At 35.0% G+C, this 72,089-nt stretch overlaps 3 protein-coding genes, 3 long non-coding RNA genes and 2 pseudogenes across 16 annotated transcripts; 2 read left to right on the plus strand and 6 right to left on the minus strand.

The window, feature by feature from the left end:
• Window positions 1-13,418: 13,418 nt before the first annotated feature.
• On the minus strand, window positions 13,419-16,084 carry LOC146916281 (uncharacterized; annotated as a pseudogene).
• A 552-nt stretch (window positions 16,085-16,636) lies between these two features.
• On the minus strand, window positions 16,637-18,787 carry LOC146916282 (uncharacterized; annotated as a pseudogene).
• A 9,264-nt stretch (window positions 18,788-28,051) lies between these two features.
• Window positions 28,052-28,914, minus strand: LOC146916283 (albumin-2-like). The gene has a single exon (XM_085716949.1). The coding sequence runs from the start codon at window positions 28,857-28,859 to the stop codon at window positions 28,209-28,211; it is 651 nt and encodes a 216-aa protein (XP_085573075.1). The 5' UTR covers window positions 28,860-28,914; the 3' UTR covers window positions 28,052-28,208.
• A 5,069-nt stretch (window positions 28,915-33,983) lies between these two features.
• Window positions 33,984-38,795, minus strand: LOC146916284 (uncharacterized). Of its 10 annotated transcripts, none has more exons than XR_015014966.1 (9): window positions 38,224-38,786; window positions 37,977-38,049; window positions 37,399-37,488; window positions 36,991-37,207; window positions 36,388-36,446; window positions 35,805-36,153; window positions 34,711-34,790; window positions 34,394-34,466; window positions 33,984-34,173 (listed from the first exon to the last, which is right to left on the minus strand). It is a non-coding gene; the product is annotated as an uncharacterized LOC146916284 (long non-coding RNA). The 10 variants fall into 10 exon arrangements; XR_015014962.1 differs by lacking the exon at window positions 37,399-37,488 and adding an exon at window positions 37,542-37,603 and having other exon boundaries at window positions 36,991-37,200; window positions 38,224-38,785; XR_015014963.1 differs by lacking the exon at window positions 37,399-37,488 and adding an exon at window positions 37,542-37,603 and having other exon boundaries at window positions 38,224-38,785.
• A 635-nt stretch (window positions 38,796-39,430) lies between these two features.
• Window positions 39,431-42,019, plus strand: LOC146916285 (uncharacterized). 2 transcript variants are annotated; one of them, XR_015013796.1, is made up of 3 exons: window positions 39,431-39,567; window positions 40,799-40,879; window positions 41,691-42,019. It is a non-coding gene; the product is annotated as an uncharacterized LOC146916285 (long non-coding RNA). The 2 variants fall into 2 exon arrangements; XR_015013797.1 differs by lacking the exon at window positions 40,799-40,879.
• Window positions 42,020-43,973: 1,954 nt separating this feature from the next.
• On the minus strand, window positions 43,974-45,122 carry LOC146916286 (albumin-2-like). The gene has a single exon (XM_085718420.1). It carries the CDS (start codon window positions 45,043-45,045, stop codon window positions 44,395-44,397), a length of 651 nt encoding a protein of 216 aa, XP_085574546.1. The 5' UTR covers window positions 45,046-45,122; the 3' UTR covers window positions 43,974-44,394.
• A 14,547-nt stretch (window positions 45,123-59,669) lies between these two features.
• On the plus strand, window positions 59,670-60,849 carry LOC146916287 (uncharacterized). Its single transcript, XR_015013799.1, has 2 exons — window positions 59,670-59,814; window positions 60,626-60,849. It is a non-coding gene; the product is annotated as an uncharacterized LOC146916287 (long non-coding RNA).
• Window positions 60,850-62,903: 2,054 nt separating this feature from the next.
• Window positions 62,904-64,035, minus strand: LOC146916288 (albumin-2-like). The gene has a single exon (XM_085718422.1). It carries the CDS (start codon window positions 63,978-63,980, stop codon window positions 63,330-63,332), a length of 651 nt encoding a protein of 216 aa, XP_085574548.1. The 5' UTR covers window positions 63,981-64,035; the 3' UTR covers window positions 62,904-63,329.
• Window positions 64,036-72,089: the final 8,054 nt, after the last annotated feature.

Here is a 72,089-nt window from a genome sequence, read left to right on the forward strand (position 1 = left end):
GGAGGAATCATGTTGAGTGGTTGAATGTTAAGAGGTTGAGGGTTATGGCGGAAGATAGTATCAATGACTCTGTTTCACTGCTCAGCCATTTCTTCTAATTTTCGATTGATTATATGAGCAACTGGTTCATACGAGCTTGACTGAGAGGGCTTTTTGTTGGTCTTGGTTGATGTTGGATGGCTTTTTATTGGTTTACGAAAAAGGAGTCCTATGGGTATATCATCATCAGAATCTGATGATGATGAGGATGCGGAATCTGATGATATATTGACTACCTCTTCTGGTTCAGACTCAGAATCCTTCTTAGTAGACTCACTTACCATCAGCATCAGTTGCTTAGCTTCTGAAACTATAGACTCTTGTAGCTCAGATGCAATTTCCAAGACTTTTTCAGCTTCTGCCTTCTTCCCTTGTAAGTCCTTCAAAGCCAAATCAGAAGCAGCTTCAGCTTTCTTGGTAACATGAGGAAAATCCTTTGTCCTTCTCAAGGCTGGCTTCCTCTTCCTTTTTGGTATAGCAGGCTGTTCAGGAGCAATACCAGTACTCAGGACCACACTTGAATTGATGTCTTCAGCTACATCTTCAATTGATGGCGTTGCAGAACCACCAATTTTCAGTTTGTCAGAAGCAGGTTTTGCCTTCTTAGCAGATTTTTCAACTTCCAGATACTCTTCTGCAGTCATTTTTCTTTTTGATCTCCTGCCTTTTGCTAGAGGCACCGCACCACCATACATTTCCTCAGGTACCTCATCCAACCTGATGACCTTGTTGGTTGCCTCATAGTGATCCTTGATGTAGTACATCTGCACATCAATAGGATCCTTCTTACAGATGGGTGGAAAATCCCTCATAAGATCAGACCTGACATGGGATTCACTCAAATCAGTTTGAAGTTTGGTGACCTCACTGATTAGCTTCATATGCAAGCGTGTATGAGCATTGATGAACTTCCCAGTCTTAGTGTCAATCATCTTATCAATGAAGGCTTGAGCACTGCTTAGACTGTCCAAGACACCTCCTTGATAGAATATCTTTGATAAGAGTCTTCCATAAGGAACCCAGGGTTTATCCTGCAGCTGACTCTGTTTCATACACTCTATCAAGGACTTGAACATGTATTTTGGCACATTCACCTTTTCCTTCTTGATGAAGTGCTGGACAAAGACTTTCTGTGCCAAATTGGGTTTTTCACATCCACCACATGGTAGTAAGTTCTCATTCTGAATCTTCAGAAGCATCTTAGTTTCCATGCCAAATTCAGCATATTTCCCTTCCTTCTTGGAATTGTATATAACCAAATTAGCTCTTTCTTTCCAAATGCATTCTTCAGCAGCATTTGAAAGATCAATTCCAGAATATTTTCCAGAAGCTTCAATACCAAGTACAGCTTCTATCTGCCATTCAGTAATCCTTACTGGAATTCCACATATACTGGACCTGATTTCATCACCGGTAAAAGGCTCAAGTCCCATTTCTTCTCTTGTCTTCCCCTCCAGTTCTGGATAAATCAAAACCATTTGACTTTCTTCGGCTAGAGATGCTGCTTTGTTATAAACTTTTGCTCTTACCCAGAAGTGCCTAACCAATGCTTCGTATGTTGGTCCGTTCAACATCTTGAAGTATTTCAGAAGTCCTTGCTCTTCATAGTAGCTTCTGATCCAACACTTATGAAAAGCTAGTGATTCAAAATCCACTGGATTCTCTATCTGAACATGTAAATCCCATTCTTCCAATTTCATGCTTCTTCCTCTGTAGTCATATTCAGGGACCATTCGTGCAGAAGATTCTGAATCTTCTCTTTGCGAGCTAGATGATGCCATTTGATGATGATTGAAGAAGACGATGTTTTTAGGGTTCTAGGGTGGAGAGAATGCGCTTACTTCGCAAGTACAGGTTTGGGAGCAAATGTGTTTGTTGTGAGTGAGTAGTGTGTGAATTGACAAAGTGTTAAGAGTAAAAATGATTGCAATTCAAAAGAGACAAACAAACATAGCATTAATGACAAAATTGGGGGCGCGTGAAAGTACTTTCAAAGCTATTGAATCATCATTGCCCTTTTAAGTTATACACCAGTACATACAGGCCACGTCAGAAGTTCTCAGAGTAATTACCAAGTTAGTGGGACAGAAGTTACCATAAAAAGTAACTCCCAACGTTTCCACTAACTCTACTATTCAGAAGGATAAAATCCAGCTTCTGGACCTCAGATGCTGACGTCATCATCAGAAGCGAGTTTTCCTCACAATCTCAATAAAGAGCTTCTGATGGACTACTGCTTCTGAACTAACTTCAGAACCTAAAATCCTATTCAGGAGCAAGCAAAGATTTAATTAGACACAAAGTGCATGCTCAAATTTTTCTTTATAAAATCAAATCTTTCAACAGTTAAAGGCTTAGTAAATATATCAGCCCATTGATTCTCAGTGTCAATGAATTGTATATCTAAAATTCCTTTTTGAACATAGTCTCTGTTAAAATGGTGTTTGATTTCAATGTGCTTAGCTCTTGAATGCAAAATTGTATTTTTAGACAAACAAATAGCAGAAGTATTATCACAATAGATGGGAATACTGTTAGCAATTATCTGATAGTCTTCCAACTGATGTTTCATCCAAAGTAGTTGTGTACAACAACTTGCAGATGAAATGTATTCTGCTTCTGCTGTAGACATAGCAATAGTTGTTTGTCTTTTGCTAGCCCAGGATATAAGATTATCACCCAGAAATTGACAATTGCCACTGGTTGACTTTCTCTCAATCCTATCACCAGCATAATCAGCGTCACAGAATCCAATTAGCTTATAATCTAAGGATTTCCTATAAAGAAGTCCAAGATTAGTTGTTCCTTTCAAATACCTGAAGATTCTCTTGACAGCAGTCATATGAGATTCTCTAGGATCTGATTGAAATCTTGCACACAAGCATACACTGAATAAAATATCTGGCCTAGATGCAGTGAGGTATAACAAAGAACCAATCATACCTCTGTACAACTTCTGATCTACTTTAGCTCCTTCATCTTCTTTGCTTAAAGTGCACGTAGGGTGCATTGGAGTGTTCATCACTTTACAATCTTCAAGCTTAAACTTCTTCAGAAGCTCCTTTGTATACTTTGATTGATGAACATAGACTCCATCTTTGCATTGATTAATTTGAATGCCCAGGAAGAACTTCAACTCTCCCATCATGCTCATTTCAAATTCATCCTGCATTAACTTAGAAAATTCCTTGCAAAGAGATGCATTAGTAGAACCAAATATTATATCATCAACGTATATTTGTACAACAAGAATATCTTTCCCAAGGGTCCTTATGAAGAGTGTTGTATCAACCTGTCCTCTTTTGAAATCATTTTTGATTAAGAAATTACTTAGTCTATCATACCAAGCTCTGGGAGCTTGTTTCAAGCCATATAGTGATTTCTTCAGTTTAAAAACATGGTCAGGATATTTAATATCCTCAAATCCAGGAGGTTGCTTGACATACACTTCTTCTTCAATGACTCCATTAAGAAATGCACTTTTGACATCCATTTGATATAATATTATGCCATGATTAACTGCATAGGAAAGAAGTAACCTGATTGCTTCCAATCTTGCAACTGAAGCAAATGTTTCAGTGTAATCAATGCCTTCTTGTTAACTATACCTTTGTGCAACAAGTCTGGCTTTATTTCTTGTTACTTCTCCTTGCTCATTCAACTTGTTTCTGAATACCCATTTTGTTCCAATAATGTTCTTGTGCTGAGGTTTGGGTACTAGATCCCACACATCATTTCTTTGAAATTGATTCAACTCTTCTTGCATAGCTAAGATCCATCCATCATCTGAAAGTGCTTCATCAACTGTTGTAGGTTCAATCATTGAGATCAGTCCAATCATTGACTCTTCTTGTCTGAAGTATGATCTTGTTCTTCTTGGACTATCTTTGTTTCCAATGATTAGCTCCTCAGGATGTGAAGACTTGTGCTTGAATGTGTTTCTGGGAGGATCTGCTTGATGTGAGCCATCTTGTGCTTCATCAGAAGCAGCTTCATCTTGCGCTCCTGATGTGGGTTCAGCTTCTGGACTATCTTCAGATTCAGCTATCTGATCAGGTTCTGGAGTTTCTTAAGGAACCTGTATCTCTGCAAAACTTTCACCTTGCTTTGAAGTTTTACCTTCAAGCTCTTTGTCATCAAATTTAACGTGCATAGATTCTTCAACACAGAGTTTCTCTGAGTTATACACTTTGTATGCCTTTGACCTTTCAGAGTAACCTAAGAAGATTCCTCTTTGGGCCTCGACATCAAATTTCTTTAGGTAGAGCTTGTTGTTCAGAATGTAACATGTACATCTAAACTGATGAAAGTAAGAGATATTGGGTTTTCTTCCTTTAAAGAGTTCATATGCTGTTTTCTCCAAAATAGGTCTAATATAGATCCTGTTTTGAACATAACATGTTGTATTCACTGCTTCTGCCCAAAAATGTTTAGCCAAATTGTTTTCATGAATCATGGTTCTGGCCATTTCTTGTAAAGTTCTATTCTTTCTTTCTACAAACCGATTTTGTTGTGGAGTTTTAGGAGAAGAGAATTCATGGATAATTCCATGTTTTTCACAAAAAGCTTCAAATGGCTCGTTTTCAAATTCTCCACCATGATCACTTCTGATTTTCAAAATCTTTGACTCTTTTTCAGTTTGAATCAGTGTGCAGAAGTTACTGAATACATCATATGCATGATCCTTACTTTTCAGGAATTTCACCCAAGTCCATCTGCTGTAATCATCAACAATGACTAATCCATATTTACTTCCATATAAGGATGTAGTACTCACTGGTCCAAATAAGACAATATGAAGTTGTTCTAAGGGTCTAGAGGTTGAAACAATGTCTTTGGTTTTAAAAGATGATTTCACAATTTTCCCTTTCTGACATGCACGACAGAGTGCATCTGAATGATAGTCAATGTCTGGTAGGCCTTTGACAAGTTGTAACTTACTAAGCTTAGAGATTAATCTCCAGTTAGCATGTCCCAACCTTCTGTGCCACATCCACTTCTTATCATTCACTGATAGAAGGCAAATCACCTTCTGATCAGCCAGTTCAGAAAAATTGATTTTGTAGACATTGTCAACTCTCTTTCCCTTGAACACAATGGATTTGTCTTCCTTGTTGATTACCGTACAGTTGGTTTTCTCAAAAAGCACATCATAACCATTATCACAAAATTGACTAATGCTCAAAAGGTTATGTTCAAGACCATCTACCAACCATACATTATTAATTGAGGTAGAGGAATTAGCAATAGTTCCTGTACCTATGATCTTGCCTGACTGGTTGCCTCCAAATTTCACATTTCCTCCCTCTTTCATTGTTAGGCTGAGGAACATGGACTTCTCTCCTGTCATGTGTCTTGAGCAACCGCTGTCTAGGTACCATGATCTTTGCTTTGGTGCTGCTCTTAGACATACCTGCATCATTGACATTTTCAGATTTAGGTACCCATTGTCCTATGGGTCCTGGAAGGTTAGTACTTAAGGCTTTACTCTTCACTCCTTGTACCTTGTGCTGTGAGTTGGGTTGCTTCTAATTAACCATCACCTTTGGTTTTGGTACTTCAGAAACAGTAACTGTCTTCTTCTGAAACTTAGACTTCAGAACCTCAGATTTTGGTTTTACCAGACTCTGAGGTACAGGTTCTGATCTTTTCAGAATCCTGATCTTTGAAGTCTTGGAATCAGATTTGATCATAGCCTTTGACTTAGAGTTCTTTGGCTTTGAAGTAATATTAGCCTTAGAACTAGAAGCTTCAGGTTCTGATTGAGCAACGGTTTCCAACTCAGCACCTTCAGGTACAAAGAAGGTTTTCAGACCTTCCTTGATGCATTCACAACAAGATTTTAGATTGGTTTTCTCAAGTTTCACTTCTGGAAAACCAATTCCTCTGCCATTGTTCTTGTAAATGCTATAAATCATAGAAGCCACTCTGCTTCTGTCAATGCCAGATATAATAAAATCTTCAGGAGCAATTTCATGGTTACTTAAAGGTTTTTCATTACACTTTTCTTGTAGCTTCTAACATAAGAACCTGAGCTGATCTTCATACGTTTTACACATGAAGTCAAAGCCCCTAAGTCCTTGTTCAGAAGCTTTCAGATCCAATAGAGTTGATTTTTGCTGTTTTACCAAATCAACATATTTTTCTTTTAAATCCTTCAACTCATTGGTTCTTACTTCAAAATGTGTAAGAAGTTCTTTAAGTGACTCAACAAGTTCATCTCTGGGAATCTTAGAATATACCTCATTTTCATCTTCAGAGTCTGAATCTGATCCTGCTTCTGAAGTTGCTGTAGCCACTAACCCAACAGCTATCTTTGCGTCTTCATCAGCCTCCTCTTTATCAGATCCAGATTCACTTCCTAAATCATCCCAGGTTGCCATTAAACTCTGCTTAATCTGCTTCTTGTATTTGCTTGGTTTGAACGTTGACTTCTTTGACTTGTCCTTTGATTTCTCCTTCTGAAGATCAGGGAATTCAGCAATGAAGTGTCCAGGCTTCTTACAATTGAAGCATCCCTTCTGATCTTCTTTCCTTGAGCTTCTGGAGTTACCCCTTCTGGCAAGAAACTTCCTGTTTTTCTTGGCCAGATACTGAAGTCTGTTGGAGAGCATAGCCATCTCAGCAGCATCTAGTTCAGAATCTGAACTTGATTGTTCTTCTTCTTCTTCAGATTCAACCACTTTGAGAGCTTTTGATGACTTGCCTTTGGATGGAAGAGCTATTGATTTACTCTTCTTAGTAGACTCATGTTCATTAAGACTTAACTCATGAACTTTGAGAGAACTAACAAGATCTTCGACACTTAAAGTGTTTAAATCTTTAGCTTCCACAATGGCAGTCACCTTTGGTCTCCATCTGGCAGGCAAGCTTCTGAGTATCTTACTCACATAGTCAGAAGCAACATAACTCTTCTTTAGAATCTGTAGCCCAGAGACTAAGGTTTGAAACCTTGAGTACATCTCCTCAATAGTTTCATCATCCTTCATCTTGAATAACTCATACTAATGTACAAGCATGAGAGCCTTTGCTTCTTTAACCTTCTTGCTGCCTTCGTAGTTAGAACAGAGAGAAGCAAACATAGCTTTGGCAGTGGATTTGTCACTCATCTTCATGTATTCTGCTTTAGGAATAGCAGTGACAAGAGCTCCTCTGATAATATGATGCTTCTTAAAGAGTTTCTTCAGCTCAGGAGTATGTTTCTTTATATCAACAGCAGCTCCTTCTTCATCAAGGACTAAGTCACCAACACCATCTTCTAGTATATCCCATAATTCTTCGTCTAAGCTCATGATATAACTATAGAAGTTGGTTTTCCACCAAGAAAATTCTTCAGCATCTCCATTGAATTTTGGAATCTTTCCAACACTGGATTTCTTACTATCACTATAATCATGTGAGACATTTTTATAGCTAGTATCACCAGATCCAGCAGGAGTAGGAGTAGACATGTTTTTCTCATATCTTTGACTGTTGCACGGTTAAGTGTTACACAACAGACCAAGGCTCTAGATACCAATTGAAGGTGAGAAAAACACAAGAAGGGGGGTTGAATTGTGTTTTTGGAAAATTCTTCATTTCTCCTAAACTGAACACACTGGTCAGAAGCTAAGTGAGACAGCTTCTGAAGTGGTAATCAGAATCTAAATGCAGCGGAATAAAACAGAGAGAGAGAGAGAGAGAGAGAGAAGAAGAATGACACAAAGCAATTATACTGGTTCCTTCCACAATCCGGAAGTAGTTCAGTCCCCCTTTCACTTCCAAGGAGATTTCACTAAGAGTAATATCTGATTACAATTGCTCAAGCACAAAAGCAAGAGACTTCCATTTCTCAAGCACACAAGCAAGAGACTTCCTTTGCTCAAGAACACAATCAAGAGACTTCCCTGCTCAAGCACAACTGCAAGAGACTTCTAACTAAACAAAATTACACAAAAAATTGTTTAAGGTTGAACACTTGATATACAATCAGAGGTGCTCACAATACAAATCAGATACAGACTCAATGACTTAAGAATTTCTAAGATATGACTTTGAGACACAGAAATTCTAAGTGAATGCAGAACAATTTCAGCAGAGGTTTGACACTTGTAATGTTGTGAGTCTTTCGTTCCGCGTTCTAGCATTACCAAAACTCTAAGTCTTCACTCCTTTATATAGAGGTGTGAAAGAGACGTTGTGAAATTGCCAGCACATCAAAGAGTCGTTGTTGAAGCTTGATCTTTCACCAATGATCTTTTGCCTGATTTGGTTGTTGTCCTTTGAAGAACCAATTTGAAATCCATTCCTTATCCAAATGAACATCTATGCAGGCGAAGCCGTATTCTGGAGCTGTTTTCTTGTCTTGTAGCGTGGACAGAAAACAGAGTAGTGGAGAAGGTGGTTGTACAGTTCGTACAATAGTACAATGTCAACGCTTTACTCTAAAATTGCAAGCACATGTCTTCAAATGCCTTTGAAATGACCGTTGCAAAGTTCCGCTGATCTTTTGTTGTCCTTTGATGAATTTAGATCCATGAAACAACTCTTGAATCCTTGAATTTCTCAAATTTAGTTGATCTTCAGCTTCTGGTGAAATGGCTTCTGATGAGGCAGCTTCTGATAACGCGGCTTCTGATGATGGAGCTTCTGATGATACAGCTTCTGATAACGCAGCTTCTGATCATGTGGCTTCTGGACCTCTTGTCTTCAGAAGCACTATTCTTCAGGAGCACTATTCTAACCTCAGGAGCGGCTTTACTTCAGGAGCGCTTTTTCTCTTCAATAGCAAGTTGCCTTCAGGAGCGTCTAAGCTTCAAATTTGTTGATTCCTTTTGCTCTTTATTTGCTCATTCAGAACCAATAAATGATGTAACTTTTTAATTATGGTCATGTACACTTAAACAAATATTAGCTAGTCCAATTTCCAATTTTTAATACCTTGTTATCATCAAAACTCTTTAAGGTTCATTGTTAAACACATTTTGTTCCAACAATCACAAGGTTATTGAAGGAAAGTATAAAGAGTTCCTGTGAGGATAAATGTTGATCCGAAGAAGAAAACATTTTTAGTTAAGGTATGTTGCTACAAGTTAGGTGTTGATATGGAGATTTAAGGCGCTAAGCATGATGTGAGTATTGGTAATCTTGGATGCAAATTTGATGTACATATTGTTAAGCATTGAGTAAGACATTAGTTGTAACATTTTGATCCATTGAAGATGGTGTTTGTTTAAACTTGTCAACAAGTTTTGAATTTTTAATAGGATTCTTATGTGATGAGATTCGGATCAGTACAGTTGCGTGACTGGAGTAAGTCAAAAAGGTATGAATATTATTAAGGGATAAAAAAAACTCTCTATACAGGCGGCAACTTCATGGTTCTTATATAAACTTTCTGCTCGGAGTAGCAGTGAACGTTCGGGGTTTTGTTTTGTCGTGGTGAATGTTATACTATAGATAACCATTTGAGAGGTTTGTGTAGTTTTGAGGCCTCTATCGAGAGGAAATCGAATGGGTGATGAAGCCTGAAGAAAATTCAAGAGAGAATTTTCGTTACGAGAGGTGATTAAAATGATAGATATGGAAGGTTAAGAGAGTAAAGCGCTTGAAATGAGGATCTTCACCATTGTATGAGGGTTGATAATGCAATTTTGTGAATATTAGGAGGTTTTTCTTCGTCGGCAAGAAGCAAGATGACTAGAGAAAATGATGGAAATTGATGTTGATATGGAGTGGTTAGATTCCTTGTGCCTCAAGATAGACCTGAGTGCAGGTTGCAAGGAACACTATTACAGTTTGGTTAAGATGGTCTACGCCATCATCATGACTGCTAGCTATCTATTGGCAAATTGGGGAACTGATCGTCCTTAATGTGTTATTGATAGAAAGTGAACACCGTGTTGAATGGAACAAGTCGATCTTACGCAGGTTTCAAAACGGATAATATTTTGGGATTCACCTGAACATGAAAAGTATTTGTCAAATTGTTTGGAAATCTTTAAGGTCTCTCAGAAGACTTAGAGTATTTGAGAAAAATATTTCCTTGGGTGATTTCAAGGAAAAATACTATTTAAATTAGTCTCATCGAAGTATTTGGAAGTGTTTTAGAAACACTGTTATTTTGAGATTTTGTCTTGAGAACAAAATGTTTTGTATAATTGAGTATTTGAAATAAAAGTTTTTGATCGGAAAGAGTTTCCTAGACTCACTTTTGGCAAGTTTATGGTCATTGAGTGTTTTGAAGAATTTCGAGACAAAAGTTATTTTGGAAAATATTTTATTGAACTTTTTGGAAATATTAAATTGATCGTATTTCGGAGCGTGTTTAAATTTTACCTAGAATGGGTAGAAAGATTTAGAGCCGATGTTTATCTGAGTTATTGTATCTGTTAGGATACTTGAGGGTTAGTGACGTTCCTGTTGTAGATGCTTACGAGTTGTAGAGCAATACGTTGTAAGGAATGCTTTGCTAAGGTAAGGGCACTTTCTTGAAACATCATAGTTACCTAAATGCCTGGATGGTTTATGTGCTATTGTGTGTATTGTGAATGTGTTTGCCCAGTGTGGGATTTGTTTCCAATCAATGTGACTATGATATGTTGATGTTGAAGTGGATAAAATAGTCACAAGAAAGAGGGGGTTTGAATTGTGACCCTTTAAAAATTAACCTGCAACTTTAAAATTGATTCTCAAGTGGATACTTGGGATAGTTAAGTTAACTTTCTGACTTCAGAACGTTCTGACGTTCTTGTGCAGATTATGCAGAAACTTATTTAATCAAGTAATTGTGTTAGGTGTGTTTAGTGTATATTGAAATTAAAAGAGTAAAGGGAAGAGAAAGAACACACAGAAGTTTATAGTGGTTCCCCCAATGTGGGTTAGTCCACTCCTCACAATCTTGTGAGAGTTTCCACTATGATGCTTGAGATAACCTCTCAAATCCTGCACCTTACAATCTGTGTTCACCTGAACACTTACAATCTTGTATTCTCTAAGCCTCAACAGGCTTGCACCTTGTTGCTAAGTTAACCACTTAGACTTTTACAACCTTTGCTCAAACTAACACTTTAGTACCCCTAAAGCTAGATGAGACTTTGTTACAATTTGTATGAAGGTTTGAATGTTTGTGAATCAAACAGACAAGAAGAAAAGAGGAAGGAAAAAGTTATCTGTGAAGAAGATAACAGAGAGGGAGAAAGAAAATTGATTTACACTATAAAGAAGGTAAGAAGAAAGACTTCAGTGATGATCAATTGAAGTTTGCAAAAGCTTAAAACAAACTTTGTTGTTTTCTTGTATGCTTTGCAATTTGTGTGGAGTTTGAATGTTTGAGAATCAAACAGAGGAGGGGGAAGAGAAAGTTATCTTTGCACGAGATAACAGAGAGTATTGATGTGCACTTAGGAAACAAAAACCTTAGAGATTGATCAATTTCAGATTGCAAGAGCTTCAAACAAAATCAAGTTGTTTTCTTGTATGCTTTGCAATGGTGCAAGTTTTGATAAGCCTTAGATATGTATTTATAGAGTCTTTGGGCTCACATAGCCGTTGTAAGGTGTCCAATGGTGTTATGCCACGTGTCCTGGGCCCCACAAGCTTTTACTTGAAAATTTGGGTGAACATTCTGACCATCAGAATGTTGTTGCGTTCCCAGGATGAACATCAGAATGTTGCTGTGTTCTTCATCAGAATGTTGGAAATTCATGATGTTCTTCATCTGGGTTCATCATGGATGAATGTTGGATGAATTTCTGGGCTTGCCCAGCACGTGATGTGAGATTTGTTTGAGTTTTATCCTCCAAAAAGTAGCTTCTCCATATGCTTTAAAAGTTGCTGGAAAAGTAGGATAAAGTGAACCAAATCTGTCTTGGACTTTGTGCAGGAAAGAGAGGATAGTGGGTCTGCAACTTCAGGCCCATGCTTCCAGGAAATCTGCTTGATTCAGTTCAGAGTACAAGTTATCTCTGATGCAAGATCTCCTTTTGCTACCTTTTTCTTCTTTCTACCAACTACACTGTTCATGGCTGGAAGCATGTGCAGGAGTGAACATTTCGATCATCAGAATGTTTCATTTGTGCTCACTTAAGGATGATTTGTAAGACTACGTTTGATGTAATCAATCCTAATAGTAGAGACACGACTGAAGTGCAGTGAATGCAACATCTAGGATGATATTCTCATTGGAATAATCCTAGTACTTTAATGTTCATAGTCTTGGATGAACATTAAAGATCCTTTTGACATAAATCTTTGTCCATGCCTTTATTGTTGATAGATCCATGCAGATGTACTTTTCTTTACCTTTTATTCATGTCAAGTGTGCTTGCATGTTCTTTACGTTCTTGATGAATCAGGGTTTGCTTATAAACAACCTTCTGAATTATCATCAGAACGTTCTGATCAACTCTCTGATCAACATTCTGAACTAACTTTCTGAACTTCAGAATTAGTTCATGAATTTAAATGTACTTTGATTTCTTGTATCTTGGTATGATTTAAACTTTGTTTGTGTCTTGGTTAATCACTCAAGAATGCATAAATACCAAGAACTATCAAAGTCCATTAATCCTTTAATCACCATAGATGTCTTTGTTGCTTGATCCATGCAAATGTACTTTTCTGGACATATATCCATGTCACATGTGCCTTGCATAATCTGGATCAATGTTCTTGATATTCTTGTCTTGTTAAGAACAACCTTCTGATCTTTGCTTGAACATTCTGATCTTCGAGCAACATTCTGATCTAACTTTCAGATCTCAGTGTTAGATCTTGAATTCAAATGTCCTTTGATTTCTTGATTCTTGGTATGATTTAAACATTGTTCATGTCTTAGTAAAACACTCAAGAGCACAAGTTAAATACCAAGGAATTAATCAAAGTCCGTTAATTCTTTAATCATATTGGTTTATTATCTTTAAAATTAATTAGGGTTTTGCCTCAACAATCTCCCCCTTTTTGAAGATGATCAACCTATGATTTAGGATTAAGGATTTTGATTATATATATGAAGAATAACAGAGCTTGAAAATTTATTTTAATGCTCCCCCTCATTTTTATAATCCATTATGCAGAGTTTTTAAGAACTTTAAAAAGCTCCCCCTCAATTTCATAATATATTGCATAAAATAAACATATGCAGGATTGAACCAAAATCAATATTCATTCATTGATATAAAGCATGAAGTACATTACATGATACATATGGTTCAAAACAAAAAAGAAATTCATAGCATGTGATCAAGCAAAAAATGAAGTTTAAAAAAAAAACTCCAATAACTATTGATCACTAGACCTATTTAGGGCCTAAAACTAAGAAAAACTTAAGACCTTAAATCCTAAACTTCTCCCCCTTTAGTCATCTGCAAAAAGGATAGGGTGGAAAGACATAAAAAGATTCAGGGAGAAGAGTCCCCAGAATCAGAGGATAGTTCTTCATCAAAGATGGATTGGTCAGCAAAGGTTGGTCCAGGAATAGCCAAACCAGGAGCATGGACTTTTACAGTCCAAATAGCCAGTGCACAAACAATTTTGTGAGTCTTAGTAGAGACCCTGAGTGCCCTAGAGGCTAGCTTCTCAGCCCTTGAAGGCTTAGAGGGAGGAGTAGGTGGAGCAGCATCAGAAGCTTCAGCCTTCTCTTTGTTGGCAATCACAAAGGTATTGAGGGAGTCAAAAAGAGCAGCCATGTTGGGAAGCTTGCTTGTGGTGGTTGTTTTCATTGGTGGTGGTGGTGGAGTGTATGAAGGAATAATGTTTGGAGTGGGAAGTTCAGAGACCAAGAAGTTGCTTGCACCAGCAACTGACCCCATAGTGGAAGAAGACAGATTAACATTCTGACCAGTTTGAGCCATGAGCTGTACCTCTACAGAGGGCAAAGATCCTGAAGCCAATGGCATTGGATCTGCTGACAGCTGGCCACCTTGAAGAGGTTCATTTGATGCATTCTGATCATCAAATTCTTGAACATTCTGCTTGACTGGAACATCTTCAACATTCTGAGCAGCAGGGACTTGAACATTCTGAGCTGCAGAGACTTCAACATTCTGAGCTTCAGGAATTACAACTTCCTGAGCCACAGTTGATTCCTGAACATGTTGAGTGGTTCCCTGACCATCTTGAAATACTTCATAGTTGAAGTCAGTATTGACATCTTCAATGTTAAGGTCAAATCCAGTTGAGAACTCCATTTGTTCAACTTGAGCATCTCCCTCAATTTACATGTTTGAAGCTAAGATCTCAGCCACTTCCTGAGTATCTTCATCTACATTCTAAGTTTCTTTCTCAGTATTTTCTTCAACTCTTTGATTTGGATCAACAGAGTTTCCATCAGCAGTTTGAGGTATACCTTTATGAGCCTCAATAGCTTGCTTAACATTCTCAGCTACCCTTTAAAGAGATGCATCATTATCCTTCTGAGCATCATCTTCAGTTAGTGACTCTCCAAGCAAAGCTTTGAACTGAGAGCTTCCTTCTTCAGCAATCTCCTTTGCAAGCTTGGAGATTTCAGAGAATTTCTCCAACTCTGGTGAAGAGGGAGGTCTGGTTTCTTCAATCTTAGGAGATTCATCTCTGATTTCCTCCACCTTTCTCTTCTTTCTGGTTTTCTGAACGTTCTTATTAGAAATCCTCTTAGCAGACCCAGAAGTTCTAGAAGTTGTGAAGGATGGCATGTTAGAGGTGGTGATGCGAAGTTGACCTAAAGTCTTTGATGTGAACTTCATGAAGTTAAGCTTACGTTTTTCTCCCTCAAGAGGTACTTTTGCTTTCTGAAAGATGGGGGTTAGGTGCATTCCAAAGGGTAACCCAGCAACTGTTTGTTTGTAGGCCAAACAGGAATCAATCATATGTTGAATGATGATGAAGCAAAGATTCAGCTTGATTTTGTTCATGAGGTGGTAGATGATGCATAGGTCCATATCAGAGACAACATCAAAAGAGCCACACTTGGGTACAAGGGTATGTCTAACCATGATGTGAAGGATTTTTGGGACATCCTCTAGATTTGTGGAGTTAAAGGTGTGATTTTCTTTGGTGTATTTGACTATGAGTTGATTACGGTTAACTCTAACATCATTGTACCATGAAAAAGAAAACAACTTATTACCTTCATTTGGGATTTTCAAGGCTTCAGAGAGAAAGTCTTGAGTTACTGTGATCTGAGTACCCTTGACAGATGAGATGAGAAAGTTCTCATTTTCATTCTTCTTCTGCTTCACAATCAAGTTGGTGTAGAACTCCCTAACCAGATCTTCATATGTATGCTCTTGAAGAGATACAAAGCTTGTCCATCCTTGTGGATCAGTGAACTCCTTCAGATTCCACCCTTTTGTTTTCAAGCTTTCAAAATCAAAGTATTTGGTTCTGCTCATTGGTCTGAGAGAAATCTTCTCTGCTCTTTGAGCCTTCACAACAGCAGCAACTTTGGCAATGTCTTTTCCCTTGCCATGCTTCTTAGAAGAAATTTTCTCTTCTTCTTCTTGAGCCTTTTCTTCAGATTCTTCCTCATTACTCTCATCATCATCATCTTTCTGAGAAGATGAATTTTCTTTAGATGCAGAGGGAGTGGCAACCTTCTTACCCCTCTTTGAGTAGACTCTCATAGATTTCACTATTTCAGAGAGAGTTTGTTTAGAGTCCTCTTCCATTTTCTCTTCAGCTTCCTTTTCAGGACTTCCATTTCTTCTTATGGATCCTCTTCAATTTCTTCTTCAGAATCTTCTTCTTTTTCATCAACACTTGAATCTGTCTTCTCCTCTTCATCAGAGACTAGATTCACATGCGAGACCTTTGATTCCTTTGAAGAATTCTTCATCCTAGTTGACCGTCTAGTAGGAATGGGTCTAGGTATGGTGATGGGTTTCTTAGAGGATTTTGATTTTGAAGATTTTGGAGCGTCAAAAACAGGGTAAATGACGTCAGGAAGGATTGTGTGAACAGGGTTTTCGTTCAGAGGTTGTTGATCAGAGGATTGACCAGCAGCGATGTTTGGTGGTGGTGATTGAGAACGTTCCACTTGATTTGTTTCATCATCAGAGAACTTTGAAGTGGTTTTGGTTCTGGCCATGTTTCTTCGAAAAAATGAAGAACAGAGTGATTTGAAATTTTTGGAAATGAGAAGAATGAAGTTTGGATTTGGAGTAGATGTGAAATAATCAGAGTTGTTACTGATTATATAGACCAAACGTGCAAAGTGAAAAGAAAGAAGGAAAGAAAAAGTAGCAGTTACATTGGGAAGGAGGAAAATTGGAACAGACAGGAGAGAGAAGAAAGTAGCCGTTCTGAAAAGTGAAAGGGGATTGGTTGATTTGATAGTTAAGGTTTTACATGGTGGTTAAACCTTAAATGTAACTTCTTATAACCAAGCATTAAATGCTTAAGATTATAGAAATATTTCTGGAGAAAATCAACACAAAATCTCACGCATGAGATTTCTGACCCAGATTTCAGGTTTTGAACATTCTGACCTTCATGAACATTCTGACCTGATGAACATTCTGAACTCAGGAACATTCTGAACTCTGGAACATTCTGATGAATGTCTAGATTGAGATAGATCTATATGATTTGCATCAGATGACATCAAGGGGTTTAGTCTAAGGCCCTTAGTGATCTGTAATCAATCTTTATTGGGATTTTTCATGATTAACAATTCTTCTTTAAGAAAATTGAATCTATCCTCAACAAGGGATTTTGTGAAAAAGTCAACTAGTTGATTTTCAGTATCAACAAAGCTTAATGCAATATTCTTTTCCTGATCATGGTCTCTAATGAAATGATGCTTTATTTCAATATGTGTAGACCTAGAATGCTAAATAGGATTCTTTGAACGATTAATTGCACTTGTATTATCACAAAAAAATAGGAGTACTTGTGTACCTTAGTGAGTAATTTTCCAACTGATTTCTTACCCACAAAATTTGAGAGCAACAACTAGCTGCAGATACATACTCAGCTTCAGTTGTGGAGAATGCAATGGTGTCATGATCATTCAATTAATGCTTGACCCAAGAATTGACAGAAGCCACTTGTACTCTTCTTCTCAACTTTGTCTTCAGCATAATTAGCATCACAATATTCTACAAGATCAAAACAAGAACCTTTTCTATACCAAAGGCCAAGATCAGTAGTACCTACTAGATTTCTAAAAATCCTTTTAACTGGAGTTAAATGAGATTCTTTTGCATATGTTTGAAATCTAGCACATATTGATGTTTACACTTTTATCTTTGCCTTTAATTTGCAATTAAAGTAAGATAATTATTCAACAGTGTTTAAAACAAACTTTTATGCTCAAAGCAGGGTCAATATAAGTTTAAGAGCAAACTATGCAAACCTTAGACCAGTTTTTGAAGATTATAACAAGATCACACACAATATCAAAATGAGGATCAAGTATATAAACAATCTTCTAATGATCAATTCAAACATAAGATTCATTTGAGATCATGTTTGAAGAATGGTATTTTCATAAACCATATTAAAATCAAGAGAATGTCTTCACATTTCAGATTATTCTGAAGTTTGACAAATTAAGACATTTTTTATGTTTTAAATCATGATTCAACATTTATGATTAAACATAAATCTTCCTATCAATTATTTAACACTAATGATGATTTAGTTTGCAACTCATGTTAATAACTCAGATAGAAATGTATCAGAATTATTTATTTCAAATGTGAAAAGATAAGGATTCACAAATTGATGTAACACCTTTAAAGCATAAGACATCATGTAATGATTTTAAACATCAATTATGACTTGTGCAGTTGTAAATGAGTATCATACCATCATGAAAGGAGTATGAACAAAGTATGAAACAATTATTGCATTTAAGTTTAAACATTTGATATAAGCACATATTAAACATGCATTCAATCATCATATTTATTATAGTGCAAATAAATGTGTACCTTATAGGATGATGTTCCTTACTTTGAGATTCAATGAAGAGAGCATGCTTCTCTTTCTTTGAAATACTTTCTCATTTGGATGGAGAACTCCAAGCATCAATAAGGATGTCCTTCTGAAGCAGTTTAATCATCAGTAGCCTTCTCTTCTTCTTAGTCTTTCCAACTTTCTGATCTGACTGTCTTTTAACATATCCAGATGTTTCAGACATATGATCAACAGATGAAATGCTTTGTTCATGAAGAATGTTTCCTTGAACATTCTGAACTTGAGTTGAAGGAATTGTTCCATCATTTTTCATCTGAGAATCCTCAAAGACACTTGCATTGAGGTCTGAGCTGAATTCCTCTATATTCAGATCAAAACCAGCTTGATTTCCAGCTAGCTCATCCTCATCAGATTCTAGAACAATTTATTGTTTATCAAACTGGAGTTCACTCATGATGTTTGTAACATCACTTCAGATTTTGAAATTGTTTCAGCAGTAGAAGATTTAAAGGATTCTTCTCCAATAAAGGCTTCTAGCTTTGTTAGCTTTCTGAGGTATTTTTCAGAAGCTTTTTCAATTTCATTAACTTTCTGAAGTTGTTATGCATGAACTTCATCAATTTTCTGAGTTCCATCTTGCATCAACTTTTCTGAATTCATGTTTCAGTAGTTGCATCAGCTTCCCAAACCTTATTGGTTGCAATCTCAACATTTGAGGTATTGCTTTAACTTGCTGACTTCCATTCTCAGCAACATCAACTTCCTTTTGACGTTGTTCAACATTCTGAGCTTCATCAACTTTCTGAACAGCTTCCTTAGCAATGTCTGCAACTTCTTGGAAGGTTTCTTCAGGGATGTCTTGATCCATTGTTGGAAAATCCTCATTGTTGTCAAATTCTTTATGTTAAAGATTTGATAATCTTTCTCATACACTTCACTTTTTCAGAGACATCTTAAAATGCTTGAACGTGAGTGTGAAATCCAATTCATACAGAATATGAGAAGTCTTCTTGTTCTTGCTTGAAAACAGAGGGATGAACTTTGAAGCTTTCAATTTTTTCTGAATTTAGTAGCTTTAGCATCAGGAGCATTTTCTTGAACATTCTGATCTGCAGACACCTGAACATTCTGATCTTCCATTTCAGATGTTTCTTGAACAGTCTGAACTGTTTTTCCCAGCATCTTTAAACACATCAGTGTTGAGGTCTGAGTTTTAGATCATCTGTGTTGTGATCAAAACTAGTTGCAAATCCCATTTGCTTATCTTCTAGTGTTTGAACATTTTCTCCTCATATAATCTTGGAAGCAAATATTCCTGCATCACAGATTGACAAAGCTTTTGGTACCCATATTACTTTGGGTCCTTGAAGGTTAGTGTTTCTCTTTTTGAGAGATTCTTTCTTATGACCACATTCTGATTTAAGATAATCAGATTTGTTGTAATAAGAACATTATGTTTTACCAATCTCAACCTTTTGAGACCAATCTAATTTAGGATCAAATTTCTTTTTGAAATGAGAATTTTTCTCAAGTTTCTTTTTTTAAAAAGATGTTGAATTCTTTTTCAAAATGATCATTTTTATTTACCTTCTCACTTTTGTTTGTGATAGGTTATGAATCCTAAACCAGCATTTTTGAAAGGTTAAACAGACTTTAGAAAGTTGGTTATGTCCTTTTTCAAAATATTACTTCCCTTTTCAAAATAACATTTTGTTTCAAAAATTCAGACTTTTATAAATCTTACAATTTTTGCTCATTTATGTTTCTCAAATATATTAAAATGAGAGTGCTACAATTTTTGAATGGTTTTAGGATATATCATTCAAGATTAGTAGTTTCACATTTTCTTTCTTTTTACAAGAAGAGTCATTATTTTAAAAGATCAAACTTTTAACATAAAATGCATGAGTCATATGAGATATTATTAAACACTTTATATAAAAGATAAGGATTAGAATTTCTTACCTCTTCACTTCTTGTGTTTGTCTTTACTCATGTGTTGACTTCTTCTTTTTCCTCAAAATCATCTCTGGTTGCCATCTTTGCATCTTCTTCTTCAGAGGGCATTTGGTTTTGAAGTATCCGACATTGTTGCATATGTGACATGCACTTTGATTTGCAGGTTTTGACATCACTTCCTTCTGGATCTTTTCCTCATGCACTGTTAAGTGCTCAAACCATAGAGGCAGGCTCTGATGCCAATTGAAGTGGATAAAATAGTCACAAGAAAGGGGGGTTTGAATTGTGACCCATTAAAAATTAACTTGCAAATTTAAAATTGATTCTCAAGTGGATACTTGGAATAGTTAAGTTAACATTCTGACTTCAGAACGTTCTGACGTTCTTGTGCAGATTATGCAGAAACTGATTTAATCAAGTAACTGTGTTGTGTGTGTTTAGTGTATACTGAAATTAGAAGAGTAAAGGGAAGAGAAAGAAAACACAGAAGTTTATAGTGGTTCCCCCAATGTGGGTTAGTCCACTCCTCACAATCTTGTGAGAGTTTCCACTATGATGCTTGAGATAACCTCTCAAATCCTGCACCTTACAATCTGTGTTCACCTGAACACTTACAATCCTGTATTCTCTAAGCCTCAGCAGGCTTGCACCTTGTTGCTAAGTTAACCACTTAGACTTTTACAACCTTTGCTCAAACTAACACTTTAGTACCCCTAAAGCTAGATGAGACTTTGTTACAATTTGTATGAAAGTTTGAATGTTTGTGAATCAAACAAACAAGAAGAAAAGAGGAAGGAAAAAGTTATTTGTGAAGAAGATAACAGAGAGGGAGAAAGAAAATTGATTTACACTATAAAGAAGGTAAGAAGAAAGCTTTCAGTGATGATCAATTGAAGTTTGCAAAAGCTTCAAACAAACTTTGTTTTTTTCTTGTATGCTTTGCAATTTGTGTGGAGTTTGAATGTTTGAGAATCAAACAGAGGAGGGGGATGAGAAAGTTATCTTTGCACGAGATAACAGAGAGTATTGATGTGCACTAAGGAAACAAAAACCTTAGAGATTGATAAATTTCAGATTGCAAGAGCTTCAAACAAAATCAAGTTGTTTTCTTGTATGCTTTGCAATGGTGCAAGTTTTACTGAGCCTTAGATCTGTATTTATAGAGTCTTTGGGCTCATATAGCCGTTGTAAGGTGTCCAATGGTGTTATGCCACGTGTCCTGGGCCCCACAAGCTTTTACTTGAAAATCTGGGTGAACATTCTGACCATCAGAATGTTGTTGCGTTCCCAGGATGAACATCAGCATTTTGCTGTGTTCTTCATCAGAATGTTGGAAATTCATGATGTTCTTCATCTAGGTTCATCATGGATGAATGTTGGATGAATTTCTGGGCTTGCCCAGCACGTGATGTGAGACTTGTTTAAGTTTTATCCTCCAAAAAGTAGCTTCTCCATATGCTTCAAAAGTTGCTGGAAAAGTAGGATAAAGTGAACCAAATCTATCTTGGACTTTGTGCAGGAAAGAGAGGATAGTGGGTCTGCAACTTCAGGCCCATGCTTCCAGGAAATCTGCTTGATTCAGTTCAGAGTACAAGTTATCTCTGATGCAAGATCTCCTTTTGCTACCTTTTTCTTCTTTCTACCAACTACACTGTTCATGGCTGGAAGCATGTGCAGGAGTGAACATTTTGATCATCAGAATGTTTCATTTGTGCTCACTTAAGGATGATTTGTAAGACTACATTTGATGTAATCAATCCTAATAGTAGAGACACGACTGAAGTGCAGTGAATGCAACATCTAGGATGATATTCTCATTGGAATAATCCTAGTACTTTAATGTTCATAGTCTTGGATGAACATTAAAGATCCTTTTGACATAAATCTTTGTCCATGCCTTTATTGTTGATAGATCCAAGCAGATGTACTTTTCTGGACCTTTTATTCATGTCAAGTGTGCTTGCATGTTCTTTACGTTCTTGATGAATCTGGGTTTGCTTATGAACAACCTTCTGAATTATCATCAGAACGTTCTGATCAACTCTCTGATCAACATTCTGAACTAACTTTCTGAACTTCATAATTAGTTCATGAATTTAAATGTACTTTGATTTCTTGTATCTTGGTATGATTTAAACTTTGTTTGTGTCTTGGTTAATCACTCAAGAATGCACAAATACCAAGAACTATCAAAGTCCATTAATCCTTTAATCACCATAGATGCCTTTGTTGCTTGATCCATGCAAATGTACTTTTCTGGACATATGTCCATGTCACATGTGCCTTGCATAATCTGGATCAATGTTCTTGAGGTTCTTGGCTTGTTAAGAACAACCTTCTGATCTCTGCTTGAACATTCTGATCTTCGAGCAACATTCTGATCTAACTTTCTGATCTCAGTGTTAGATCTTGAATTTAAATGTCCTTTGATTTCTTGATTCTTGGTATGATTTAAACATTGTTCATGTCTTAGTAAAATACTCAAGAGCACAAGTTAAATACCAAGGAATTAATCAAAGTCCATTAATTCTTTAATCATATTGGTTTATTATCTTTAAAATTAATTAGGGATTTTGCCTCAACAGATGTGCGTTGCTTTCATATGATTTGTGAATAAATATATGAAATGTCTGTTGATTTATGAAATGTTGTTTGATATGAATTAAAAGATAACATGTGAACTGCCGGTTGAGGAATGTTTTTATACTACATATGTTGAATGATGTGTAAGAGTTGCATTTGCACATATTGAGTGGACAATATATGCTCATGAATTTCATGGTACGTGTTAGTCAGTTGAGACACACTGATTTTATAGTACGCGTTAGTAAGTGGAGACGTGCGGGGTGTGGACTGCCGTGAAGGAACCCACCTTAAATCTATGAGAATTATTGAGTCTTGGTTGCTCGACCATTGTGGGGGGTTTACCTCAGATGTGTCAGAATGAGGACCACATGATTGCTCGACCATTGTGGGAGGTTTACCTAAGATGTGTCAGTATGAGAATCATGATTTTCTTACCCTCTACGGAGTGGATTATTCTGGAATCATTTGCGTGTGATAGGCCAGTGGAGGTTGTATCACACATGTAGAGTCTGCATTTGCTAGGCTAATTGTGCATCATTATATCTCGTGTGAAGAATGTTAAAGTGATGACATTTACCATGCTAGTATGTTATGCTTGCAGTATTTTTGTAATTATGTTGTTTTTAGATCGTGACCCTTTACATTAATCCGTGGATCGGGCTTTGCCCCATATCCAAATAGGGAGTGTGCTTTGCAGGAATAGCAAAGGCTTTGGAGGTGTAGCAGTTTGGCAGTCAGGCTTGATGCCATTGGTGGGATCTTGTACCATGTCATCCTAGCTCAGAGTTAAGGATCAGCTTAGATGTTTCACTTGTGGTGTCTTATGTTTATGTATTTTTACTTCTTTTGTCTGGGCACCGCCGTAAATGATACTACCATGAATGAATACTCGAACATTATTTCATGCTTTCGTAGTGCATGATTTGATATTAAAAGCTCATTGCCTAATATTGTTTTATAAAATGTGACATTTGATTCAGATTGTATTGTTGGTAATGCTTTCAAAATGTTTTACTTACTCTGATTTTAACTTAAAGACGACCTGAATCCTTTAGTGCATGACATTGAGTTGTAAAAAAAATAAATGCACACTTGTTTTGAAAATCGGGGTGTTACATTGTGGTATCAGCCTGGTTGTAGATTTATTTCAAGGGTTGTGAGTCGAGTGTCCTAAGCTGATCAAGAGTCAGGATTAGTGGGCATAAGCATGCTGGCCATTCCAGAATGAGCCAACAGGCCAAAAGCATGCTGGCCATTCCAGACAGTTTCGCTAATGGCGACATTCTCTGGGTAACATTATGTGAATTTCGCTATTAGCGAAATTATTTCGTTAATAGCGAGTTTCTTCAGGTCTGTGGTGTAGATTTTGCAATTTTGACCCAAAACTCGTCCAATTCGATCCTGCAATGCACTATGATCACAATGAGTGCTATTAAAGGGGGTATTTTGTAGTAGTGATTATAGAACATATTTCATGGAAATTTTAACATGAACACAACAAGATCAAAGGCAAGGGTACAAAAATCAAAATTTCCTAAACTTATCACAATTCATGTTTTCCTTGCAAAATTAATCACATAATCCCAAAGGTGGGTTCTATCTAAGAACTCAAATGATGTTTTGCAGCATTTTACAAGCTTAAAGCTCCCCAATATCAAACCCTAGCTTCTTGAGTCTCTTAATCCTCATGCTCCAATGATTTTACCATTCCAATCTTGTTGTTTCTTGCAATTTAAGACACCAAAATCCATGCTTGGCTACCCCTTATTAATCTTGAAAGAGTTTGGTGGATTTGGAGAAGGAAGGGTGGCGCCATCCTAGAGAGAAGGAGGAGAAAATTCTTTCTCTCAAACCTAGAGAGAGAAAGTGAAAGGAAAAATGAAGGAAAATGGCCCTTGTGGCCTTAAATAGCCCCTTGCGGCTTTTTACCACTTCGCCCTTTGCCTTAATCGTGTTTAGCCTGACACTGATACATAAACTCATGCTTAACTGATATCATTTGATAAACATTCTCCGTCACTGATGGCTCAACTCGTATTTGATTGACGTTACATAGTAATATCTTTCGTCGTACTTAACATTCTTCATCACTTAACCTCTGATACATCTGATGGGTAAAATTCTTATTGCTGAGGAGCGGGATGTTACAGATTCCTTGTACCCACATGCATTATTCCTTGTTTTTCATGGTTGAACATAGGTGTTTTGACTAAAATTTCCATTTCTGTGCGTTTCTGGAGTTGAAAATAGGGGGTAGGACTAAAACTGCAAAAAAATGATAGTTTAAGGACGATTTTGTTCGATTAGAAAAAGACAGGACCATTTTCGTGAACAGATCAACAACACACACCTTGTACATTGATTTGTTGAAAGCAAATATTAAAATCACAATAAAGTAAATAGAGATCGGATATTTATTAAATCATCACATGAAGAAAGGAACCAAACAACGACACACACATCTTACATTAATTTGTTGAAAGCAAACATTAAAATTAAAATAACAATACAACAAAGACATGATCGTCTAAAAAAACACAGGATATATGGGGCAAACAACCAAGTGTCAGCCTACAACATATATTGAACAACAATAACATGAGTTTCGGCATATATTGAACCATATTGAGACCATATATGCACAACTAGAAAAAACTGATTTAATGAAGAAGATCTAGAAAGAAATATGAAATTTGTTTCTCTAATTAATCACAATTTTGTGAGATTTATAGAGAGATTTCTTATTTTTCCTGTCACCGATCTTTGTCACTATTTCATTTGTTCTAGAAGTGATACATGATCATATATAGTATTATTGTTAGGAAACATGATATCCATGAAGGAATGAGAGAAAACTAAGAGAATCTTTCTATTGATGATAAAAGTGAATGATACAAATGATAAGAGATACCTTCTAATGAGGTGGTTACAAGTATATATACTACTATATGACTAATGCTAACTTGTAACTAACCTATATTTCTAATAGTCCCCCGCAAGTTGGAAGGTGGTCACAACACTTCCAACTTGGGATGAGAAATACAAAAGTACATCAAACAAAAGAAATTACAAGAAGAGATGCCGGAAACACATCGGCCAAGAGCATAGTCAACAACCAAATGCTTATCCAACAAGAGAAAACCACAACTCAAGGTTTAACCGCTTGAAGGAAGAAGCAACAAATCAACGCTTAACCACCATTGGCAGAAGCAATCATCAACAAAGCCAATTAAGGCACAACGCTTAACCACCAAGCAGAAACTATATGTAAAGTTTAACCACTTAGCAGAAGCACAACAACGCTTAACCATCCATGACAGAAGCACAACAACAAGGCTTAACCATCATGGACAGAAGCACAAGAAGAAGGAAAAGAAACGACGCTTAACCATCCTTGGACAGAAGCACAACGCTTAACCATTCATGACGGAAGCTTATCAACATGGCTGATCCATCATGAACAGAAGCACAATACAAGAATCAAAACCATAGGCAAAAAAAATAATGCTTCCAAAATTGAAGCTTAAAAACCAACAAAAGAGTTTGCAAATGTCACTATGCTAGACAAACCAAAAACAAACTTCAACAACGATCCAGGAAAGCTAGGCAATGCAGCAGAATTTGGTGTTCAAAAAAGAAGGGAGCTCCACCATGCTAGAACTCAACAAAGAAACCAACATGTGGAAAAACTAGAACTTGAATCAATATAGAAGCTCAAAATTCCTTTGATACTTCATATCACCAGAGACCAAAAAACAATTATTACACAATCTGGTAACTCAGAATTAGGGATTGTGAACAGCCACAAACATATGCTTCACATCAATTGAAAACACCAAACTGATTTGTACCATAAGTCTCACCAAATACCAATCATAAGCAAAGGCAGGGACCAAAGACTTCTATAATGATGCAGGACCAAATAGCAGGAGGCAATGAATCACAAGCATCCAGCAAAGAATCCAACCAAAGCCAACAAAAATTGCACATAACAAGCAACCATATTATTGTTCCAAAACAGAACTGGTTGGGAGAGAACCTTCAACATTCTATAATACATGTAACAAGGCTTCAATAAGCGAATCAACAACATCACACCAAACAGTTCAGCTCACAGTAGGTCAAAACAATCACCATTGCATCACCAAAACACTCAGTATGCAAGATAAACCTTTCAATAAATTCCAAACAACATCACAACAACCTCTATACCACTGAGAGTATAATACGCAAACGGCAATCACCAATGATCCACAATTAATGAACAAAAGTGTTGAAAAATCATCTTGAACTATCTCAATTAATTGGAAACAGGATGCATCCATACACCAAGGAATAACCAAAACTAGTGTATCATCATAACTAACCAAAAGGATTTATAGGCAGCAACTTCAAACCATGAGTAATGAAATATCAAATGCAAACAATTACCATGTAACAATGAACTAGCTAACCCATGGAAGCAAGAACTGGAATGTGTTACCATAGAATAACAATTGCTCACAAACCAGATACGGTAACAGGAGAAAACCAAGCACCAAGACCGTATGTAGTGTGTAACAGCCCAAATAACCATTCCAACACAAGTGAACCAAAAACATAAGGTAGTAGAATCCAACTCTGTCTCCAAAACCAATCATCAATACTCCACAAAGTGCATCATCTGTACTGCAATAAAATTCATTCTCTGTGCCTCCATAAACAGAACCAGCAACATCGATCATAATAGCAAAAATCATGATAAGAAAATCCAATTGAACAAGAAGCAACCAACTCTGAATCATCACACAACATTGATCAATGGAAATCAGTTCGGATCATCATACCATAAGAATTGTACACCGGATTGCAGTATCAGATAAAAGACGAATTCACAGACACAGAAAATAACAAAGAAACATCAAACAGAATGGATTATAGAACTAAGAAACCCTAGAAATTGGGGAAAATGACTCATAAAAGAATTGTGATAAAGAGGAGGGGCAAAATGAAATCGAACAAGAAGATGAGACAATTAGTTCATATCAAACTCAATCAAAGACGATCAGATTGATAATCGAAACCGAAACCGAAAAAGACGAATGAGATAGAAAGGAACTTCAGCGAAAAGAGGAAGGAAATCACGTAAAGTAGACGATGAAAACGAAATCGAAAACCCTAAAAATTGGGGAAAAATCACGAAGGAGAAATTTCAATTAATGACAGAATCGTAATCACATTGCAAGAAGATGAATTAGTGTTCAGTCAAAGAAGAAAAGAACACGAGATTGTGAAACCCTAAGATTTGGGGAATTAGAAACATGAACGATGAGACGCAAAAAGAACAATTGAAGCAAGGAAAATAGACGAAACAGAAATTGAACCAAGAAAATCGATCCAGGATTGGAAAGAAGAATTCCGAGAAAATGGATTTTGTCGAGAAAGTGAAAGAAAAGAGAAAAAGAAAGAAAGAAAAAAAAACTCCAGAATGAGAAAGAGAAGAAAGAAAAAGAGAAAATTAAATTTTCTCAAGAAAATGCAGCGGAAAATATCCTTCAAGGTGGATACCAAAGTAGCTCTGATACCATGTTAGGAAACATGATATCCATGAAGGAATGAGAGAAAACTAAGAGAATCTTTCTATTGATGATAAAAGTGAATGATACAAATGATAAGAGATACCTTCTAATGAGGTGGTTACAAGTATATATACTACTATATGACTAATGCTAACTTGTAACTAACCTATATTTCTAATAATTATATTATATTATGCCACGAAGAGTCGGCCATTCATCATGGATTCGTTTGATACCACCAATAAATTGAAGGGAAAGATTAACACGTGCACAATGTTCTCCTTTGAAAATGAAAATTTCAGTCCCACCGTAAGCAGTAAAAGCTGCATCAATACCCTCTTGAAAGACCGTATTGACAAATGCCGGAAAAAGATTGGTAATGTGTAGAACATTATAAACATAATTGGAGTTATAGTTTAAAAACCCGCACATATTTCCTTTGAATAAAACAGCCTCGCTCGAACAATCGAGCCTAAATGCTGCATCTATTCCATATGCAAACGGTGTTGTCTCGAGAGAAGGAAACATGGAAACAATTTCAACAGGACCTAAAACTATTCTGGCAGCTGCAGGACCAGAACATGGAGCATAATCTGTTTTGACGCATTGACTTTTAGAGAAAAAGTATGCAACATTGCCTTCGGTTTCAAATGAAGAATCTATTCCCCTTTTAAATATCGTTTTGGAAAACATTGGAAACCCTGCATCAATATCAACCGGACAACTGATAAAATCTTTATCATGATAATCCAAAATCACATACCTTTCTTTCACGAAAAGGTAACATTCATTAGGCCTGGATGAACGGAATGCAGCACCTATGAGACTAGCTTGCATTTTTCTTGAATGATTGTTTTTTATTCCTGTATTCTATTTAACAACAAAAAGGATATGAGATGTTTTTCTTTCAGTTTGTAAAGGTCTATGCTTATATAGATGCTATGGTAATGTGAACACAAAATGTCAAATTTGAAATTGAAGTCGAAAACACGTTTAGACACTTGACCTCTTTAAAGCCGCAATGAATATGGGAGACATTGCACATGTTTGCATGTTTCCAACTAACAAAGACTGGTTTGGTGTATTTAAACAATTATTAAGTCACCGGTTTAATTATTTAGTTAAATCCAACTTTCTCGATATATAGTTTATAATGACCAAGAAAATTAACAAAGTCTTGTCTTGGAGTTGGACTACTTAACGAGGGCTACAAAAATCATGAAATGCATGAAATAAGACACGAGGAATGTTAGTTATACTCACTTTTGAACATTCTCTCTTGCATTCACTCTTTTATTGGATGTAATCCATGTAGTATATCTCACCACTTTGTGTGGATTCTATTTCCAAAGTGTAGACTCACAATGATTTAAACCAACAAAAAAATGACTATTAAAGAAAGTGTTGTTAGCACTACTCGATGAGACATTGCACACGTTTGCATGTTTCCAAGCAACAAAGTCAAGTTTGGTGTCTTTAAACAATTATTACGTCACAGGTATAATTAGTAGTTAAATCCAACTTTCTCAATATATAGTTGATAAATGACCAAGAAAATTAACAAAGTATTCTCTTGGAGTTGGGCTTCTTTACGAGGGCTATACAAATCATGAATTAAATGAAGTTTTGTTAAGAATCATGAAATTGGAGTCCAGGAAATCATCCATATTTGGCACAGAGCAACCAGATAAGTGAGTTGGATATCATACTTTAACCTTAATGTCATCGGTTTATTGGTCCTTGTTTACACTGATTTTTGGTAAACAACCGCTGGTTTAAAAAATAGTTACTTGCAAGATCAACCAGTAAATCTTAGGAGCATATTTGTGCTTTTGTGTTTTTTCAAGAAATGTAAAGTTCTTAAAAGGTTAAGTAAAACAAAAAGAATAAAAGCAATCGAACTCAACCCAGTTGAATTCAATCGAATGTTGTTAAGTAAGAAACAAAGAAATTGTTCAAAATGAACAAGTAAAATGCAAAGACATTTAAGAAAAAGAACTGAAATTGCATTGATCGAATGTAAATTGGTACACAGATTCATACATTGCAACTTGTGACTCGTTTCTCGCTTCCATACGGATAATTTGAGTGTAAGTTTTGTATGATTGAATTGCGACCTCTTTTCCTTAGGAAAAACTACTATTTATACAAATAGGAATAACTAACTACAAATTCAAACATATAACTATAGAAAACTAACAAATCTTATCCATCCAATTTGAATTTCGAACGCGCCTTTAGAAATGGCTGTTGCTTGTCCTTATCCGAAACGATAACCGTTCCTCGATAGGATTCGTCTGTCGAACTGGAACACGCGCTCCCAACAAGTCCAACTTCGATAAACACTTGAGAACAGTTCTTCATTTCTTCGATGACAAGGTTAACTCTCTGAGTGGGCCACATTCCAGTCATTGGGAACTACCACTTTGTAAAAAACTGTCAATGCAAGATGTTGACACATGTCCAGATCAAAAGGCTATAAAACATAAAGCTTTTACCTTTACCTTCTCACTTTCCAACTTTTCCCTTTTCACTGTTCATTCTTCTCCTTCGCAAAGAAGCTCTACAAAAGAAACCCCTTTCAAAATTTCATCTTTTCCCAGAAAAATCATACCGTTTTGTTCGTCGTTTCATTTACTAAACTGTTTGCCATGACGAATGCGGAAAAGGATTTTTTTTTGTCAATTTTTATTATTTGAAATGTTTTTGTTTTTTTATTTAATATTTTTAACCTAAAAATTATTAAAGCGTGACGAGAAAATAAAGCGCGCGGGGGGATTTTCGTCAAGACGTTGGATCAAAACGAAACCCCTTTCCCTTGGATATAAACTAAAGCTAAATTTTTTGCATTTTTTTTGATATATGAGAAATAAATAAATAATAAACAAGACATTACATAGTTTTTGTGATTTTCGACACTGCTAACCCTAAGACACAATATGAGCATAAAACAATAAACTGAATAGGGACTATGTTCTTAAGTTCATTCTTAATTTCGAAGGGACATTATAAATTGAAGGGACTATGGCCTTAAGAACAACCTTTTAAACCGAAGGGACAGAAAAAGAGGGAGAAGAAAAAAATAGCTCGTCAACACAAGCTAAATGAGGGAGAATAGAGAAAAGTTCTTTGACAACTCAAGATAAGTTTTGATGTGTGTTTTTGTTAGGAATGAGAGCTCTATTTATAGGTGAGGAGGTTGATGAAAATGGAAAACTGGTTTAATGGATTTTGATGGTGATTTGATTGGTGTTTAATGGTGAATTTTGAAAGAGGAATGTGAAAGTTGACACTTGGCTTGGAAAATTTTGGACCTTGCACATTTTATTTTTGGACCTATTCTAAGTAATAAATAAAAAGAAAATAACCTAAAACAAACAAAATAAAAATAATAAAATAAAATAAAAGATGGAAATAAAATAAAATAAAAACTAATAAAATAAAATAAAATAAAATAAAAGACTAATAATAAAATAAAAAAAGCTGACCCGAAAACGAACCAAAAATGAGGTATTTTAAAACATCTCTCTGCCGGAATTTTCTTTGAAAAGCCAATGAATATTCTGGGTCAGAGAACATATGAAAGTGGGCCAATGAATTTTCTTCGTCCGGAGATTTGAAGATGAATTCTTTGATTTGACGGATGAATTCTTTGATTTGACGGGCCGAAGAGACTTAAATACAGAGTACGCCTTTTTTTACCCTAAGATACTATGAAATGCTCGTGATGCAAGTATGAATGCAGGACATCAAAGATAATTTGACTGAGGATAGAAACAACAACAGGATACCCAAGTTCATTCGAAGAAAGGGATCCGACTCCGCTAGGGGTAGTGTGGTTTCACTGGAGTAAATGGTTGTCTACTATCGTATTGATAGTTGTATATACAAAATAAAATGATCACTCAAATAATATATTTAGCCAAAAAATAATTATATTTCTTAAAATATTTAGAACAGTTGAATAAAGGTTAATGAAAGGTTGTAAGTTACAAATTAAAATAATTATATTGATAAACTCATTAGTTACATTTTTATTAATTACTAATGTCTTATTATATTTTTATAGAGACTTTGCCACACAAACCTTTGAACTAATATTTTTCATATTACCTAGCTATGATAAATAAGACTTCTATTTATGATGTACATATTGTTAAGCATTGAGTAAGACATTAGTTGTAACATTTTGATCCATTGAAGATGGTGTTTGTTTAAACTTGTCAACAAGTTTTGAATTTTTAATAGGATTCTTATGTGATGAGATTCAGATCAGTACAGTTGCGTGACTGGAGTAAGTCAAAAAGGTATGAATATTATTAAGGGATAAAAAAAAACTCTCTATACAGGCGGCAACTTCGTGGTTCTTATATAAACTTCCTGCTCGGAGTAGCAGTGAACGTTCGGGGTTTTGTTTTGTCGTGGTGAATGTTATACAATAGATAACCATTTGAGAGGTTTGTGTAGTTTTGAGGCCTCTATCGAGAGGAAATCGAATGGGTGATGAAGCCTGAAGAAAATTCAGGAGAGAATTTTTGTTACGAGAGGTGATTAAAATGATAGATATGGAAGGTTAAGAGAGTATAACGCTTGAACTGAGGATCTTCACCATTGTATGAGGGTTGATAATGCAATTTTGTGAATATTAGGTGGTTTTTCTTCGTCGGCAAGAAGCAAGATGACTAGAGAAAATGATGGAAATTGATGTTGATGTGGAGTGGTTAGATTCCTTGTGCCTCGGGATAGACCTGAGTGCAGGTTGCAAGGAACACTAGTACAGTTTGGTTAAGATGGTCTACGCCATCATCATGACTGCTAGCTATCTATTGGAAAATTGGGGAACTGATCGTCCTTAATGTGTTGTTGATAGAAAGTGAACACCGTGTTGAATGGAACAATTCGATCTTACCCAGTGTTGTAGTGTGAAATTTTTGGAGGGTAGACGCGGAGACATTGAGAATTTTGAATTGTGGACCTAGGCTCCTGAGGGACCTAGTGATGTGTTTGTGTTTTCTTTGAGATGAACCTGAGTGGAGGACTCAAGATGTGATGTCTACCTGGTGGTTTAGATTTTGAAGTTTGTGCGACTTTGTAAAGGGTAAAGTAGGTGTAATATTCATGTTGGTGTTGGTATTAGTAATGACTAGATAAGTTGTTACTCTTATCTTAGTTTCGAGGACGAAACTTCTTTTTGGAGGGTAGTAATGTAAGACCCGTAATTTAGATGCAACTAAATTTAGGGCTTTGTATCTTTTTATGCTTTCTTTGTTAATAAATGAATTTATGAAATGTCTTGACATTGTCGAAATTTAAAAAATTATGTTTTCTATCCATTTTGAGAAAACGTGTTGGATGTACTTGTCTAAATTTTCAAAGGATCAAGAGCGTCATGAAAATTTAAACAATAACTTTATACATTGTTAGAATGGAAAAATGATCCCATTATACTTCTCCAAATTTTGGAAATGAGATTTTTGTCGAAAAGTTATTTTGATTTCGAAGCTATTATTTTGAATGAAAAACTGGTTGAGCAATTTAACTACTACAAGAAAAACTGCATTTTGCGACCTTTAAAATGGCAGATTGCGACTGTTAGAAGGGTCGCAGATGTACAATTGCGACCCTTCCCCAACAGTCACGGATGTTGGGGTCGCAAGTGTCTTTTGCGACCCTTCATAGAACAGCCGCACCAACTGCCGCAAAAGGCACTGCGACAGTTGCTAAGGGTCGCAAATGAGGAGATTCAAATAGATTTCAAGGGACTTGCGACAGTTGGGGAAGGGTCGCAGATGCATAAAATTTATTTATTAAAAAAACATTGCGACAGTTTGCAAGGGTCGCAGATGTTGAGTTAATTTAAAAAAAAAAATCAGTTTTTTCCTGAATTTTTAATAGAACTATTTACTAATAAAAAATATATAAAACTAAAATAATTCATAATAACAAATATGAACAAATTCATAAACTAAAATATGAATTTTACATTCATATAAAATACAAACAAGTGATACAATAAGGTTTCTTGAGTTCCTAACATGAAAATTTAATCAATTATGTAGATGATATTTGGCGAGGAAGTTGTTTTGATCAACTAGAGATGAATAGACTCCAAAGAATGCTATGCTCTGTTTGGTGATCCTAAGTCTTCCGCCTAAAAATAAGTCAAAGATTATATAAGACACATCAATTAACAAAAATAAGCAATAATGTCACGCAAGTCATGATTCTAACTTATCGCGCAATTAAACTTATAATTACTTTCTGATATATTTGTCAAAAATAACCACTATGGAATAACCATTAGCTATTTATCACAGAGAAGCTTACAAGACCAATTAATTGCATTCAATGTGAAACAAATAAATCATTACCCTTTCATTCAAAACACCAGTCTTGAGTTCAAGCAAAACTCCAGGTACTCCAGTATGGATGCTAGACCAGCATCTGAACCCTCCAAATTTAGTGAAGGAACTCAATAATTAAAAAAATTAGTGAAGTGAAGGAAAGGAAAGAAATATTACACTTACATTTAAAAGAGGGTGACTACAAGGTCTAGTTTTTGAACAAGAATATTATAACCAATATATAGACTATTGTTGAACATGAATATTATAACCAAGTAAATATATTTGATGAAGTTGATCTCAAAGACTCTCAATTTCTAGAACAAAAGGTTAAAGTGACATACCTAGAGCCTTATTGTTAGAGACTTGGCTACTTGCCGACTAGTTTTCGAGGTTCATCATTTAGAGCAGATACATTCTTAACCTGTAACATGTTACATACCACTCCTCATCACTAGTGTTTCCAAAACCTTGTACTCCTATTTTGATGCTAAACATGTAATACACACACCTAGCTGAATGATTGCATATGCTAAACATGGAAAATTCAATTGGTGCAATAATTGGTACATTTGTATAGAAAGTTAGAAACCACCAAATTCATGAATAAGAAATTATAGAGTTCATGAATAATTCACTTAGTTGCTGCAAAAATAATTAACGTTGAAAAAGGAACATTTTTTTTAATGGTATCTGCTACTGTTGCTGCAAAGTTCACTTAGCTCTTTCTCTTACAAGGTAAATTGTGATCATTGAAGACGTGACCCCTTAATATACATTTCAAACACCTAAACGTGCCTACCCTTGTTATCTTTAACTTCTGAACAACATATTAATATACATTTCAAACACCTAAACGTGTCTACCCTTGTTATCTTCAACTTCTGAACAACATATCAGAACATCCTAAAGTGCTAAAGACATTGATATACAAAACATAACATACATAATGTATTGTTGTTATTCAAAGACAAAGTTCCTACTCATTCTAAAGGAACACATCCAACCATGAACAAATCCCATTCTTATCTCCACAAGTAAGTTAGTGATATGGACCTCACATAATGGTAGTGTCAAACATATGCATGTGAAATCAAATAGCATAAAAGTATTAGACAACTAGCCAAAACATAGAATTGTAACATAAGACCATCAGTTCTCAATGCATTTTGACAATGTAGGTTGAAAATACGAATTGGAGAGACGAATCAAATAATTTGATAATAATTTGTGGAATTAGACTGAATCAAGTGTCTTGGGACAATAGTTCTCAAAGCCTAATTTAGAAAGAGCATCATGTCCAAAAATACGAAAGTGAAAATTCCATCCTCAACATAATGCACTTAGAAAAAATTCCATTTTAGTTTTAAGTTAATTAGAGAATATGGTCATAAACAAGGATTAGGGGATTCCACACACACATATTTCCATATGTTACCTTCATTGAAAGCCATTTGTGTCTTTTCTATGTTCAGGAACTTCATTGTGCCTTGTTCATTGTTGCAACTTAAAAAAACAAGCCAAGACCCAATATATATATATATATATATATATATATATATATATATATATATATATCTTTACCAAAGTAACCCTGGAAAGAACATGGAAAGATAGTCATATAATGTGAATTACTTAGGAACAATTCAAAAACTAACCTTCAAAATAATAGATTGAAGTCGTGTGTGAATTTGTTGAATGCATTTTCCATTGTTTGAGTCCAAAACTCAGTACTGCTTCTACAACCTCTTACTCGTCATCTATAATTATCAAAGGGATCGGCATTCCTACAAAATTTCCTGGCAATTTTTAAAGTAAACTAAAGCATTGTATAACAGTAACACACACAGAGAGAGAGAGAGAGAGAGAGAGAGAGAGAGACACACAGAGACACACACGCGCGCGCACACTTGTGAACCTAGTTATTTATCTCCAAAAGGGCTGACATAGTTACACACTTATGCAGAACACATACAAATCTTCATAAAAGAAAAATTCTCCAAAAGGGCTTACATAGGTACCTGGTTAAATGCCAAGCTCTCCGCAAGAAAGAATAGTCTTTCATCTCCAAAATTGTGCCCTGCCACATCATATGTATGATAACTGAGTTTTTCTTTATCAATGCATTTAAATCAATAATACACACGGATTAAAAGGGTCATGCCAATACAGAATTAGTTTTTTTTCATTTAAATTTAATGAATTTGATTTATATATCAATTTATATCTATGGACTGTAATATAAAAAACACATGGTTTAAAGTGATTTTCAAAACAAATTTGATACTTGGAATACCCTAAGAATATATGGAACTAATTTTATGAGTAACTTCATTCATTGTCCCTGTTTATAATGTGGTCAAAATGTAGAATGATCACACTAACTAGAGCAAGATCGTCAACCAAAGAATCAAATAATTATCACTAAAATCAAATCCAGTCCAACCAAATATGAGTGGACTTTTAAATAGACAACTTAAATCGGAGATTTTAAAATAAAATCAACTTGTAATTCCTAACTCACCAATAATGCATTTCATATGTAAAATCAAGTCAAATACCTCAAGTTTTTTTGAGAGGAAAACCATAAACACATTTTTCAGATATCAATCCAGCCAGCATACCTGACATATCAGTATATGAAAATGACCTCGGTTCTCGAGTAAACTCATTCAGTTTCTGTTTAGATTGGCTCTCAATCTTCGCCCCAAGCTGAGACAACAAATTTGTACCAGCAGCAAAAGACCATTTCAATCCTTGTGAAGCAGATTGGCTTTCAGCTGTCGCAGACTTTGATTGCTTTGGAGTTGGAACAAGAAGCTTCCCCACCAAAACTGTAAGCTGAAAACAAATTAGTACCACCACAATTATGAAAGTTTACAAATAATGCATATTTGCAATCACAAAAAGAGAAATATAATAATAACAGTAAAACACCACCCAACTAGAAACTACATATACTTCAAAATGTCTAGCATACTGGTTTTGATACATACTCCAGAATCTAAACTAAATTATTATGACAAGATTACCACACTAGAACACAACGATCATAAGTCAAATCCAGAATTTCCATTGCAACATTCCATTGGCAGTTAGACACATAAACTCCAGCACAATACCTTATGAAAAATAAATAAATAACATGGATTAAAATTTAGAACTAGTATCTTACCTTTTCAGAGACAAGTGTACTTGATGAAAAGGAATGCTATTAAATCAACCAAAGCTAGCAAACTTCAATTAGGTAAAGATGATATGTAAAACAAAGAAAAGGTGTTAATTGCTATTCTATAAGGTTTCTAATAAAAAACAGTACTGAGTTGCATAAATATAGCTCAACTAAAAGTTTAAATTTAAAAACTAAATTTAGTGTATTGAATTGTAGGTCAGCCAACTACCATGAGGGAGTCAATCATAAGTCTCAACTCTACAAAATAGATAAAATTTCAAGTTGGAATTCTAAACACAGTGACACGCAACAACAACAACAACATCTCATAATCTTCATTAACAAACACATTGACATTTCAATTCTTAAACCTGACATTACAAGTATTCAATTCAAAATTCATCAAAAACACAACTAAGTGTCAAGAGAAGGGTTTACCTCAAGAAGGTGCAGTAAGAGATCTGAATTGTGGAGGACACTGGCACCCAACCGCGAAAACGAAATGCACTAACTGAAATAACTCAAGAAAATCTCAAATCAATGAATCACACGGGATTAAAAATATCAAGAAATTAACAAAAAAATTACTCAAATCAACAGAAAAGCAGAAAATTTTAAAAATCAAATTCTTAGATAAACAAAAAATAAATTATAACCGAAAAGGAAGAAGTGGTGAAATTATAACCTGGAAAAAGGAAGAGGTGGAGAAACAACAGTGAGGAATTGAACAAAGCTTCTATTGAGATTGAATCTGAATCTAAACTGAACAAAGCTTTGATGTGGAAGAGGTGAATGAGAGAACCGAACAAAGCTTTGAGGAGGAAGATGTGATTGAGTGAACTGGTTGAGATTGCAAAAAGGAAAAGTGAGGAATTGAGCAAAGCTTTGAGGGAACAGTAATTCGATTTTAGATTGGGTGAGAGCAAAGCTTCGATTGAGGAAATCTTAGAGGGGAACAGTGACCGATTTCAGATTGAGTGAGAGGGTTAGTGACGGTGAGAGAAAAGCCTTGAGGGGAAATTGAGAATGAGGAATAAAATTGGTTTTAGGGTTTTCAAGTTATGAGAGGGCTACTGAAAGTAAGAAAGCGGGAGACAAAATATTTGGGGAAAAAGCTATAAGTTAAAGGCGCTTGGAAAAAAAACCCAAAAAACCTGCGACAGTTGGGCCTACCAGTCGCAGTAACTGTCGTAAATGTCTATTCTGCGACAGTTCAAAGATAAGGGTCGCAATGTAAGTGTCGCAAAATGCTAATTTTCTTGTATGTAGATCTAGAATTGATTCACATGTGTTGTTTTCTACTTTGTGTGATTGAGTATGACTTTCATAATAGTTGCTAACCATGAAATGTGAATATGTCTTTATGACATAAGTTGTTTAAATTGATTTTCTAGGCGAAAATAATTTAAAGTGATGTTTGGTGACCACAGACCAAGATTCATCTGTTGTTCAAATTTTATCAGACTCATTTTGTCACAAAAATATAAATCAAGGATCTGTATATCGAGTATAATGATGATTTGATATCATTATAATTTTTTATGTTGTTGAACAAAAATTTTATCGGATAATAATTTGTTCGCAGAACGACAAAAATAATATTATTGGTAATTTATTGTATGACTTATATTTACTGTGGAGTTCATCCGTGACCGAGATTAGATGCTTTAAATTAGAAACTTGAGGACCAAACCCACGATGTGGCATAGAGGACAAAATATCTAAGATATTTTGATTTGATATTAGTTTAATATGTTTGTGAGTAGTAAAAATGAATGGCTAAGATTGAACCCACATGTCTTACTATTTGATCAAATGGCTAGGATTATTTTGTGTGGCCTATTTAATACAAGTTCCATGATTAAATTTTATCTTCCTGCATCTTGAAATAAAACGTGAACCCCTTCCTCTTGGAACTCCAGTTCCGTCGTTTCTCTTCTTCCTCTCGCCTGGTGATTAATCTTAGTTAAGGTGAAAGGTTATTTAGCTCAAGAGTTAGAAGATTAGCTTGCTTGGGAATAAACTTGATGTAAGGATTTTCTTCTCTCTTTTCTTTTCCATTTCAGCCGTGTATGTGGGTTTGTTGGGAGAGGATATTTATTTTGATCGTTTGCTTATTTTGACGAGTTAATCATGTTTCCATTACCATTAATTTTAGTTGTGTTGAAAGAAAGAAAAGCAAACAAACTTTCCTTGTCAAAACCGTGTGGTACATATAAAAAGATAATGATTTTGGATTATAATTTTTCATGCTCATTTCTTTTATTAATGTTGGAGAGTGAGTCTATGTGATAGTAGATCTAAAGAAAATTTACGATCCGTTCATTTTAAAATTTTAGTGTTCTTGGAAAAATGTTGAGATGTAAATTTTATTTGATATATATGCTTTAGACGAGGAAAAGAGTTGATTCAACCGATTGCTTTTTGAAAAATGTTGTCCGGATGAAAGGGCTGAACCGTGCAAGGGTATTTTCATCATTTTAAAACTGTTAAAATGTGAAAATGAGTTGATCAATGGATTCGCGTCGTCGTGACGGTCGAAATGGACCTATGGTTTGCAACGTTCGGACGACGAATGAATTTGTTGTGAATTTCTGAAAATAAATTGTGCCTGAGCAAACGTTGGAAGTGATTGCCTGGACTTTCAGAGTTCAAATTCAAATGTTTGAACTGTTGAGTTGTTGTGTTAGGTTGACTGAGCCAGAGGCTCTGGTCTGCGATGTAAACACAAAGGAGACTCTGTCGAAAATTCGTCAGATTCATTTTATCTTATTTTTGAGTGGTTTTGAAAAGAGGTTTCAAAACGGATAATATTTTGGGATTCACCTGAACATGAAAAGTATTTGTCAAATTGTTTGGAAATCTTTAAGGTCTCTCAAAAGACTTAGAGTATTTGAGAAAAATATTTCCTTGGGTGATTTCAAAGAAAAATACTATTTAAATTAGTCTCATCGAAGTATTTGGAAGTGTTTTAGAAACATTGTTATTTTGAGATTTTGTCTTGAGAACAAAATGTTTTGTATAATTGAGTATTTGAAATAAAAGTTTTTGATGGGAAAGAGTTTCCTAGACTCACTTTTGGCAAGTTTATGGTCATTGAGCGTTTTGAAGAATTTCGAGACAAAAGTTATTTTGGAAAATATTTTATTGAACTTTTTGGAAATATTAAATTGATCGTATTTCGGAGCGTGTTTAAATTTTACCTAGAATGGGTAGAAAAATTTAGAGCCGATGTTTACCTGAGTTAATGTATCTGTTAGGATACTTGAGGGTTAGTGACGTTCTTGTTGTAGATGCTTACGAGTTGTAGAGCAATACGTTGTAAGGAATGCTTTGCTCAGGTAAGGGCACTTTCTTGAAACATCATAGTTACCTAAATGCCTGATTGGTTTATCTGCTATTGTGTGTATTGTGAATGTGTTTGCCCAGTGTGGGATTTGTTTCCAATCAATGTGACTATGATATGTTGATGTGCGTTGCTTTCATATGATTTGTGAATAAATATATGAAATGTCTGTTGATTTATGAAATGTTGTTTGATATGAATTAAAAGATAAAATGTGAACTGCTGGTTGAGGCATGTTTTTATACTACATATGTTGAATGATGTGTAAGAGTTGCATTTACACATATTGAGTGGACAATATATGCTCATGAATTTCATGGTACGTGTTAGTCAGTTGAGACGCACTGATTTTATAGCACGTGTTAGTAAGTGGAGACGCGCGGGGTGTGGACTTCCGTGAAGGAACCCACCTTAAATCTATGAGATTTATTGAGTCTTGGTTGCTCGACCATTGTGGGGGGTTTACCTCAGATGTGTCAGAATGAGGACCACATGATTGGTCGACCATTGTGGGGGGTTTACCTCAGATGTGTCAGTATGAGAATCATGAATTTCTTACCCTCTGTGGAGTGGATTATTCTGGAATCATTTGCATGTGATAGGCCAGTGGAGGTTGTATCACACATGTAGAGTCTGCATTTGCTAGGCTAATTGTGCATCATTATATCTTGTGTGAACAATGTTTATGTTGATGCCATTTACCATGCTAGTATGTTATGCCTGCAGTATTTTTGTAATTATGTTATTTTTAGATCTTGACCCTTTACATTAATCCGTGGATCGGGCTTTGCCCCATATCCAAATAGGGAGTGTGCTTTGCGGGAATAGCAAAGTCTTTGGAGGTGTAGCAGTTTGGCAGTCAGGCTTGATGCCATTGGTGGGATCTTGTACCATGTCATCCCAGTTCAGAGTTAAGGATCAGCTTAGATGTTTCACTTGTGGTGTCTTATGTTTATGTATTTTTACTTCTTTTGTTTGGGCACCGCTGTAAATGATACTACCATGAGAAATGAATACTCGAACATTATTTCATGCTTTCGTAGTGCATGATTTGATATTAAAAGCTCATTGCCTAATATTGTTTTATAAAATGTGACATTTGATTCAGATTGTATTGTTGGTAATGCTTTCAAAATGTTTTACTTACTCTGATTTTAACTTAAAGACGACCTGAATCCTTTAGTGCATGACATTGAGTTGTAAAAAAAATAAATGCACACTTGTTTTGAAAATCGGGGTGTTACATTGTGGTATCAGAGCCTGGTTGTAGATTTACTTCAAGGGCTGTGAGTCGGGTGTCCTAAGCTGATCAAGCGTCAGGATTAGTGGGCATAAGCATGCTGGCCATTCCAGAATGAGCCAACAGGCCAAAAGCATGCAGGCCATTCCAGACAGTTTCGCTAATGGCGACATTCTCTGGGTTACATTCTGTGAATTTCGCTATTAGCGAAATTATTTCGCTAATAGCGAGTTTCTTCGGGTCTGTGGTGCAGATTTTGCAATTTTGACCCAAAACTCGTCCAATTCGATCCTGCAATGCACTATGAACACAATGAGTTCTATTAAAGGGGGTATTTTGTAGTAGTGATTATATAACATATTTCATGGAAATTTTAACATGAACACAACAAGATCAAAGGCAAGGGTACAAAAATCATAATTTCCTAAACTTATCACAATTCATGTTTTCCTTGCAAAATTAATCACATAATCCCAAAGGTGGGTTCTATCTAAGAACTCAAATGATGTTTTGCAGCATTATACAAGCTTAAAGCTCCCCAAGATCAAACCCTAACTTCTTGAGTCTCTTAATCCTCATGCTCCAATGATTTTACCATTCCAATCTTGTTGTTTCTTGCAATTTAAGACACCATAATCCATGCTTGGCTACCCCTTATTGATCTTGAAAGAGTTTGGTGGATTTGGAGAAGGAAGGGTGGCTCCATCCTAGAGAGAAGGAGGAGAAAATTCTTTCTCTCAAACCTAGAGAGAGAAAGTGAAAAGAAAAATGAAGGAAAATGGCCCTTGTGGCCTTAAATAGCCCCTTGCGGCTTTTTACCACTTCGCCCTTCGCCTTAATCGTGTTTAGCCTGACACTGATACATAAACTCAAGCTTAACTGATATCATTTGATAAACATTCTCCGTCACTGATGGCTCAACTCGTATTTGATTGACGTACATAGTAATATCTTTCGTCGTACTTAACATTCTTCATCACTTAACCTCTGATACATCCGATGGGTAAAATTCTTATTGCTGAGGAGCGGGATGTTACAGATTCCTTGTACCCACATGCATTATTCCTTGTTTTTCATGGTTGAACATAGGTGTTTGGACTAAAACTGCCATTTCTGTGCGTTTCTGGAGTTGAAAATAGGGGGTAGGACTAAAACTGCAAAAAAATGATAGTTTAAGGACGATTTTGTTCGATTAGAAAAAGACAGGACCATTTTCGTGAACAGATCAAAATGTGAGGACCAAAAGTGTAATTAAGCCTATAATTTATATTTTCATTATCTCTTTCTTCTTTCCATCTTATTAGATTAGCGTTGGCAATGCAAACATAAGATCTATTTTTCTGATTTGAAAGTACATAGAGATCGGATATTTATTAAATCATTAGATGAAGAAAGGAACCAAACAACAAGACACACCTTGTACATTGATTTGTTGAAAGTAAACATTAAAATCACAATAAAGTAAATAGAGATCGGATATTTATTAAATCATCACATGAAGAAAGGAGCCAAAAGGTGGAAAGAACGTAATGGTCGAATTTTAGAGCAAAAGGTGGATTGTATGCAAACTTTACTTGAAAGAATTAAACTTCAAACTTATTGGTGGCTGAAATAAAAACTCGCTACTTATGATTTTTATTATCGGTTTTGGAGGTTGAAACCTCGTCATTGTTTGATGTATGTAACTTAGCTTTTGTTCTGGCACTTGGCGCTTTATTATGTTGTCTGAAAAGATTATGGTTTCTTTTAATTCCATTTTGTCTCGTCATTACATGAAGAAAGGAACCAAACAACAACACACACCTTGTACATTGATTTGTTGAAAGCAAATATTAAAATCACAATAAAGTAAATAGAGATCGGATATTTATTAAATCATCACATGAAGAAAGGAACCAAACAACGACACACACATCTTACATTAATTTGTTGAAAGCAAACATTAAAATTAAAATAACAATACAACAAAGACATGATCGTCTAAAAAAACACAGGATATATGGGGCAAACAACCAAGTGTCAGCCTACGACATATATTGAACAACAATAACATGAGTTTCGGCATATATTGAACCATATTGAGACCATATATGCACAACTAGAAAAAACTGATTTAATGAAGAAGATCTAGAAAGAAATATGAAATTTGTTTCTCTAATTAATCACAATTTTGTGAGATTTATAGAGAGATTTCTTATTTTTCCTGTCACCGATCTTTGTCACTATTTCATTTGTTCTAGAAGTGATACATGATCATATATAGTATTATATTATATTATGCCACGAAGAGTCGGCCATTCATCATGGATTCGTTTGATACCACCAATAAATTGAAGGGAAAGATTAACACGTGCACAATGTTCTCCTTTGAAAATGAAAATTTCAGTCCCACCGTAAGCAGTAAAAGCTGCATCAATACCCTCTTGAAAGACCGTATTGACAAATGCCGGAAAAAGATTGGTAATGTGTAGAACATTATAAACATAATTGGAGTTATAGTTTAAAAACCCGCACATATTTCCTTTGAATAAAACAGCCTCGCTCGAACCATCGAGCCTAAATGCTGCATCTATTCCATATGTAAACGGTGTTGTCTCGAGAGAAGGAAACATGGAAACAATTTCAACAGGACCTAAAACTATTCTGGCAGCTGCAGGACCAGAACATGGAGCATAATCTGTTTTGACGCATTGACTTTTAGAGAAAAAGTATGCAACATTGCCTTCGGTTTCAAATGAAGAATCTATTCCCCTTTTAAATATCGTTTTGGAAAACATTGGAAACCCTGCATCAATATCAACCGGACAACTGATAAAATCTTTATTATGATAATCCAAAATCACATACCTTTCTTTCACGAAAAGGTAACATTCATTAGGCCTGGATGAACGGAATGCAGCACCTATGAGACTAGCTTGCATTTTTCTTGAATGATTGTTTTTTATTCCTGTATTCTATTTAACAACAAAAAGGATATGAGATGTTTTTCTTTCAGTTTGTAAAGGTCTATGCTTATATAGATGCTATGGTAATGTGAACACAAAATGTCAAATTTGAAATTGTTGTTTTTGGATTTCCAAACTGTTGTATTTGGATTTCCAAATTCTATTATCTACCGAAGTTGTTACTAGGTTGAGTCACGACCAGGTCGCTCTCTTTAAGACGTTTCGTGGCACTACCCAAAATTGTGCAAGGTAGACTATCAACCACGCCGCCTCCAGGATAAAACAAGCCCAGCTACAACTGTGCGGTTAACTACTGCACTGTAGAAAACCGTTCGAGAATTACACCTCCAATATGGTACAAAGACCACTCTTTTAATACTGAAACCAATTTAATATGGTATTATTACCATTCTATATGGTGCTAAGACCACTCAAATATGGTGTTTCCACCATTCTAACTTTTAAGTTCTCCAAACTTTCAATATGGTACTACGACCACTCAAAATATGGTGATACCACCATTTCTCCTCAAATAGAAAAATATTTAAATAATTTATATACTGTTAAGATCATTCATAATTCCGACGGGACATTATTATTACGAAAGGGACTATGATCTTAATAGTACTCTTTATTCCGAAGGGACTTATATTATCGAAAGGGACTATGAACTTAAGACCACTCTTAATTCCGAAGGGACATTAAACCGAAAAAGGGACTATGGTCTTAAGAACACTCTTAAAATATGGTTCAATCGATTGATCGAAGCCACTCGATACGGTACGTAACCGCTCTATTTGAAACCGAAAGGGACAGAAAGGAGTAGAAGCAGAAGAAACTTGTTAACACAAGTCGGAGGGAGAAGAGAAGAAAAGAATTCCCGACAACTCAATGAAATTCTTTTCGGTGTGTGGAATGCACTGTGTGAGCTCTCTATTTATAGAGAAAATTCACAACTAATAAGTGAGAAACTTTGGGAACAAGTAATATGAGAAACTTTGGGAACAAGTAACATATTACTTTGCGATTAAGTAATTCACATATTAGATCTAGTACAAAAATATCTTAATTGAGTACTAAAATATATTAAATTTAGTACAAAAATATATTATATTATGTACCAAAATATTTTAGCAAAACTTGGGGACTAAGAAAGCACTTTCTAATAATGATTAAATTAATTATTTAATTTATCATTTCCAAATAATAAAATATATATCAATATATATTTTTTCTCTAGTGCTTATGTACCCCCATTAATTAGAGGTACACCCCCACTATATAAACACTACTAATGTGTGTGTTCCATCCGATGTGGGACTTCCACTTTTTTCAATTCACACAACACTAGTTCTACCCAACATGGGAATTTGTGTTTAGTCTTTTTACTCAATTTCCACACATGTTCCAACAATCCCCCACTTGAATTTAAAAAATGGTTTCAGAAATAACGTCAAAAACGTCTCCATAAGATTTGCTAGTAAACAAAGGTGTCGCCTACAACTTGAACCTTTGCATAGCGAGTAAAATTCTGATTAACAAGAGTTGCTTACAGCATTGAACTCTATCTCAGACATAGAACCCACACACAAACCTTTTCATAAGGTGTATTCTAAAAGCCCGTGTGTTTATGGCCTTGCACGTGTATCCCGGTTTAACGAACGCTCTAGGTATTCTGCCCCGAATCCCATAGGAACCGGCCCTTAGTTCCACATTCGTATAGGTGAGTCTATCAAGAGTACTCCTGTAGCTATGTACTCCACTCTAAATAGAGTATAGATCTCATTAAGAGTTTCTATTATCTCATCCTTCTATCGCTGCAGGAATCATGCTTTCTTACTTTTAACATAGCATGTTCTATCACTTGTGACTTGTTATTACCCATTGAACCTATTTCTTGGGATCTCCAGTCATGTAGGTCGGGTTACCATCACTTGTGACCTTTGGGCATTAGTCCCATCCTATTGGATGTGTTTAGGACTTTTTTTTTAGTAATTCCTTTCGTCAAAGGATTGACTAATTCTTTATCAGTACGTACATGATATACTTTAACCGTTCCTTTTGAGAGTAGCTAGCTCTCTATTTCTCTATGTGTTCGTGCCTTAATAATCGCCTCTTACCATTGTGGTAACGATTCTCAATTTTGTAATAGCTGCAGACTATCACAATAAATTAACACTTCTGGAACCGGTTTTATCCACTAAGGGATCTCAATTAGCAAGTATCTTATCAACTTGCTTCTTCACTAGTTTTCTCTAGTGTTCTCATCTCAGATTCATTCCATAGTGGACTGAGTCAATATCATTTGTTTCAACAAATAACTCCTCTAGTGATGCTCAATATGCAAACACTAGTCGCTAAATATTCATCTGAAGATGTTCTTATATCTTGTACCATTTAAGTACAATAGGTTACTCCTCATGAAGTAATCCTAGAGTCATAGTCTTCTTAAGGCACCTCATGACTCTTCCTATAGCATGGCAATGCTTCTCATCCGTCTACTAGTAAACTTGCACAAGAGGTTTACGACATCGGCAATGTCGGGTCTAATACATTCAGTGTAAGTATTGCCAATGATGCTCGCATCAGTTTTTCTAACTCCATCTCAAGTGTTCTTACACTTGGATCATAATATATGATTGCAAGTTTATGGCGAAATAATAATATTTCCTTAAGAACTTCTCAACCTTGTGAGATTTATCAAAAAAGTTCTTTTTTTTCGATCTAGTAATCTTGAAACCAAGAATTACTTCAACTTTGTCTAGGTCTTTCTTATCAATGTTGTTGATAAACAATGATTTCACATAATTCATAACATGAATCTTTAAATCATATATGAGCAAGTCGTCTTCATAGAGACATATGATCGTGCAAATATTATTTGTCACTTTCATTCACTTTATACTCATTCGATAGCATTAGAATGTCAAATTTTTCATGTCATTCCTTAAGAGTTTATTTTAGACCTCACAAAGAATTATCTAACTTACAGACTTTGTTTTCTTGTCCATGAATCGCAAAACTTTCAGGTTGTTTCATATAGATTTCTTCTTCTAGTTCACCATAAAAAGAGGCAACTTTCACATCCATTTGGAGTACTATCGAGTTATGAACGGCGGCTAAAGGGACTAGTACTCTTATGGATATGATTTTCGTGACTGGTGAATGAATGTTGAAGAAGTCTATATTTTTCTCTGTCTAAAACCTTTGACTACAAGGAGAGCCTTGTATTCATCAACCGTCCCTTCAGGTTTTAGTTACCTTTTCGAAATTCCAAATACAACCGATTGATTTTGCATCCATGAGTCAAGTCAACTAAGTTTCATGTTTTGTTAGACTCTAGAAAATCCATTTCATCGTTTATTGTTTCTTGCCATAATTCAGCATCCATTAAGGATATAGCTTTTTAAGGCTTAATGGATCTTCTTCCATTGTATAAACCAAGTTCATACTCTTTAGCAATTTTAGCTTTCTTACCTCCTTGAGGTTCCATAACATCTCGTATGATGTTTTCATAACTATTTCTAATTACATGAATGTGATTAGATATAGTGCCCCCACTAGTTCTTAATTTTTAGAAGGGAATTTAGTTTGCCCCCACTAATGTCGTGCTCCCATTAGAGCCCCCACTAGTGCCCCCACTATTCTTTAGTTAAAGGGGTAAATATTTACATAGAATTCGACATCTTTTAAATTCTATGATCACTTTAACATTTAGGTCATAAAACCTATATGTTTCGTTATTTATCGCATATACCTGATGAATACATATTCATAGGCTCTACTAGTGAGTTCAACTCTCTTGGGGTCCAGTCCAGGATCTAAATATAGTCCAGACAATCCCAAGTTCAAAAATAAGACAAGTTGGATTGTCTTTTCTTCAAAAATTTCTTAATTAGAATTTTTGTTCTTAGACTTGGGTACTCTATAAATTTCAATTTTCGTTATAAAAATTGAACATTCAAGCATATCAATTTTATTTTCCAAAATTCACAGTCATCGATAAATATGATAAAAAAACATCTTTTTATCATTTCTATTTTATGTGTCATCAAATTCACACATATCATAATTTATTATGTTTAGAGATTCATGTTCTCTAAATTCTGATTTATATGAACTTTTGGTTCATATATCTTGACTGTAATAAATAAAATTGTCTAATTATATAACGTTGGAATTAAGTCCAAGTTACTCGAGTTTAAAATTAAACACTTGTTCGTGATCAATTTTGATATGTCAAATATTAAAATCACACAACTTATAAAATAGAAGGAGAATTTAATTTCGAACATGTCATCAAAGACGCAATCTTTTTCCACAAGAATACATTGTACACAAGTCTCTCTTCAAGTCTGAGCCAACTCAGTCTTGTTCAATAGAAATCTGAAATTCAGATTCTTTCTTATTTTTAGGGTAGATAACTTCTCAATTTTAGCACTCCCTATCGAACTAAAATCATGCTATTTCCTTTAACCGAATAGCCTGTGCTCAAATTTTAGAATTTGTGCATTTTTTCATATGAGTATTCGGAGAGCAATTCACTACGGTAAAAACTGAATCCATCCCAACGAATTGGATCCCAAAAAATCATTAGTACATTACCAACAAATCTTTAATACTAACCTATAAAAGGTTCACATCAAATATTGACTTTTCTATAGCAAGAATGAAGTTATATCCAACATTTGGGTTCATACTTTTATCAAATTACATAAAAGTTCTTTGACAACGTGAAGTCACTTTCTTACTTAATATCAAAGGGAAACAAGCCATGTCGAATGAAATGTAGCGAGCATGACTTTTAATGTTAAGTAAGATCAACATTGCTCTCTCTTTGAATTTTAGTGTTGTAGTTTGAAACAACAAGCACTTCATCGTTTCAGTCGAAATATGTAATTCAATAGCTTGATTTATCCTTAATGTATTTAGGGACAATTGAACCTCAATAAGTAACTTCTTCGGTAGACATAGCATATCGAAACGTCTTAAAATTGTTGTTTTTGGATTTCCAAACTGTTGTATTTGGATTTCCAAATTCTATTATCTACCGAAGTTGTTACTAGGTTGAGTCACGACCAGGTCGCTCTCTTTAAGACGTTTCGTGGCACTACCCAAAATTGTGCAAGGTAGACTATCAACCACGCCGCCTCCAGGATAAAACAAGCCCAGCTACAACTGTGCGGTTAACTACTGCACTGTAGAAAACCGTTCGAGAATTACACCTCCAATATGGTACAAAGACCACTCTTTTAATACTGAAACCAATTTAATATGGTATTATTACCATTCTATATGGTGCTAAGACCACTCAAATATGGTGTTTCCACCATTCTAACTTATAAGTTCTCCAAACTTTCAATATGGTACTACGACCACTCAAAATATGGTGATACCACCATTTCTCCTCAAATAGAAAAATATTTAAATAATTTATATACTGTTAAGATCATTCATAATTCCGACGGGACATTATTATTACTAAAGGGACTATGATCTTAATAGTACTCTTTATTCCGAAGGGACTTATATTATCGAAAGGGACTATGAACTTAAGACCACTCTTAATTCCGAAGGGACATTAAACCGAAAAAGGGACTATGGTCTTAAGAACACTCTTAAAATATGGTTCAATCGATTGATCGAAGCCACTCGATACGGTACGTAACCGCTCTATTTGAAACCGAAAGGGACAGAAAGGAGTAGAAGTAGAAGAAACTTGTTAACACAAGTCGGAGGGAGAAGAGAAGAAAAGAATTCCCGACAACTCAATGAAATTCTTTTCGGTGTGTGGAATGCACTGTGTGAGCTCTCTATTTATAGAGAAAATTCACAACTAATAAGTGAGAAACTTTGGGAACAAGTAATATGAGAAACTTTGGGAACAAGTAACATATTACTTTGCGATTAAGTAATTCACATATTAGATCTAGTACAAAAATATCTTAATTGAGTACTAAAATATATTAAATTTAGTACAAAAATATATTATATTATGTACCAAAATATTTTAGCAAAACTTGGGGACTAAGAAAGCACTTTCTAATAATGATTAAATTAATTATTTAATTTATCATTTCCAAATAATAAAATATATATCAATATATATTTTTTCTCTAGTGCTTATGTACCCCCATTAATTAGAGGTACACCCCCACTATATAAACACTACTAATGTGTGTGTTCCATCCGATGTGGGACTTCCACTTTTTTCAATTCACACAACACTAGTTCTACCCAACATGGGAATTTGTGTTTAGTCTTTTTACTCAATTTCCACACATGTTCCAACAGAAATTGAAGTCGAAAACACGTTTAGACACTTGACCTCTTTAAAGCCGCAATGAATATGGGAGACATTGCACATGTTTGCATGTTTCCAACTAACAAAGACTGGTTTGGTGTATTTAAACAATTATTAAGTCACCGGTTTAATTATTTAGTTAAATCCAACTTTCTCGATATATAGTTTATAATGACCAAGAAAATTAACAAAGTCTTGTCTTGGAGTTGGACTACTTAACGAGGGCTACAAAAATCATGAAATGCATGAAATAAGACACGAGGAATGTGAGTTATACTCACTTTTGAACATTCTCTCTTGCATTCACTCTTTTATTGGATGTAATCCATGTAGTATATCTCACCACTTTGTGTGGATTCTATTTCCAAAGTGTAGACTCACAATGATTTAAACCAACAAAAAAATGACTATTAAAGAAAGTGTTGTTAGCACTACTCGATGAGACATTGCACACGTTTGCATGTTTCCAAGCAACAAAGTCAAGTTTGGTGTCTTTAAACAATTATTACGTCACAGGTATAATTAGTAGTTAAATCCAACTTTCTCAATATATAGTTGATAAATGACCAAGAAAATTAACAAAGTATTCTCTTGGAGTTGGGCTTCTTTACGAGGGCTATACAAATCATGAATTAAATGAAGTTTTGTTAAGAATCATGAAATTGGAGTCCAGGAAATCATCCATATTTGGCACAGAGCAACCAGATAAGTGAGTTGGATATCATACTTTAACCTTAATGTCATCGGTTTATTGGTCCTTGTTTACACTGATTTTTGGTAAACAACCGCTGGTTTAAAAAATAGTTACTTGCAAGATCAACCAATAAATCTTAGGAGCATATTTGTGCTTTTGTGTTTTTTCAAGAAATGTAAAGTTCTTAAAAGGTTAAGTAAAACAAAAAGAATAAAAGCAATCGAACTCAACCCAGTTGAATTCAATCGAATGTTGTTAAGTAAGAAACAAAGAAATTGTTCAAAATGAACAAGTAAAATGCAAAGACATTTAAGAAAAAGAACTGAAATTGCATTGATCGAATGTAAATTGGTACACAGATTCATACATTGCAACTTGTGACTCGTTTCTCGCTTCCATACGGATAATTTGAGTGTAAGTTTTGTATGATTGAATTGCGACCTCTTTTCCTTAGGAAAAACTACTATTTATACAAATAGGAATAATTAACTAACTTCAAATTCAAACCTATAACTATAGAAAACTAACAAATCTTATCCATCCAATTTGAATTTCGAACGCGCCTTTAGAAATGGCTGTTGCTTGTCCTTATCCGAAACGATAACCGTTCCTCGATAGGTTTCGTCTGTCGAACTGGAACACGCGCTCCCAACAAGTCCAACTTCGATAAACACTTGAGAACAATTCTTCATTTCTTCGATGACAAGGTTAACTCTCTTTGACTGCATTTAATACTGTACTAAATGATAGCCTTTAAAAATATGGGCTAACAAATTGGCCCCACCGTAGTTAGTGGGCCACGTTCCAGTCATTGGGAACTACCATTTTGTAAAAAACTGTCAATGCCAGATGTTGACACATGTCCAGATCAAAAGGCTATAAAACATAAAGCTTTTACCTTTACCTTCTCACTTTCCAACTTTTCCCTTTTCACTGTTCATTATTCTCCTTCGCAAAGAAGCTCTACTAAAGAAACCCCTTTCAAAATTTCATCTTTTCCCAGAAAAATCATACCGTTATGTTCGTCGTTTCATTTACTAAACTGTTTGCCATGACGAATGCGGAAAAGAATTTTTTTTTTGTCAATTTTTATTATTTGAAATGTTTTTGTTTTTTTATTTAATATTTATAACCTAAATATTATTAAAGCGTGACGAGAAAATAAAGCGCGGGGGGATTTTCTTAAAGACGTTGGATCAAAACGAAACCCCTTTCCCTTGGATATAAACTAAAGCTAAATTTTTTGCATTTTTTTGATATATGAGAAATAAATAAATAATAAACAAGACATTACATAGTTTTTGTGATTTTTGACACTGCTAACCCTAAGACACAATATGAGCATAAAACAATAAACAGAATAGGGTCTATGTTCTTAAGTTCATTCTTAATTTCGAAGGGACATTATAAATTGAAGGGACTATGGCCTTAAGAACAACCTTTTAAACCGAAGGGACAGAAAAAGAGGGAGAAGGAAAAAATAGCTCGTCAACACAAGCTAAATGAGGGAGAATAGAGAAAAGTTCTTTGACAACTCAAGATAAGTTTTGATGTGTGTTTTTGTTAGGAATGAGAGCTCTATTTATAGGTGAGGAGGTTGATGAAAATGGAAAACTGGTTTAATGGATTTTGATGGTGATTTGATTGGTGTTTAATGGTGAATTTTGAAAGAGGAACGTGAAAGTTGACACTTGGCTTGGAAAATTTTGGACCTTGGACATTTTATTTTTGGACCTATTCTAAGTAATAAATAAAAAAGAAAATAACCTAAAACAAACAAAATAAAAATAATAAAATAAAATAAAAGATGGAAATAAAATAAAATAAAAACTAATAAAATAGACTAATAATAAAATAAAAAAAAGCTGGCCCGAAAACGAACCAAAAATGAGGTATTTTAAAACATCTCTCTGCCGGAATTTTCTTTGAAAAGCCAATGAATATTCTGGGTCAGAGAACATATGAAAGTTGGCCAATGAATTTTCTTCGTCCATAGATTTGAAGATGAATTCTTTGATTTGACGAATGAATTCTTTGATTTGACGGGCCGAAGTGACTTAAATACAGAGTACGCCTTTTTTTACCCTAAGATACTATGAAATGCTCGTGATGCAAGTATGAATGCAGGACATCAAAGATAATTTGACTGAGGATAGAAACAACAACAGGATACCCAAGTTCGTTCGAAGAAAGGGATCCGACTCCGCTAGGGGTAGTGTGGTTTCACTGGAGTAAATGGTTGTCTACTATCGTATTGATAGTTGTATGAACAAAATAAAATGATCACTAAAATAATATATTTAGCCAAAAAATAATTATATTTCTTAAAATATTTAGAACAGTTGAATAAAGGTTAATGAAAGGTTGTAAGTTACAAATTAAAATAATTATATTGATAAACTCATTAGTTACATTTTTATTAATTACTAATGTCTTATTATATTTTTATAAAGACTTTGCCACACAAACCTTTGAACTAATATTTTTCATATTACCTAGCTATGATAAATAAGACTTCTATTTATGATGTACATATTGTTAAGCATTGAGTAAGACATTAGTTGTAACATTTTGATCCATTGAAGATGGTGTTTGTGTAAACTTGTCAACAAGTTTTGAATTTTTAATAGGATTCTTATGTGATGAGATTCAGATCAGTACAATTGCGTGACTGGAGTAAGTCAAAAAGGTATGAATATTATTAAGGGATAAAAAAAAACTCTCTATACAGGCGGCAACTTCGTGGTTCTTATATAAACTTTCTGCTCGGAGTAGCAGTGAACGTTCAGGGTTTTGTTTTGTCGTGGTGAATGTTATACAGTAGATAACCATTTGAGAGGTTTGTGTAGTTTTGAGGCCTCTATTGAGAGGAAATCGAATGGGTGATGAAGCCTGAAGAAAATTCAAGAGAGAATTTTCGTTACGAGAGGTGATTAAAATGATAGATATGGAAGGTTAAGAGAGTATAACGCTTGAAATGAGGATCTTCACCATTGTATGAGGGTTGATAATGCAATTTTGTGAATATTAGGAGGTTTTTCTTCGTCGGCAAGAAGCGAGATGACTAGAGAAAATGATGGTAATTGATGTTGATGTGGAGTGGTTAGATTCCTTGTGCCTCAGGATAGACCTGAGTGCGGGTTGCAAGGAACACTAGTACAGTTTGGTTAAGATGGTCTACGCCATCATCATGACTGCTAGCTATCTATTGGCAAATTGGGGAACTGATCGTCCTTAATGTGTTGATAGAAAGTGAACACCGTGTTGAATGGAACAAGTCGATCTTACCCAGTGTTGTAGTGTGAAATTTTTGGAGGGTAGACGCGGAGACATTGAGAATTTTGAATTGTGGACCTAGGCTCCTGAGGGACCTAGTGATGTGTTTGTGTTTTCTTTGAGATGAACCTGAGTGGAGGACTCAAGATGTGATGTCTACCTGGTGGTTTAGATTTTGAAGTTTGTGCGACTTTGTAAAGGGTAAAGTAGGTGTAATATTCATGTTGGTGTTGGTATTAGTAATGACTAGATAAGTTGTTACTCTTATCTTAGTTTCGAGGACGAAACTTCTTTTTGGAGGGTGTTTTATCTTGGTTTTCGGGTGTCAAACATTGATTACGTTTGAACCTTTTTAACCGGTGATATCTCATTTTTTCTTGGGAAGGGAAAAAAATAAGCAAAACCCTTGAGAATCGAGGTCCGGGAGTTGTTTTCGCTACGGGAAGGTGTTAGGCACCCATAACGACTATAGTATCCTATAGGAACCGTCTTTAATTTCTACGCGCGCGCTTTATTTTTAAATGCTATTCTGAAAGAAAATATTAAGCCTAAAAGTATTCTAAGTGAAGAATTGGAGGGAGAAGAATGTGTTTGAATTTTTGTTTTATTTGAATTGAAGGAATTTTGTTCCTTGCCTACGTACCCGTTTAAGGGATCAAATCCACCGTAGTTCTCTTCCAAAAAATGTTTTTGTTTTTGTTGGTTGATTTTAAGTTTGAAAATTGGAATTTGAAGAATAAGAGAGAGAGGCCTCAAGGCATGAGATTATGAAATTGTGAGGTTGAAGTTAGTTATTTGCAAAATATGGTCTAAGTATCATTAAGATTCATTAAGGTTTTGATTAAGAAAAGAAAAGGAAAATTCAATGGGATTTTGATCCCAAGGTTTATTAAGAAAATGGTTTGAGTGTTATTGCTCATATTTTTTGGAAATTTGATTTTTCTAAGTGTAAATCCTAAGCATTCATCTAAGCATACAATCCTAAACATACATCTAAACATGCATATTCTAGCTATATACCTAAAGTGAGGTGTGTGCATGTGTCGGTGCTTGTGTCGGTGTACATCATTAGAGTCCATTGTCCTTATTACATCATGCCCTAGATACATGCCATGGTCTTGCAAAAAATTTAAAGGCATAAAGGAAAATATTACAAAATCCCTAAGTGTTACATTCTAATTTTTGGTGAAACTTAAAGTGCAAGAAATAAGATGGATATGGAATGAAATAGGAATGCTTATGAAAAGTATGAGACATGAAATGAAATGGTTAGTAACACATGGTAATATCAAAAGAAATAAGGCAAGAGAAACACTACAACACAAAGCATAAAAAAAACAACCCAAAATAAAGGCAAAATGAGTGCAAAACATGACTAAAATTTGATCATAACATGCAAGAGCCATATGACCTATAATTCTCACATTCCAACACATTTTTAAAGGTTTTAGAATCAGATTTTGGAATGGGAATTAAGGCAACATGGTTAACTTGACATTTTGGAAGCAAACTTAGACATATTTGCATTATTTATTTACACAAGGAACTTGTAAACTAAGTAACTAATCAAGATTCACACTCATGCAGCCATATCAAACACAAACAGTAACTAAAACTTCATAAAACCAAGTGGTATAGGTCACAAATATTCATCAAGAAATTGGAATTGGAATCAAGCAAATTTTCATCAATTTTTTTAATACAAAACATCACAAAATAGCAAGAGAAATCAACACATTATTTTCCCAATCAAATTCTTAGATAAACAAAAAATAAATTATAACCGAAAAGGAAGAAGTGGTGAAATTATAACCTGGAAAAAGGAAGAGGTGGAGAAACAACAGTGAGGAATTGAACAAAGCTTCTATTGAGATTGAATCTGAATCTAAACTGAACAAAGCTTTGATGTGGAAGAGGTGAATGAGAGAACCGAACAAAGCTTTGAGGTGGAAGATGTGATTGAGTGAACTGGTTGAGATTGGAAAAAGGAAAAGTGAGGAATTGAGCAAAGCTTTGAGGGAACAGTAATTCGATTTTAGATTGGGTGAGAGCAAAGCTTCGATTGAGGAAATCTTAGAGGGGAACAGTGACCGATTTCAGATTGAGTGAGAGGGTTAGTGACGGTGAGAGAAAAGCCTTGAGGGGAAATTGAGAATGAGGAATAAAATTGGTTTTAGGGTTTTCAAGTTATGAGAGGGCTACTGAAAGTAAGAAAGCGGGAGACAAAATATTTGGGGAAAAAGCTATAAGTTAAAGGCGCTTGGAAAAAAAAACCCAAAAAACCTGCGACAGTTGGGCCTACCAGTCGCAGTAACTGTCGCAAATGTCTATTCTGCGACAGTTCAAAGATAAGGGTCGCAATGTAAGTGTCGCAAAATGCTAATTTTCTTGTATGTGAGATCTAGAATTGATTCACATGTGTTGTTTTCTACTTTGTGTGATTGAGTATGACTTTCATAATAGTTGCTAACCATGAAATGTGAATATGTCTTTATGACATAAGTTGTTTAAATTGATTTTCTAGGCGAAAATAATTTAAAGTGATGTTTGGTGACCACAGACCAAGATTCATCTGTTGTTCAAATTTTATCAGACTCATTTTGTCACAAAAATATAAATCAAGGATCTGTATATCGAGTATAATGATGATTTGATATCATTATAATTTTTTATGTTGTTGAACAAAAATTTTATCGGATAATAATTTGTTCGCAGAACGACAAAAATAATATTATTGGTAATTTATTGTATGGCCTATATTTACTGTGGAGTTCATCCGTGACCGAGATTAGATGCTTTAAATTAGAAACTTGAGGACCAAACCCACGATGTGGCATAGAGGACAAAATATCTAAGATATTTTGATTTGATATTAGTTTAATATGTTTGTGAGTAGTAAAAATGAATGGCTAAGATTGAACCCACATGTCTTACTATTCGATCAAATGGCTAGGATTATTTTGTGTGGCCTATTTAATACAAGTTCCATGATTAAATTTTATCTTCCTGCATCTTGAAATAAAACGTGAACCCCTTCCTCTTGGAACTCCAGTTCCGTCGTTTCTCTTCTTCCTCTCGCCTGGTGATTAATCTTAGTTAAGGTGAAAGGTTATTTAGCTCAAGAGTTAGAAGATTAGCTTGCTTGGGAATAAACTTGATGTAAGGATTTTCTTCTCTCTTTTCTTTTCCATTTCAGCCGTGTATGTGGGTTTGTTGGGAGAGGATATTTATTTTGATCGTTTGCTTATTTTGACGAGTTAATCATGTTTCCATTACCATTAATTTTAGTTGTGTTGAAAGAAAGAAAAGCAAACAAACTTTCCTTGTCAAAACCGTGTGGTACATATAAAAAGATAATGATTTTGGATTATAATTTTTCATGCTCATTTCTTTTATTAATGTTGGAGAGTGAGTCTATGTGATAGTAGATCTAAAGAAAATTTACGATCCGTTCATTTTAAAATTTTAGTGTTCTTGGAAAAATGTTGAGATGTAAATTTTATTTGATATATATGCTTTAGACGAGGAAAAGAGTTGATTCAACCGATTGCTTTTTGAAAAATGTTGTCCGGACGAAAGGGCTGAACCGTGCAAGGGTATTTTCGTCATTTTAAAACTGTTAAAATGTGAAAATGAGTTGATCAATGGATTCGCGTCGTCGTGACGGTCGAAATGGACATATGGTTTGCAACGTTCGGACGACGAATGAATTTATTGTGAATTTCTGAAAATAAATTGTGCCTGAGCAAACGTTGGAAGTGATTGCCTGGACTTTCAAAGTTCAAATTCAAATGTTTGAACTGTTGAGTTGTTGTGTTAGGTTGACTGAGCCAGAGGCTCTGGTCTGCGATGTAAACACAAAGGAGACTCTGTCGAAAATTCGCCAGATTCATTTTATCTTATTTTTGAGTGGTTTTGAAAAGAGGTTTCAAAACGGATAATATTTTGGGATTCACCTGAACATGAAAAGTATTTGTCAAATTGTTTGGAAATCTTTAAGGTCTCTCAAAAGACTTAGAGTATTTGAGAAAAATATTTCCTTGGGTGATTTCAAATAAAAATACTATTTAAATTAGTCTCATCGAAGTATTTGGAAGTGTTTTAGAAACATTGTTATTTTGAGATTTTGTCTTGAGAACAAAATGTTTTGTATAATTGAGTATTTGAAATAAAAGTTTTTGATGGGAAAGAGTTTCCTAGACTCACTTTTGGCAAGTTTATGGTCATTGAGTGTTTTGAAGAATTTCGAGACAAAAGTTATTTTGGAAAATATTTTATTGAACTTTTTGGAAATATTAAATTGATCGTATTTCGGAGCGTGTTTAAATTTTACCTAGAATGGGTAGAAAAATTTAGAGCCGATGTTTACCTGAGTTAATGTATCTGTTAGGATACTTGAGGGTTAGTGACGTTCTTGTTGTAGATGCTTACGAGTTGTAGAGCAATACGTTGTAAGGAATGCTTTGCTCAGGTAAGGGCACTTTCTTGAAACATCATAGTTACCTAAATGCCTGATTGGTTTATCTGCTATTGTGTGTATTGTGAATGTGTTTGCCCAGTGTGGGATTTGTTTCCAATCAATGTGACTATGATATGTTGATGTGCGTTGCTTTCATATGATTTGTGAATAAATATATGAAATGTCTGTTGATTTATGAAATGTTGTTTGATATGAATTAAAAGATAAAATGTGAACTGCTGGTTGAGGCATGTTTTTATACTACATATGTTGAATGATGTGTAAGAGTTGCATTTGCACATATTGAGTGGACAATATATGCTCATGAATTTCATGGTACGTGTTAGTCAGTTGAGACGCACTGATTTTATAGCACGTGTTAGTAAGTGGAGACGCGCGGGGTGTGGACTGCCGTGAAGGAACCCACCTTAAATCTATGAGATTTATTGAGTCTTGGTTGCTCGACCATTGTGGGGGGTTTACCTCAGATGTGTCAGAATGAGGACCACATGATTGGTCGACCATTGTGGGGGGTTTACCTCAGATGTGTCAGTATGAGAATCATGAATTTCTTACCCTCTGTGGAGTGGATTATTCTGGAATCATTTGCATGTGATAGGCCAGTGGAGGTTGTATCACACATGTAGAGTCTGCATTTGCTAGGCTAATTGTGCATCATTATATCTTGTGTGAACAATGTTTATGTTGATGCCATTTACCATGCTAGTATGTTATGCCTGCAGTATTTTTGTAATTATGTTATTTTTAGATCTTGACCCTTTACATTAATCTGTGGATCGGGCTTTGCCCCATATCCAAATAGGGAGTGTGCTTTGCGGGAATAGCAAAGGCTTTGGAGGTGTAGCAGTTTGGCAGTCAGGCTTGATGCCATTGGTGGGATCTTGTACCATGTCATCCCAGTTCAGAGTTAAGGATCAGCTTAGATGTTTCACTTGTGGTGTCTTATGTTTATGTATTTTTACTTCTTTTGTTTGGGCACCGCTGTAAATGATACTACCATGAGAAATGAATACTCGAACATTATTTCATGCTTTCGTAGTGCATGATTTGATATTAAAAGCTCATTGCCTAATATTGTTTTATAAAATGTGACATTTGATTCAGATTGTATTGTTGGTAATGCTTTCAAAATGTTTTACTTACTCTGATTTTAACTTAAAGACGACCTGAATCCTTTAGTGCATGACATTGAGTTGTAAAAAAAATAAATGCACACTTGTTTTGAAAATCGGGGTGTTACATTGTGGTATCAGAGCCTGGTTGTAGATTTACTTCAAGGGCTGTGAGTCGGGTGTCCTAAGCTGATCAAGCGTCAGGATTAGTGGGCATAAGCATGCTGGCCATTCCAGAATGAGCCAACAGGCCAAAAGCATGCTGGCCATTCCAGACAGTTTCGCTAATGGCGACATTCTCTGGGTTACATTCTGTGAATTTCGCTATTAGCGAAATTATTTCGCTAATAGCGAGTTTCTTCGGGTCTGTGGTGCAGATTTTGTAATTTTGACCCAAAACTCGTCCAATTCGATCCTGCAATGCACTATGAACACAATGAGTTCTATTAAAGGGGGTATTTTGTAGTAGTGATTATAGAACATATTTCATGGAAATTTTAACATGAACACAACAAGATCAAAGGCAAGGGTACAAAAATCATAATTTCCTAAACTTATCACAATTCATGTTTTCCTTGCAAAATTAATCACATAATCCCAAAGGTGGGTTCTATCTAAGAACTCAAATGATGTTTTGCAGCATTCTACAAGCTTAAAGCTCCCCAAGATCAAACCCTAACTTCTTGAGTCTCTTAATCCTCATGCTCCAATGATTTTACCATTCCAATCTTGTTGTTTCTTGCAATTTAAGACACCATAATCCATGCTTGGCTACCCCTTATTGATCTTGAAAGAGTTTGGTGGATTTGGAGAAGGAAGGGTGGCTCCATCCTAGAGAGAAGGAGGAGAAAATTCTTTCTCTCAAACCTAGAGAGAGAAAGTGAAAAGAAAAATGAAGGAAAATGGCCCTTGTGGCCTTAAATAGCCCCTTGCGGCCTTTTACCACTTCGCCCTTCGCCTTAATCGTGTTTAGCCTGACACTGATACATAAACTCAAGCTTAACTGATATCATTTGATAAACATTCTCCGTCACTGATGGCTCAACTCGTATTTGATTGACGTACATAGTAATATCTTTCGTCGTACTTAACATTCTTCATCACTTAACCTCTGATACATCCGATGGGTAAAATTCTTATTGCTGAGGAGCGGGATGTTACAGATTCCTTGTACCCACATGCATTATTCCTTGTTTTTCATGGTTGAACATAGGTGTTTGGACTAAAACTGCCATTTCTGTGCGTTTCTGGCGTTGAAAATAGGGGGTAGGACTAAAACTGCAAAAAAATGATAGTTTAAGGACGATTTTGTTCGATTAGAAAAAGACAGGACCATTTTCGTGAACAGATCAAAATGTGAGGACCAAAAGTGTAATTAAGCCTATAATTTATATTTTCATTATCTCTTTCTTCTTTCCATCTTATTAGATTAGCGTTGGCAATGCAAAGATAAGATCTATTTTTCTGATTTGAAAGTACATAGAGATCGGATATTTATTAAATCATTACATGAAGAAAGGAACCAAACAACAAGACACACCTTGTACATTGATTTGTTGAAAGTAAACATTAAAATCACAATAAAGTAAATAGAGATCGGATATTTATTAAATCATCACATGAAGAAAGGAGCCAAAAGGTGGAAAGAACGTAATGGTCGAATTTTAGAGCAAAAGGTGGATTGTATGCAAACTTTACTTGAAAGAATTAAACTTCAAACTTATTGGTGGCTGAAATAAAAACTCGCTACTTATGATTTTTATTATCGGTTTTGGAGGTTGAAACCTCGTCATTGTTTGATGTATGTAACTTAGCTTTTGTTCTGGCACTTGGCGCTTTATTATGTTGTCTGAAAAGATTATGGTTTCTTTTAATTCCATTTTGTCTCGTCATTACATGAAGAAAGGAACCAAACAACAACACACACCTTGTACATTGATTTGTTGAAAGCAAATATTAAAATCACAATAAAGTAAATAGAGATCGGATATTTATTAAATCATCACATGAAGAAAGGAACCAAACAACGACACACACATCTTACATTAATTTGTTGAAAGCAAACATTAAAATTAAAATAACAATACAACAAAGACATGATCGTCTAAAAAAACACAGGATATATGGGGCAAACAACCAAGTGTCAGCCTACGACATATATTGAACAACAATAACATCAGTTTCGGCATATATTGAACCATATTGAGACCATATATGCACAACTAGAAAAAACTGATTTAATGAAGAAGATCTAGAAAGAAATATGAAATTTGTTTCTCTAATTAATCACAATTTTGTGAGATTTATAGAGAGATTTCTTATTTTTCCTGTCACCGATCTTTGTCACTATTTCATTTGTTCTAGAAGTGATACATGATCATATATAGTATTATATTATATTATGCCACGAAGAGTCGGCCATTCATCATGGATTCGTTTGATACCACCAATAAATTGAAGGGAAAGATTAACACGTGCACAATGTTCTCCTTTGAAAATGAAAATTTCAGTCCCACCGTAAGCAGTAAAAGCTGCATCAATACCCTCTTGAAAGACCGTATTGACAAATGCCGGAAAAAGATTGGTAATGTGTAGAACATTATAAACATAATTGGAGTTATAGTTTAAAAACCCGCACATATTTCCTTTGAATAAAACAGCCTCGCTCGAACCATCGAGCCTAAATGCTGCATCTATTCCATATGCAAACGGTGTTGTCTCGAGAGAAGGAAACATGGAAACAATTTCAACAGGACCTAAAACTATTCTGGCAGCTGCAGGACCAGAACATGGAGCATAATCTGTTTTGACGCATTGACTTTTAGAGAAAAAGTATGCAACATTGCCTTCGGTTTCAAATGAAGAATCTATTCCCCTTTTAAATATCGTTTTGGAAAACATTGGAAACCCTGCATCAATATCAACCGGACAATTGATAAAATCTTTATTATGATAATCCAAAATCACATACCTTTCTTTCACGAAAAGGTAACATTCATTAGGCCTGGATGAACGGAATGCAGCACCTATGAGACTAGCTTGCATTTTTCTTGAATGATTGTTTTTTATTCCTGTATTCTATTTAACAACAAAAAGGATATGAGATGTTTTTCTTTCAGTTTGTAAAGGTCTATGCTTATATAGATGCTATGGTAATGTGAACACAAAATGTCAAATTTGAAATTGAAGTCGAAAACACGTTTAGACACTTGACCTCTTTAAAGCCGCAATGAATATGGGAGACATTGCACATGTTTGCATGTTTCCAACTAACAAAGACTGGTTTGGTGTATTTAAACAATTATTAAGTCACCGGTTTAATTATTTAGTTAAATCCAACTTTCTCGATATATAGTTTATAATGACCAAGAAAATTAACAAAGTCTTGTCTTGGAGTTGGACTACTTAACGAGGGCTACAAAAATCATGAAATGCATGAAATAAGACACGAGGAATGTGAGTTATACTCACTTTTGAACATTCTCTCTTGCATTCACTCTTTTATTGGATGTAATCCATGTAGTATATCTCACCACTTTGTGTGGATTCTATTTCCAAAGTGTAGACTCACAATGATTTAAACCAACAAAAAAATGACTATTAAAGAAAGTGTTGTTAGCACTACTCGATGAGACATTGCACACGTTTGCATGTTTCCAAGCAACAAAGTCAAGTTTGGTGTCTTTAAACAATTATTACGTCACAGGTATAATTAGTAGTTAAATCCAACTTTCTCAATATATAGTTGATAAATGACCAAGAAAATTAACAAAGTATTCTCTTGGAGTTGGGCTTCTTTACGAGGGCTATACAAATCATGAATTAAATGAAGTTTTGTTAAGAATCATGAAATTGGAGTCCAGGAAATCATCCATATTTGGCACAGAGCAACCAGATAAGTGAGTTGGATATCATACTTTAACCTTAATGTCATCGGTTTATTGGTCCTTGTTTACACTGATTTTTGGTAAACAACCGCTGGTTTAAAAAATAGTTACTTGCAAGATCAACCAGTAAATCTTAGGAGCATATTTGTGCTTTTGTGTTTTTTCAAGAAATGTAAAGTTCTTAAAAGGTTAAGTAAAACAAAAAGAATAAAAGCAATCGAACTCAACCCAGTTGAATTCAATCGAATGTTGTTAAGTAAGAAACAAAGAAATTGTTCAAAATGAACAAGTAAAATGCAAAGACATTTAAGAAAAAGAACTGAAATTGCATTGATCGAATGTAAATTGGTACACAGATTCATACATTGCAACTTGTGACTCGTTTCTCGCTTCCATACGGATAATTTGAGTGTAAGTTTTGTATGATTGAATTGCGACCTCTTTTCCTTAGGAAAAACTACTATTTATACAAATAGGAATAATTAACTAACTTCAAATTCAAACCTATAACTATAGAAAACTAACAAATCTTATCCATCCAATTTGAATTTCGAACGCGCCTTTAGAAATGGCTGTTGCTTGTCCTTATCCGAAACGATAACCGTTCCTCGATAGGTTTCGTCTGTCGAACTGGAACACGCGCTCCCAACAAGTCCAACTTCGATAAACACTTGAGAACAATTCTTCATTTCTTCGATGACAAGGTTAACTCTCTTTGACTGCATTTAATACTGTACTAAATGATAGCCTTTAAAAATATGGGCTAACAAATTGGCCCCACCGTAGTTAGTGGGCCACGTTCCAGTCATTGGGAACTACCATTTTGTAAAAAACTGTCAATGCCAGATGTTGACACATGTCCAGATCAAAAGGCTATAAAACATAAAGCTTTTACCTTTACCTTCTCACTTTCCAACTTTTCCCTTTTCACTGTTCATTATTCTCCTTCGCAAAGAAGCTCTACTAAAGATACCCCTTTCAAAATTTCATCTTTTCCCAGAAAAATCATACCGTTATGTTCGTCGTTTCATTTACTAAACTGTTTGCCATGACGAATGCGGAAAAGAATTTTTTTTTTGTCAATTTTTATTATTTGAAATGTTTTTGTTTTTTTATTTAATATTTATAACCTAAATATTATTAAAGCGTGACGAGAAAATAAAGCGCGGGGGGATTTTCGTAAAGACGTTGGATCAAAACGAAACCCCTTTCCCTTGGATATAAACTAAAGCTAAATTTTTTGCATTTTTTTGATATATGAGAAATAAATAAATAATAAACAAGACATTACATAGTTTTTGTGATTTTTGACACTGCTAACCCTAAGACACAATATGAGCATAAAATAATAAACAGAATAGGGTCTATGTTCTTAAGTTCATTCTTAATTTCAAAGGGACATTATAAATTGAAGGGACTATGGCCTTAAGAACAACCTTTTAAACCGAAGGGACAGAAAAAGAGGGAGAAGGAAAAAATAGCTCGTCAACACAAGCTAAATGAGGGAGAATAGAGAAAAGTTCTTTGACAACTCAAGATAAGTTTTGATGTGTGTTTTTGTTAGGAATGAGAGCTCTATTTATAGGTGAGGAGGTTGATGAAAATGGAAAACTGGTTTAATGGATTTTGATGGTGATTTGATTGGTGTTTAATGGTGAATTTTGAAAGAGGAACGTGAAAGTTGACACTTGGCTTGGAAAATTTTGGACCTTGGACATTTTATTTTTGGACCTATTCTAAGTAATAAATAAAAAAAAAATAACCTAAAACAAACAAAATAAAAATAATAAAATAAAATAAAAGATGGAAATAAAATAAAATAAAAACTAATAAAATAGACTAATAATAAAATAAAAAAAAGCTGGCCCGAAAACGAACCAAAAATGAGGTATTTTAAAACATCTCTCTGCCGGAATTTTCTTTGAAAAGCCAATGAATATTCTGGGTCAGAGAACATATGAAAGTTGGCCAATGAATTTTCTTCGTCCATAGATTTGAAGATGAATTCTTTGATTTGACGAATGAATTCTTTGATTTGACGGGCCGAAGTGACTTAAATACAGAGTACGCCTTTTTTTACCCTAAGATACTATGAAATGCTCGTGATGCAAGTATGAATGCAGGACATCAAAGATAATTTGACTGAGGATAGAAACAACAACAGGATACCCAAGTTCGTTCGAAGAAAGGGATCCGACTCCGCTAGGGGTAGTGTGGTTTCACTGGAGTAAATGGTTGTCTACTATCGTATTGATAGTTGTATGAACAAAATAAAATGATCACTAAAATAATATATTTAGCCAAAAAATAATTATATTTCTTAAAATATTTAGAACAGTTGAATAAAGGTTAATGAAAGGTTGTAAGTTACAAATTAAAATAATTATATTGATAAACTCATTAGTTACATTTTTATTAATTACTAATGTCTTATTATATTTTTATAAAGACTTTGCCACACAAACCTTTGAACTAATATTTTTCATATTACCTAGCTATGATAAATAAGACTTCTATTTATGATGTACATATTGTTAAGCATTGAGTAAGACATTAGTTGTAACATTTTGATCCATTGAAGATGGTGTTTGTGTAAACTTGTCAACAAGTTTTGAATTTTTAATAGGATTCTTATGTGATGAGATTCAGATCAGTACAATTGCGTGACTGGAGTAAGTCAAAAAGGTATGAATATTATTAAGGGATAAAAAAAAAACTCTCTATACAGGCAGCAACTTCGTGGTTCTTATATAAACTTTCTGCTCGGAGTAGCAGTGAACGTTCAGGGTTTTGTTTTGTCGTGGTGAATGTTATACAGTAGATAACCATTTGAGAGGTTTGTGTAGTTTTGAGGCCTCTATTGAGAGGAAATCGAATGGGTGATGAAGCCTGAAGAAAATTCAAGAGAGAATTTTCGTTACGAGAGGTGATTAAAATGATAGATATGGAAGGTTAAGAGAGTATAACGCTTGAAATGAGGATCTTCACCATTGTATGAGGGTTGATAATGCAATTTTGTGAATATTAGGAGGTTTTTCTTCGACGGCAAGAAGCAAGATGACTAGAGAAAATGATGGTAATTGATGTTGATGTGGAGTGGTTAGATTCCTTGTGCCTCAGGATAGACCTGAGTGCGGGTTGGAAGGAACACTAGTACAGTTTGGTTAAGATGGTCTACGCCATCATCATGACTGCTAGCTATCTATTGGCAAATTGGGGAACTGATCGTCCTTAATGTGTTGTTGATAGAAAGTGAACACCGTGTTGAATGGAACAAGTCGATCTTACCCAGTGTTGTAGTGTGAAATTTTTGGAGGGTAGACGCGGAGACATTGAGAATTTTGAATTGTGGACCTAGGCTCCTGAGGGACCTAGTGATGTGTTTGTGTTTTCTTTGAGATGAACCTGAGTGGAGGACTCAAGATGTGATGTCTACCTGGTGGTTTAGATTTTGAAGTTTGTGCGACTTTGTAAAGGGTAAAGTAGGTGTAATATTCATGTTGGTGTTGGTATTAGTAATGACTAGATAAGTTGTTACTCTTATCTTAGTTTCAAGGACGAAACTTCTTTTTGGAGGGTGTTTTATCTTGGTTTTCGGGTGTCAAACATTGATTACGTTTGAACCTTTTTAACCGGTGATATCTCATTTTTTCTTGGGAAGGGAAAAAAATAAGCAAAACCCTTGAGAATCGAGGTCCGGGAGTTGTTTTCGCTACGGGAAGGTGTTGGGCACCCATAACGACTATAGTATCCTATAGGAACCGTCTTTAATTTCTACGCGCGCGCTTTATTTTTAAATGCTATTCTGAAAGAAAATATTAAGCCTAAAAGTATTCTAAGTGAAGAATTGGAGGGAGAAGAATGTGTTTGAATTTTTGTTTTATTTGAATTGAAGGAATTTTGTTCCTTGCCTACGTACCCGTTTAAGGGATCAAATCCACCGTAGTTCTCTTCCAAAAAATGTTTTTGTTTTTGTTGGTTGATTTTAAGTTTGAAAATTGGAATTTGAAGAATAAGAGAGAGAGGCCTCAAGGCATGAGATTATGAAATTGTGAGGTTGAAGTTAGTTATTTGCAAAATATGGTCTAAGTATCATTAAGATTCATTAAGGTTTTGATTAAGAAAAGAAAAGGAAAATTCAATGGGATTTTGATCCCAAGGTTTATTAAGAAAATGGTTTGAGTGTTATTGCTCATATTTTTTGGAAATTTGATTTTTCTAAGTGTAAATCCTAAGCATTCATCTAAACATACAATCCTAAACATACATCTAAACATGCATATTCTAGCTATATACCTAAAGTGAGGTGTGTGCATGTGTCGGTGCTTGTGTCGGTGTACATCATTAGAGTCCATTGTCCTTATTACATCATGCCCTAGATACATGCTATGGTCTTGCCAAAAATTTAAAGGCATAAAGGAAAATATTACAAAATCCCTAAGTGTTACATTCTAATTTTTGGTGAAACTTAAAGTGCAAGAAATAAGATGGATATGGAATGAAATAGGAATGCTTATGAAAAGTATGAGACATGAAATGAAATGGTTAGTAACACATGGTAATATCAAAAGAAATAAGGCAAGAGAAACACTACAACACAAAGCATAAAAAAAACAACCCAAAATAAAGGCAAAATGAGTGCAAAACATGACTAAAATTTGATCATAACATGCAAGAGCCATATGACCTATAATTCTCACATTCCAACACATTTTTAAAGGTTTTAGAATCAGATTTTGGAATGGGAATTAAGGCAACATGGTTAACTTGACATTTTGGAAGCAAACTTAGGCATATTTGCATTATTTATTTACACAAGGAACTTGTAAACTAAGTAACTAATCAAGATTCACACTCATGCAGCCATATCAAACACAAACAGTAACTAAAACTTCATAAAACCAAGTGGTATAGGTCACAAATATTCATCAAGAAATTGGAATTGGAATCAAGCAAATTTTCATCAATTTTTTTAATACAAAACATCGCAAAATAGCAAGAGAAATCAACACATTATTTTCCCAAGTTTTCATATGCAAAAATTATCCCAAAAATATCACAAAACTATCAAGAAATGTGTATGAAATTTTTAAAGAATTTTTAGACACAAAACATATAAAAACTTCACAATTTTTAACAAAAATAATAGACAATTGACAAGAAAATACCACACATTTTTTTTAACAAGATTTAACACATGACCACATCACAAAAATATCAAGCAAATGATCAAGAACACATAGGAATTTTTTAGGATTTTTTTGTGAACAAATTTGGACAGGCAGGGGTGTACATAGCAATTTTCAGCAAGAAACGTAAGAAATAGGGGGGGGGGTGTAGCAAAAACCCAAGCAGGTATGCCATTTTGGGCCTTAGAGGGTAGGCTGGGTCGGTCTGACCCGTAACCAACTGGACCGGGTCTGCAGGCCTATAAAAGCCTGAAAACCGGTCCAAACTCTCACTATCTTCTAACCTTTCTCTCTCTAAACCCAGCCACTTCTCTCTCATGTCTGCAACTTGTCTTCTCCGATGAGAAGCAAGATTCCGGCGACGGAGATTACTCCGGCACGGTGGCCGGAGTTTCAACATTCTTCTTTTTGAATTTTTTTTATACCAATCCACTCGGAATCTTGCTCTCATTGTGAATTTGACTTCGAATTTTTGAAAACAAGCTTGTAAATCCGTAGATCTAGGTTTTTGTGTTCGAATCAAGGCTTGAGAAATGAAGGACGAGTAAAGAATAAGATGAATCGTTACCTCTTGTTCTTGTTTCTTCCTAATTTGTTCTCCTCTGTTGCTCTGAATCCGAGTTCTTATCCTTCGTTCGCGCGTGGTTTGTTTTGGATCTGAGCTCACTAGATTCACGTTTTGCTCCTTCCTTTTTCTGTTAATGCTGAATCTTGCTGCGAACTGTGTTGTTGAACCTTGAATCAGTTGAATTTGTTACAATCTTGTGACAAATTCGAGTGATGATTACGGTTCGAATTTTGTGTTCTGATGATTCTTTGATGAATTGACGGTTGAATCTTGTGGATTTGTGCTGGAAATTGTTCGAATTAGTGGTGAATTTGATGGAATTGTGTTGGTTTTTGGACGATTGGGAATTGATTAGGGTTTTTGGATGATGATTCTGTTGTGAATGATCTTGAGATTTTGTTGCAGATTTTCGGTTTTGATCTGTGTAAGGTGGAAAGAGAAAGAGTAATAGTGTTTGTGATGAGTTGTACAATTCTCAATGGATCTCTCTGATGAGTTGGCCTTTTATAGGTGATGACTTGTGCAATCTGGACCAACAAGAAAAAGACACGTGGCATAACTTTGTAACAAACTCTTGGACAAATGAGAAACTGACATGTGTACAGGACTGATGACTTGGACAAAATGGACTAAAATGCAATTTTTTAGGAATTTTAGGACTTAAAAAAAAAAAAAAATAAAATGAATTAAAATTGGTAACCGGAAAATAACGTAAAGTGAAACGATTAAAATTGACAAAACGGACTAAAACGAACCAATGGCTTAAATGAGGTACTTTAAAGTAACCTCTCTCTGCCGAAATTTCGTGTGAAATGACCAAAATGCCCCTGGGGCTAAAACGACTAAAAATGACTCAGATGAAATTTTAAAATGGATTTTTAACAGGAGATCAAAGCAAGAATTTATACAAACAAAATTAAAAGACTCAGGGACAATTTTGAGAGTTTAAACAGAATTTTGACACATGAAAAGACTAAAATGCCCTTAGGGGCAAAACTGACTCAAAATGACTCCAAATGTAATTTTTTGAAATGGATTTTGACATAGAATGAAACAGAGACCTATTCAAACTAAATGAAAAGACTCAAACAAATTTTTAAAAGACTGAAGGAAATTTTGACATAGGAAATGACTAAAATACCCTTCCATGTGAATTTTGCAAGTAATGTTGAAATAAAATGCAGAGAAAGATGTAATTGATCAGAGACAGTTCAATTGGCTTGAAATGCAAGAAAAGAAGAATTGAATTAGTATTTTTAGGTCCAAAATTAGGGTATAACAGCTGCCCCTATTTAAGTTGCTTTGTCCGGAGAGTCAAGAGACGAAGTCTTTGAGTTGACGGGACGAAGATACTTAAATATTAACATTTGCACTGCTTTTGGACATAAAAATACGTTTTCAGATTTTCAAAAACATGAATGCCATGCAATATTTTGATTATGAATGCAAGACAAACGACTGGAGTCTATGGAACATGTCATGTCGCTGGGGATTCAGGTGGACATTGACA

This window comes from Medicago sativa, chromosome 6, assembly GCF_051527215.1.
Source record: "Medicago sativa cultivar Bolivia chromosome 6, Bolivia_mono, whole genome shotgun sequence".
NCBI lineage: Eukaryota > Viridiplantae > Streptophyta > Magnoliopsida > Fabales > Fabaceae > Medicago > Medicago sativa.

Excerpts from the sequence above, each read along its gene's own strand:
- LOC146916283 (XM_085716949.1), bottom strand. The coding sequence starts at position 28,859 with ATGCAAGCTAGTCTCATAGGTGCTGCATTCCGTTCATCCAGGCCTAAT.
- LOC146916286 (XM_085718420.1), bottom strand. The coding sequence starts at position 45,045 with ATGCAAGCTAGTCTCATAGGTGCTGCATTCCGTTCATCCAGGCCTAAT.
- LOC146916288 (XM_085718422.1), bottom strand. The coding sequence starts at position 63,980 with ATGCAAGCTAGTCTCATAGGTGCTGCATTCCGTTCATCCAGGCCTAAT.